The sequence below is a fragment of the Cornus florida genome, unplaced genomic scaffold (assembly GCF_030987335.1).
Source record: "Cornus florida cultivar Cherokee Brave unplaced genomic scaffold, ASM3098733v1 CherokeeBrave_3.0.0_Hap2_Chr06, whole genome shotgun sequence".
Lineage (NCBI taxonomy): Eukaryota > Viridiplantae > Streptophyta > Magnoliopsida > Cornales > Cornaceae > Cornus > Cornus florida.
Genome location: NW_026775576.1, coordinates 70,593,502 through 70,665,590, shown reverse-complemented (window position 1 = coordinate 70,665,590; position 72,089 = coordinate 70,593,502). Strand labels below are relative to the sequence as shown.

Genomic DNA, 72,089 nt, shown 5'->3' with positions numbered 1-72,089 from the left:
GGGAACATTAATCAGTACAGCCTCTATAGCAGATATTGCGAGGAAGCTGGGACTGTTGGGTATAACTTGAGTCCACTGGTAAGTTCTTGTTGTATGTAGTGTATGTATATATATAATATACATACACACACACACACACACACACACACACACCACACATATAAATATTGACATAACATCATGTTGGAAAATAGCGTTGGAGGTTTGGAGGAAACGACGGGACTTGCATTGTGAAGTACACAAAAATGTATTTGAATAGGTCGAATGTGCAAAAGGCTCTTCATGTAAACAGTGCAAAGATACCTCATCCATACACAACTTGCAAGTAAGTTTGCATGTACATTCTTTCATCTTGTATAGCAATCTCATTTATTTTTGAAATGTGTGTTAAAAATAAATAATGCCATGTTCATTCATGTATATGTTCATTCATGCATCTGTTATTGTACATGTATCAAGTGGATACATGTATCAAGAGTGTACATGTATCAAGTGAGTGCATGTATCATGTGTGTGGTTGAGATTGTCTTAAAAAGTTCAAAGGTCTATGGGAGAATAGTATATATAGGCTAAGGTATTTGTTGTTAAGAGATCAACACAAAAACAAAGAGTTCAATACAATACAGAAAATATTTGTTTTTTTCCTCTCTTCACTTAGAATTTATTTAGTTTGTTGAAACTACAGCCAACATAAGTGGTATCAGAGCTTGATTTCGATTAAGAGCAAACTGGGCGTGAAGCTTATTGACGGGAAAACAAACCCCGAAGAAGATCGATCGTGATGGCGACTATAGGCAATCAAAACCAAGGTGCCCATCAATCAACACTTCCCATTTTTTATGGGGAAAATTATGATTTTTGGTATGTGAAGATGAAGACCATTTTTCTCTCATATGATTTATGGGATTATGTTGAAGATGAGTATGAGGAACCGGAGGATACAACAACTTTGACGAATGCCCAAAAACAACAATTGAAAGATCACAAGAAAAAAGAGATGCAAAAGCTTTAGGCTTGATTCAACAAGGATTTGCTGATATAATCTTTCTCAGAATTATCAATGCTTCTAAAGCAAAGGAGGCATGGGATATCCTCGAGAAGGAGTATAGAGGCAGCACGAAGGTAAGAACTGTAAAACTCCAATCTTTGAGAAGAGATTTTGAAAACATAAAGATGAAAGAAATGGAGTTGTTGAAAGATTATTTTTCTAAACTTATGGAGGTGGTAAATCAGATGAAGACCTATGGGGAAGAAATTTCTAATCAAAGAATTGTTGAAAAAATTCTAATTAGTTTGCCAGAAAAATATGACTCTATTGTTGCTGTTATTGAAGAGACTAAAGAGTTTGAAAACTTGAGTGTTGAAGAATTGATGGGTTCCATTAAAGCATTTGAGCAAAGGTTGAATAGGCGCTCCGAAAAGACAATTGAAAGTGCTTTTCAATCCAAGTTCAATGTTAGTTCCAAAAATCAAGAAAAATACCCATCCAGTTTTGATCGATCCAAAAGTGAATCTTCTAGAGGTGGAAGACACGGAAGAGGAAGAAGAAGAAATTCAAGAGGAAGAGGAAGAAATAATTTTGAGAGAAGTGGAAATATAGAGTCCACTCAACAAAATTGTGAAATTTGCAAGAGAAGTAGCCATGTTGACAAAGATTGTTGGTTTCGGGTAAAACCTCAATGTTTCAATTGCAAGAAATTTGAACATGTTCAAAAAGATTGCCGGTTGAAAACAAATTAGCAAGCTAATTTTTCCAAAGAGCAAGAAGGTGAAGCGAGCATGTTTTATGCTTGTCACATGACATCAGAACAAAAGGATGATGTGTGGTTTCTTGATAGTGGGTGTAGTAACCACATGACTGGAGATAAAAATATATTCTTGGAGATTTATTCTTCATCAAATTCTCAAGTGAGGATGGGAAATGGTGCCTTGGTCCAAGCAAAGGGAAAAGGTAATATTGCCATAGAGACAAAAAAAGGAAGAAAGCATATTCGGGATGTGTTACTTGTTCCGGATTTGGAGCAAAATTTGTTAAGTGTTGGACAACTTGTAAAGCATGGATACTTCATTCATTTTAATGAGGACTCTTGCAAAATTTATGACAAGGGAGGACAAAATCATACTGTGGCAAAAATAAAGATGGGTAAAAATAGAAGCTTTCCTCTCACTTTTTCATGTTAAAAAAATATGGCCTTAAAGTTGGATATTGTTGATGAGTAATGGCTTTAGCATAGAAGATTTGGGCATTTGAATTTCCAAAGCTTAAAGAATTTACAACAAAATAGCATGGTGTATGGGCTGCCAACAATACAAGAAGTTAAAGAAGTTTGTGAAGGTTGTGCTCTTGGCAAGCATCACCGAGAGTCATTTCCAAAAGAGAAGGCATGGAGGGCTAAAACACCATTGGAGCTTGTTCATACCGATGTGTGTGGACCGATGACAACACCAACTCAAGCGGGTAATAGTATTTTATTATTTTCGTTGATGATTTTTCAAGAATGACGTGGATTTATTTCATGAGACAAAAATCAGATGTGTTATTTTCAAAAAATTTCAAAGGCTTGTTGAAAGGCAAAGTGGCCATCTTATCAAAGTGTTAAGAAGTGATAGAGGTGGAGAATAAAACTCAAACGAGTTTGAAAAGTTTTGTGAAGATATTGGCTTGGAAAGGCAATTAATGGTTGGGTACACTCCACAACAAAATGGAGTGGAAGAAAGAAAAAATAGATTAATCATTGAGATGGGAAAATCAATGCTACATGAGAAAGGGCTACCTAAATCATTTTGGGGTGAAGCCGTGTATACGGCTATTTACTTGATGAATAGGAGTCCAACAAAAGTAGTGGAGAATAAAACTCCATTTGAAGCATGGAGTGGAAGGAAGCCATCATTGAACCACATGAAAGTTTTTGGGTGTATTTGTTTTGCTTATGTTCCAAGAGAAGTGAGGCACAAACTTGATGAAGCTAGTGAAAAATGCATTTTTGTGGGTTATAGCTCAAAAACAAAGGACTGTAGACTCTTTAATTTGAAGAAGAATAAATTGATTATTTGTACAGATGTTCTCTTTAACGAGAAGGCTGCTTGGGATTGGAAAGAGAAGAAAGTTCAAGATTAAATCCCCATTTTCAATGAAGAATCAGGAAATCAAGAAAATGAAAATGAAGATTTTCTTGAAGTTCCACAAGAAATGTCTCCCATATCTAGCTTACAATCAATCCCAACTTCTCCATCAAACTCAAATTCCTTATCTCCAAGTTCAACTCCAAGAAGAATGAAAAGTCTAAGTGATGTGTATGCAAGTTGCAATTTTTGTGTTGTTGAACCGAAGAACTTTGAAGAAGCAATTAAACAAGAGGTATGGAAGAAAGCTATGGAAGATGAAATTTATGTGATTGAGAAAAACAAGACTTGGGAGTTAGTAAAGAAGCCAGAAGACAAAGATGTGATTGGTGTGAAATGGATTTTTAAAACAAAATTCAATCCGGATGGCTCCATTCAAAAGAACAAAGCAAGACTTGTAGCAAAAGGGTATTCACAACAGCCCGGAATTGATTTTGAAGAAACTTTTTCACCCATGGCTCGTCTTGACACAATTAGAGCACTCATTGCCTTGGCGGCTCAAAATGGTTGGTCTTTGTATCAACTTGATGTAAAATCAGCCTTCTTGAATGGTGTTTTGAAAGAGGATGCCTATGTAGAACAACCTCAAGGCTTTGTTACAAAAGGAGAAGAAGAGAAAGTTTACAAATTAAAGAAGGCTTTGTATGGCCTAAAACAAGCACCCCAGGCATGGTATAGTGAGATTGATTCTTACTTCATCAAAAAAGGCTTTCAAAGGAGCAAAAGTCAGCCAACCTTGTACTACAAGACACAAGGTAAAACTGGGATTCTTATTGTTTCTCTTTATGTTGATGATTTGGTATTTACCGGTAGTGATTAAAAAATGATCAATGATTTTAAAAGAGAGATGATGAAAAAATATGAAATGAGTGATTTGGGCTTGTTGTATTACTTCTTGGGCATTGAAATTTATCAAAAAGAATGAGGAGTTTTTATATGTCAAAAGAAGTATGCAAAAACTCTTCTTGAAAAATTCAAAATGTTGAATTGCAAATCCGTTTGCACTTCATTGGTTGTGAATGAAAAATTGATGAAAGAAGTTGGAAGTAAAGAAGTGGATGCATCTCTCTATAGAAGCTTAATTGGAAGCCTATTATATTTGACATCTTTAAGCCCCGACATCATGTATGCTACAAGCTTATTATCTAGGTTTATGCACAATCCAAGTCAAATTCATGTTGGGGCTGCAAAGAGGGTGTTGAGATATATACAAGGTACACTTGATTTTGGCATCTTGTATGAGAAAAATGTTGATGCAAAGTTGTTTGGTTTTTGTGATAGTGATTGGGTCGGATGTATTGATGATATGAGAAGTACTTCCGGTTATGCATTCTCTCTTGGTTTGGGTGTATTTTCATGGGCATCTAAAAAGTAAGAAACGGTGGCACAATCTTCTGCCGAGGCTGAGTATATTTCAGCATCAATGGCAGCGTCACAAGCAATATGGCTAAAGAGAATTTTTGAAGATGTTGGTGAGAAGCAAAGAGAAGCTACTCCAATTTTATGTGACAACAAATACGCAATTGCTATGACAAAGAATCCTATTTTCCATAGTCGCACAAGACACATTGCAATCAAGCATCACTTCATTAGAGAAGCCGTGGAGAATGAAGAGATTCAACTCAAGTATTGTAAGACAGAAGACCAAGTTGCGGACATTTTTACCAAAGCACTTCCAAAAAATAAGTTTGAATACTTTAGAGAATTGTTGGGTGTCACAACATGACATTAAGGGGGGTGTGTTAAAAATAATTAATGTCATGTTCATTCATGTATATGTTCATTCATGCATCTGTTATTGTACATGTATCAAGTGGATACATGTATTAAGAGTGTACATGTATCAAGTGAGTGCATGTATCATGTGTGTGGTTAAGATTGTCTTGAAAAGTTCAAAAGTCTATAGGAGAATAGTATATATAGGGTAAGGTATTTGTTGTTAAGAGATCAACACAAAAACAAAGAGTTCAATACAATACAAAAAATATTTGTTTACTAATTTTTCTCCTCTTTTCACTTAGAATTTATTTAGTTGGTTGAAACTACAGCCAACAATGTGAACAAACTCTAATTTTGGAAAACGGCTTCTAGAAAAGAATTAACTAAACAATTTTTTTTTTTTTTTTATTTTTCTATTTTTTAATTCTCTTAAAATAAAAAACTATTTTTTTTAAAAAGTACGTAAACCAAACAAACCCTCAATATTTTAATAACTTCCAAGTTTGATTAAATATTTTTGTTTGGTTTACTTTCCAAACCAATTTTCTTCTCATAGTACTCCAAATATTTAATAGTACGTAGTATAAGAATGCATTAATAACAAGTTGATTATATCAATCTTTACAGTTCTGCTGTTAGAGGTAACTATTCAGATTCTTCAAGTTCTGTGCTTCCTATATTTAAAGAACTTATAGCAGCTGGTTTCAGGATCTGGGTACACAGGTAATCCCTTTTTCCTAGTAGAACTTCAAATGTTCAATTATTAAAAGAGGACAATATTCATCTCTCTCTCTCTATTTATTTAATACTTCTAATTTATCAATAATAATTTTAAAGTTAAAGAGTTTGAACAATTTGAAGAACGTAAGGCTTTTCATCCGTTACATACGCTACTCAATTAGGAGTAACATGAGACTCAGTTATGTGTATCTATTGAATGAGTGTTCGGACTTCTTATTTATTCAAACTATTCGGCCTCAATATCATTATGCTAACGTTGAACTCTACAAATAGTGGTGACACGGATCTTGCAGTTCCATTAACTTCAACTCGATATTCCATCAGAGCCTTAAATCTAAAGGCCATTAAGAATTGGTATGCCTGGTACGATTACAGTGACGCAGAACTACAGGTTAGTAATTATTCTTTAAAATCGATATATATATATATATATATATATATATATATATATTACACGTGTATGTATTTATAACAAAATATAGTTCTAAGTGGTAGTAAATGAGAATTTTTGTTGTGTATGGTTTTGTTGGCTATTATATATAGGTTGGTGGGTGGAGCCAAATATACGATGGGCTGACCTTTGTGGTTGTGAGGGGAGCAGGACATGAAGTTCCACTGGTTCGTCCTCGACTAGGATTTATCTTGTTTCAGCATTTCCTAAAAAATTCACCAATGCCAACTCCACCATCTTAATTACAACAATATTATATATATATATATATATGTATGTATGTATTTTTGTTGGTTGATATATTACATTGGATGTAAGTTCTTTTCTAACTAACACGTCAGTGGTTTAACGGTATCAGTTTTTTTATCTCCTAAAGAGAGATCAGGAGTTTAAGTCTCGAAAGAAACAAGTATGTGAGTAAAGACTAAGAAAAAATAAGTTTTTTTCTAAAATATTACACTATCTTTTTTATATATTTTTTGGTGCGTCTTTTTTTTTTTTTTTTTTGGTGCATGTGTAAGAGGTTGGTGTTTGTTGTGTTGCTAGCTTCCCTAATCTTTGTGGGGTGAGAGGTAGCATTGTTTTCCATCATTGGCCATGAGTCATGATTTCATAAAAAGGTGTGATTTTCTCCTACTCTTTTATAAATATGATAAAGAGAGGACTACAAATCAATTGTTTTTCTTATAATTAATTAAAATTTTCAAGATCTTATATAGTTTCGAAAACTCATGCACACTAAAATTCTGACTATACTACAAACTCATTTTCAGATTGATTAGTTAAATGTTTAATTATTCAATTCAGAATCAGCTCAATAGATATTGAAATGTCCAAATGCGTCCTATTTGTCTTTAAAAATCAAAACTATATTTAAATGTCTAATTATTTAATCCGGAATCCACTCAATAGATATTGAAATGTGCAAATGCATCACATTAGCTTTTGAAAATCAAAACTATATTTCCAAACCTAATTGCTGTTGGGAAATGTGCAAGTTTTAAAAACTTTTCGAGGAATTTTGATTCATAGATCTTGATTCATCATATAAAAACAAGTTTTATGCAAAAATAAAAATATGATGTATCATTCAATTAATGGATTGAATACTTATATCAAAGGTCTGAGTAAACCTTTAAATCTTTCCTCTAAAATGAATGTTCTCACTTATTGTAGATCCCTTAGAAAGATGCCTTCTCCTTGGATTTCCATCTTCTTGGTAATTGTTTTGCTTTTAGGAATCACTCATAAGCCTCTATGAATGACCTTGGAAAATTAGGCTTGTGGGAACCTCCATTAGATGAGCACATAAACCCTAATTTTCTAGAGAGAAAAAATATATTCCTTTTTTTTTCTTCTACTAAAAATTACCCCTAAAATATACATAGACCATGTATATATAAGCAATCATAAAGATAAAGAAAAGGAAACAATAACTCCTACTCAATCTTTAATTCACATGTCTCAAATCTAATAGGATTCTAATATCAAGTTGGGCTATGAGTGAGAATCCTTTGGGCTTATTATTTTATTGGCTATAATGAATTAATAATTGGCCTGATCCATGAACCCAATTCAATAAATTTATAAATTAATTTCTACTCCACTAAAAGAAATTAATTGAACTCCAATTAAATAATAAATAACCTCTAAGTCAATATTGCACTTTGACCCCTCTATTCATAATTAGTTATCGGATAAATAAAGCCATCAATCCGACTACTTAATTAATATATTTATTTTGGTACCTTTGATTATTTCTGGCTCGATCACAATAAAACATTTGTTTGACAAAAATAATAATTTAAATAAATAAATATATAATAAATCATTTTATCTAAAAACATACGAAGGCCTTCGAATTTACTTTGTAATCAACCATAATCAATACAAAATAAATACAAGTAGTAATGATGCAAATATTGAGAATATAATCCTCTAACTATTAATTACATAACTACCTAAAGTGTCGGTCTAAGGATCCCGAAGAATCCGCCGAACAAATCAAAGTAATTATTAATTAATAAAAGAGTCTATACTTTTCTCATGCTTAAGAGTTAAATGCCATGACGGTGATAAGGAGTAATTGCATACGACGGCTCTCACAATATATCTCAACCTAACGCAGATCCAGTTTAAGTCTTAATTAATTATGAGTCCATCCATAATTACTGACTATGAACAATTTATGATTACTATTTATAATCATGTATTGATCGCCATCACATACACATATAAATATCTCTTATAATCAAGTGGACACTTTCAATTCTATAATGAATCGAAACATAATACATTGAATTCACCAATTGTATAAAGTATAAATATTTCAGAAACGTCAAGAACATATGTCATTATAATCCAGATAGGAATTTGCTATGCCAGGGCATATAAATCCCAACAGTTCCCACTTGTCCTCATAGCCAATTCAAATTACATCTAACTCCAATGTTATCTAGATGACAATCAAAATTATTGATCAAAGACACCTTTGTTAATGGATCAACAAAGTTGTGTTCCAATACAATGTTCTAGCCATGAGTATATTTTCTTGCCGGACAATATCATGTAGAACATGATACTTCCTCTCAGTGTATCTTGTTCCTCTATGGAACCTTGGGTCATTAGTTAGGACTACTTCTGCACTGTTGTCGCAATATAGTTCGATAGGCGGCCTAGTATACTCCACAACCTCTAAATCAGTGAGATCAAACCAAAAAGGCTTTCATTGCCGCCTTAAAAGCTGCAATGTACTCCACCTACAGATTTAAGTCAGTAGTTAAAATCTGCTTAACAATCTACTAACTGATTTCCCTTCCATTGAGTGAACATACACTGAGTCATGAACCTCATAGTATTTACTTCTGATTGAAAATCAGAACTAGCATAACTGACTAGGACCATATCATCACATCCATAAATGAGTATGATATCATTGATTCTCCTTAGGTACTTAATGATATTTTTCACAACGGACCAGTTATCAAGTCCAAGATTGGACTGATATCATTTGACTATCCCTACAATGTAGCGAATGTCCTTTTTGGTATAGATGATGGCATATATGAGACTCCCATATGCCAAAGCATATAGTTCCAGTCTCATTTGCTCAATCTTCTCTGCTAGTCTTGGAAAACTACTTACTAGATAGAGCAATCCATATCAATAAAGTAAGAACTCATTCTTTAAGTTATGCATACCAAACCTGGTCAAAACTTTATCAATGTAGGATTATTAAGATAAGCCTATTTTCCTTTTAACATGATCTTGCAAAAACTTGATCCTAGGAATATAGCTTACATCTTAAAGATCCTTTATTTAAAAGTAATTGAACAACTACCTTTTTATTGATGACAAAACTTCCACGTCATTATAAATGAGTAGGATGTCAACAATATATATAGAATTAGAAAAATAATGACATTCCCTTGTACACTTATGTTTTATTCACTAAGAAATCTTCTGGTATCTTTTTGTAGATTAACTTGCCTTCCATAGGTATCACCCTACTAGAAAGTTCTACAAGATCCCAGAATTTATTAGAATACATAGATTCCAACTCTGATTTCATAGTAACTCGCCAAAACGATCTGTATCCATGTCGGTTCACACTTCCGTGTAGCTTACTGGGTCCAACTCATGTTTAACAGGGATGTCCATAACGGTCTCACCTAAAAACATGATTCTGTCGGATTGGATGATAATCCTCCCACTACATCAATGTACTGATGCAGGAATCTATGTACTAGATGACGTTGACGCATCAATAGGGAATTTATATATTATTCTCAATCTCTATAATAAATGTGTTCATATGTGGTACATCTGGTACTCATACCATATTCTCTAACATTATGCTACTAGGTATGTGATTCATAATATGATTCTCCTATAGATAAAGAGTGAGTGTAAACAATCAACTTTTATCATTGAGATTATAAAATAATCCATCCTAGTGACTTTAGAGTAGCTATCAAATCTATCATGCGTATGATCTGTTTCTAACTTACTTGTCCATATCAAGCGCACATGTGCAAGACTACCCCATATGTGCATGTGATTCAAACTAAGATTTAGTCAAAAACACAGCTCAAAAGATATCCTTGAGACAGACTAAGATGGAATGCAGTTCATAATACGTATCGATATCATTAAAGCTAAACTCTTAAATGAAAAAGATAATGTAGCATAATTGATCATAGATCTAACCATGTTAAGTGGAATTTTGTTATTCTTATTTGACACCTAAATCAATTTAGTGTCAATTGCGGAAAACTAGTACGCAACACTCTCATTGACCATATAGTCTTTGCACTATCCCAAGAAATACTCATATCCACGATCAAATCGAAGTGTTTTGATAAGTTTACCTAATCTGTACTCCACGTCAGTCTTGACACTTTCGGAAAATACCAAAAATTTAAGACTTGTGTCGCATCATATAAATTTATCCAAAACGTGAGTAAACTTGCTTGGATGTTCATAAGACCACACGTGTCTGTGTGTACCGACTCCAATTGTTCTTTATATCTATTTTATTTGGCTAATTAAGCCCTTAGAGTTATCTATCCTTCAAAACAGGATTCATAAGTTTGGTTTAGGCTCCTCTGCCTCACTAGGTAATAAGTCTTCTTTGACCAATCTTTGAATCTCATTTTAATTGATTACAACCCAAAAATAGACACTAAAAATACAATGAGTCAGGAATAACAAATTTTCTCTTAACATTCAATTTAGAATATGCAACATTAGTTTCTACATCCTGGAAATCTTAAGAGCTTGTGATTATAGTATATTAACCATCTTTCAATGTAAAAGCAATCGCATATCTATTCAATTTTATAAAACCAGTTTTACAAAAAAAAAAATCCAGTTTTTATAAACCACAAGTGAAACAAGAATTAGATAGCGTCTAACTTCTGTGCATAAAGATAGTTCTCTAATACTAATATCCTCATACTCTCTAATTTCATATGTAATACTCCCATTGACTTAGCTACAACCTTGAAATCAGGTTAAAAGACAAATATATATCCATATCATCGAGGCTTCTGAATTCCTGAAATCCTTGCAACGAATTGCAAATATGTTTAGTGGCTCCAGAATCTATCCATCAGGAATTAATAGATACAACCACATAACATGGCTTAATGATTAAATATATATTTTCCTATGCCACGTCATTGCTTAGACAGTTCGTCCTTTAGTGTCTTAGTTAGCAGCAAAAGAAACAATTTCATTCGCCCTCAACATACACTGCCTTATTCCCTTTAACCTTTTGGATACCCATGTTTTGTGCTAGCCTAGTCCTATTATCATCCTGCTTCTTTGCTTTGCCCTTCCACTTGGGCCTAGAAGAAGATGGTATAGACTAGGTTAGATTAATAGGAATGTCTATACTATTTGATTATCCTTTCATTTGTTACCAATTCTATAAGAATATCAGCGAGTGTGAACTCAAACTGATTCCTTATTTAGTTCACTCTAAAAGAGTCGAACGAATTTGGTAACAAGGCAATAATCATGCCAACTTGAAACTTACCACCCAAGTCAACCCTATTGATCTCCGGCTAATTTTTAAATAATAAACAATCATTTTCAAAATACAATTTCATACTGGAGTTCCTTAGGTTATCTTGATGGTGTTCAAGTCTGACATAGTACGTAGGCATACGCCCTATCTAATCTCACTAAAACATCTCATTAAATATCTTAAAGTAAAGGAATTAGGTTTAGGAGTAGTAAATAAATTTTGTACCACTACGGTAGTGAATAAAATATCTAAGCTCTTTTTCCAGTCATTATAAATGAGGTCCAAATACATTGAATATATAAGCAAGCAGATAAAATGGATTAGACATAATATCTGAATATAAATGCATTCATACAATATGCAAGGTGAATTATTAATACTATCATGCATATTTAAAATTAATATGAGTTTGTTAACCACATAATATAATAAATCTCAAATAAAAGATCATTATCATTATTGGTGAAACAATCCCTTTTAATTAATGCGGGTCCCTCAACTTCGTAACATAATAAATCACATAATCAATACGTCAATAACTTATCCTGATGGAGGAGTTCATTATTAATATTGTTGTGATTCATTTGCTATTAGGTGAGCACTTCCATTAAAATAATAATATGTGGGTCCCTTAACCACTGCATGAAAAATCGGATAACCAATATGCCAATAACTTATTCGGTTGACGAAGTTCATTATTACTATTGGCGGGCAAATCCCATCATTTCCATATCTCTTAAGACAATGTCTTATCTATCTATATGAAATGATTCCCGATTTGGTTTCGCCTTTCTAAAATCACCTAGTGTAGACCACTCCGTTGGGGAGTTAACACTATTGATTTTAGATTGAGTGTATAACGTTATTAAAACTCTAATGAAAAATAAAACATTAAATATCTTGTCATTATAATCTAGACTCTTTAAATCATGCGTAGGGCCTTATTTTTAAAGATCTAATTATAATGAATATTTAATATTTTTATTTTCATGAGACAACCATTCTTATAATATTAAGACTCTTCAAATCATGCGTAGGGCCTTATTTTTGAAGATCTAAATACAATTGTTATAATAACGAAGGCCATGGGGTAATGTATAAAAATACCCGCTCCTACTCAATTTTTAATCATTCATAATTAGGGTTTTCATTTTATTCATTTACATGATATAATGCATGCAAAACGTCTTGATTTTAATCCAATTAAATTTAGAAAATAACTGGACTTTTAAATGATTCACTAATATTTAATTTGAGACACAGTTTAAAAATAATTTACAAAAATAATTTTTCGTTCCCCAATAAGTGCTCTCAAATTAATTAGTAATCAAATCCAATTAATTTTCATAATTTAATTAATATGAATCAAGTCATTTAATTAAATATCATGGATCCAATGCGTGAATAAACAATTAATTATTCCATGCATCAGTTAAATAAATAAATAACAGACATGAGCAATTTAAATGGCCAATGGATTCAGCTTTTAACATTTAATTGCTCTAAGTATTATACGGGCGTCCTCCAACAGCTTGTAAACACCTGTAGGAAGCTGGTACGCGTCTGAAAAGGTAAAACGGCTCTTAAGACGAGCCCGGAAGACCCGCGCACACTGGCATAGGCCTGAGGGATGAAGCAGCATGTGGCACGCGCCTCCACGCGCTTGGGGGTGCTGTGGCGCGTGGCACTCGCCTGGACGCGCCTCCACACGCGCCCACGCACGTGGACGCGCAGGTAGAATGCACCAGCGCGTGGCACGCGCTGCCACGCGCCTGGTGTGCTGGCAGTGACTGGCGCGTGTTCCTTACGCGCCAACTGGTTGGTTGGTGCATGATTGCATTGCTTCTGCGCCTCACTAGATCATCTCCTCTTGTCTTCTTGATCTGACAAATGATGCATACGGTTGCACCTAATTCTGGTGCACTGCATTGCACTGGATTGGCCATCTCCCTTCCGGCATCTCCCTTACTGCAGGCGCCACTCCGGTCGCCCGAAAGTTGTCGGAAAACCGCTGAAAATAATTAAAAAATTCTAGAAAATTAAATTTAAGCCCAAAAAATTCCAGAAAAATTTCGAAAAATTCCGGAAAAATTTCAGAAAATTACTGAAGCCTAATTTAACCCTCTTGGACCTTCTTGAAGCTTCATAGCATTCTTTGATGAAAATTACATGGCTTTAAAAATATTTACAATTTGAAATACAATTGAAAAAAAAAAATTAAATTACATCATTGAACTTTCAAACGGCTAAATCAAAACCTTAATTACATTTATCCAAAGATAAAATTATATTCAATTAACCTATAAGCTTCATCCATGGCCAAAACTTACATCATCATTCATTCAAAAATATACATACATTATCATGTATTAATATATATCAATATATTAATTCATACATCAACATACATCAATAAATAAATATATGCATATCAAAATTGGATCCATGAATGATGAATTTTGATAAAAATATGATCTCCAGTAATGAATCAAACCATACTCTGATACCACTGTTGGGAAACGTGCAAGTTTTAAAAACTTTTCGAGAGATTTTGATTCATAGATCTTGATTCATCACATAGAGACAAGTTTTATGCAAAAATAAAAATGTGATGTATCATTCAATTAATGGATTGAATACTTACATCAAAGGTCTGAGTAAACCTTTAAATCTTTCCTTTAAAGTGAATGTTCTCACTTATTGTAAATCCCTTAGCAAGATGTCTTCTCCTTGGATCTCCATCTTTTTGGTAATTGTTTTGCCTTTAGGAATCACTCATAAGCCTCCATGAATGACCTTGGAAAATTAGGTTTGTGGGTGCCTCCATTAGATGAGAACTGTGATACCCCCGAATTTCCGGATGAGGGTTGGCCAGGCCCACGCCCGATAACCCGAGGATGTCAAATCAATTAGCAATAAACGAACACAAAATATAATTAAGAAAACAGGAATAAATAAATTGCTGAAAAGAAACTAGAATGATAAACCAAAACTGGAAACCTCAGAATAAAATTTTATAAATAAATAATTAGTCTGATACACCCAACTTCTCCAATTCTAATACAACTCGGGAATCCATCTCTAATGGACCCCTAATAATAATCCAAACTATAATGGAAGCTACTTAAAGAACATCCAGAGTAAACCATGGAGGAAAGTCCTACGTCGTCGGAAGAGTGAGTAGTAGTCTCTGCTCAGCACGATCAAGTCTAAGTCTGGAACTAACAAGTACCTAAAAAATAGAGGTGGGTCAGGCCTACGAACAAGTTCTAACCTACTACAATCCAAGCAGAGACTCGATACACATATACATTCTAACCAACTCAACAATAACTAAATAGTCCGTAGATAAGTATATTCACACTACAGGACTTTCACTGGACTATGGAAAGGGCCTCAACCTGAATAGAAGGTAACATGTGAAAACGCACCTATAGGTGGGCATGAGTACCTAGACCTAACAAGGTATACCTCAACCTCTCATATCCAGCTACGCATCCTACTGTATATACGCACCCTAACCAACGAGCCTAAGACTCAAGCTCATCTCGTGGTACCATAAAAATATATTTAAAATCCATACATATCCATCCATAGGAAATCTAATAAATCATTCAGCTTATTCAGCTGTATAGACTTATACAAGAGATCCCATAAGTCGTTCAGTTTATTCAACCGCACAGACTTAAATATAAGAAGAATTATGTTTTTATAATTCACACCCTTATTCCAAAGTAGGTAGGACTGAGTATTTTGAATCAGCCGGTCCCTAGTATGCCACCATCCCATACCGGTGCATACAATCCACAAAATCCATATAATTGATGGAACAGGTAAAACCGTTCAGCAATTAAAATCCATAAGGTAGGAATTAGCGTTTTGAGCTAAACCATACCTAGTATGTCACCGTCCCATACCGGTGCATACAATCCTCCATATCCGTGTAAAATACAATATATAAATAATAAGCAAGTAATTTACAGTCCTAAACCAAATCTTCATACCATTGCAGAAAAGTAATTATAATCTCAGCAATTTAAATCCAAGATCTAAACCATGTATTTGCAAGAAACGGTGTAATAATTCAACAACCAGCATCCAGAGCATGCATATATCAGTTTTAACAAATCAGCAACTCTATCATGCATTTAAACCAGTTTTATAGTCATGTTATAATCCAAACAATTGCTAAATTAATTTTAGCAATTTAGTTCTTTCCATCCGGTAATAGCGTACTAAGTGTTATACTCGTATTCTGTTTCATCCTTTAACATGGAGCCATACCCTATGCCCCAAGTCCAATTTGTTAATTAAAAGACTCCACCGTGCATCTAAAACCTAATTTAGAATCATGTTATAGCATCTTAAATTGTCAAATTTAACCAGACAATTAATTGCCTTCCAGTCGTTAATCGTACGCATAGTTGTTAAATAGCGCACTATTAATTCCTTTAACACAAAAGGGGTATTTTATGAAATTAAAAACCTTGATTACAGGTTAAACTAATTAATGAAAACCCCATGAAAATTCTAAAATTGTTCAAGAACCCCAAGTGCCAAAACAGTAGTTAAAAACATTACAGTACGCGTCAAATTCCATCAAATTGGAAAGAGCCTGTTCTTGGCAAAGTAGAGCAGGCTCCAAAACAGCCTAGAGCCTTCTCTCCGTTCTACTCTGTTTCAGCTTCTCTACTCCTTCAACGGATCATTCCTATCACTCTATTGGTTTTTTAAACTAATCATAGGAGTCTAATTTACACCCAATAGCATCCCATCAGATTGTTATAACAGTAGGAATTTAATACGACATCAAAACAACAATCGACTTAACATGTCTTTATGCTCAAAACTGAAACGAGTTGAGTTCTATATAACAGTTAATCCATAGCTAGCAGTAATTAAAGCTTAGGCATACTTGTTCCTATCACAATTCCATGTTTAAAATGGTGTAACCATCCTTAGTAATCTGCTAGATTAGATTAAAGGCAATTAAACCTCCACATCTCCAAAAACGGTAACCAGATTTGCCTCTAACAATTTATGCATTGTGTTACTATAAACACCAGTGTTTTAATCCAGTTAACCAACCCTTAGAACTTTAATATGGCCTTAGAACATACTGAAAACCCCAATTATACCTTCTAACAGGATCTGAAATTTCCAAAATCCAACCCTCGTAGCCCAAACGATCGTCGAAACATCAAAAATTGGAAAAACCTTGAAGGAGCCTGCTCTTCTAAAATAAGAGCCTGCTCTTTTTTGCTAGGAGCCGGCTCTCCTAGTCTTGGAGCTGGCTCCAAGTTCCCTAAGAGCCTGCTCTTTGTTTCCAAAGAGCCTGCTCTTTAAACTTTGAGTCGTCTCTCTTCCCGTGGTCTCTACGTCCGGTAAATTTATGAGGAACTGTCTTTCAATCCTAAGGTTCTTAGAATGTTTAAACTAAGTTTTCACGTGTTCCAAAATCTATTGAATTCTTTGTTCGATTACCAAACTCAATTTAATACATGGATTTTGCAACAAGAATTTAATACGAGCAGTTTAAGCATTCTTGAGCATCGACTGTTGCAGCAAATCAAACTTGCAACCTAAATTAATTCTAATGCTTCCCAACATGTTATAGAACTAATTAGAATCCTTACTCATCAGATTACACGAATTAAACAGAAGTTACACAAGGAAGACAATTAAAACAACCAGTACACATATTACAACTACAATCAGTTTTAAAACAACAGAGGTACAAGAAATCCAGTTTAATTTTAATCCTTAATAGTTCCCTGGAGTTGTGTTAGACATGCAAAGAACACGAATCAATGGGATAGAGTTAGGATTAGAACTTGCCTTACACCGACGTCGTCCTAAAGTCTCCGGCCAACCTTCTGTTTCTTCCCTCTCTGTTGCTTCCCAGACTTCTCCCAAATTACTTCTGCCTTTTCTATATCGTGAATACAACCCTCAACCCTAGGCAGAACATCACTGGTATATTTATAGACCACCAATTCTAGGTTCCATTAAACCCTAAATGATTTATCCGGCCCATAGACCAACCTATATTATACCAACGTCGGCTGCATAATTGAAGGTGATAAAAACACTAAAACCCTAACCTAATCCTACCATAGTGGAAATTAAATAGAACAAATACAAATTCACAATTTAATTAATTCAAATAATTCATATAAAACAATTACATCCATTTAATTCAAATCGCAAATAATAAATGCAAATCAATAATCAATTATTGTAATTAAACCCATCAACACCTAGCCACGTAAGCACCTCCATCATAATTAAAATAAATACTGAAAACAATAAAATAAATAATAAAATTCTAATTATTTTCTTTTTACGTTTTAGGGGTATTACAAGAACATAAATCCTAATTTTCTAGAGAGAAAAAATATATTCCTTTTTTTTTTCTTTTACTAAAAATCACCCCTAAAATATACATAGACCATGTATATATAGGCAATCATAAAGATAAAGAAAAGGAAACAATAACTCCTTCTCAATCTCTAATTCACATGTCTCAAATCTAATAGGATTTCAATATCAAGTTGGGCTATGAGTGAGAATCCTTTGGGCTTATTATTTTATTAGCTATAATGAATTAATAATTGGCTCGGTCCATGGACCCAATTCAATAAATTCATAAATTAATTTCTACTTCACTAAAAGAAATTAATTGAACTCTAATTAAATAATAAATAATCTCTAAGTCAATATTGCACTTTGACCCTTCTATATATAATTAGTTATCGGATAAATAAAGTCATCAATCCGACTACTTAATTAATATATTTATTTTGGTACCTTTGATTATTTCTGGCTCGATCACAATAAAACATTTGTTTGACAAAAATAATAATTTAAATAAATATATATATAATAAATCATTTTGTCTAAAAACATACGAAGGCCTTCGAATTTACTTTGTGATCAACCATATCAATACAAAATAAATACAAGTAGTAATGATGCAAATATTGAAAATATAACCCTCAACTATTAATTACATAACTACCCAAAGTGTCGGTCTAAGGATCTCGAAGAATCAGCCAAACAGATCAAAGTAATTATTAATTAATAAAAGAGTCTATACTTTTCTCATACTTAAGAGTCAAATGCCATGACGGTGATAGGGAGCAATTGCATACGACGGCTCTTACAATATATCTCAACCTAACGCGGATCCAGTTTAAGTCTTAATTAATTACGAGTCCATCCATAATTACTGACTATGAACAATTTATGATTACTATTTATAATCATGTATTGATCGCCATCACATACACATATAAATATCTCTTGTAATCAAGTGGACACTTTCAATTCTATAATGAATCGAAACATAATACATTGAAATCACCAATTGTATAAAGTATAAATATTTCAGAAACGTCAGGAACATATGTCACTATAATCCAGATATGAATTTGCTATGCCAGGGCATATAAATCCCAACAATTGAAACTTTTTTGTGAAAATTTAAAGGATAAAGATGTTGGCTATAGTTTCAACCAAATAATTTATATGTGAAGAGAGGTGAAGAATAAAGAGACAAATATTTTTTTGTATTGTATTGAATTCTTTGTTGTGTTGATATATCTTAACAACAAATCTTTTAGACTATATATACTATTCTCTCAAAAAGCATTGAACTTTTCAACACAATTCTGGACTACACACAAGATATATACACTCACTTGATACATATACTCACTTGATACATGTACAATAACAGATACATAAATAAACCCAAAATGCACAATAAACATGGCATTAATTCAATTTTAACACACCCTTTTAATGCCATGTTGTGACACCCAACAATTCTCTAAAGTATTCAAACTTATTTTTGGGAAGTGCTTTGGTAAAAATGTCCGCAACTTGATCTTCAGTATTACAATACTTGAGTTTAATCTTTTCATCCTCCACAACTTCTCTAATGAAGTGATGCTTGATTGTAATGTGTCTTGTGTGACAATGGAAAATAAGATTCTTATCATAGCAATTGCAGATTTGTTGTAACATAAAATTGGAGTAGCTTCTCTTTGCTTATCACCAACATCTTCAAAAATTCTCCTTAGTCGTATTGTTTGTGACACTGCTAGTGATGCTAAAATATACTCAGCCTTGGCAGAAGATTGCGCCACTATTTCTTGCTTTTTAGTACCCTTGAAAATTGTGATACCCCTCGATTCTAGAACCACGGGTGATCAAGTCCGGGCACAGATCCGAAGGATACCAGAAAATCAATATATAAACAAGCAGGAATAAAACTGAATTAAGAATAAAATAATAATATGCTGAAAAGAATTCTAATTGTAAATCCTCCAAAAATAAAAGTTTTAATATAAATTAACTTTCCAATCCGTACAACTCGGGAATCCAACTAGTGGACCCCTAATAATCTCAACTGATAAAACTTTACAGAATAAAATCCAAAACTAAAACCAGAAAGAAAAATCCTATTTAGTCGGAAGAGTGAGTGATTGTATCTGCATCACCACGATCAAACCCTAAGCCTGGTACTCACGAACACCTGAAAAATAAAGGTGGGTCAGACCCACATGCAAGTTCCATCCTACTACAATCCGTACATAAACCCGATACGCAGATACATCCTAGATAGCTCGGCAATATCTACAATAGTCCATAGATATATAAATATACATTATAGGATGCTCACTAGCCTATAACATAGTTCAGCCTGGGTAGAAGGTGACATATAAAACACGCTTTTCAGCGGCCAAGTACCTAGACCTACCAGGGAACATTAGTTATATCTAGCTACTCAACCTTTGCAATATACGCACCCTAACCGTGATCAGGAGACTCAAGCTCGTATCACGGTACCATAAATATATATATAAATTCTTTCCTAATGCAGAAAAATAAAATAAACATCCGTTATGTCGTTCAACTGTTTTAGTTGACAAGACATGCATCCATGTAGGATTTAACTATTTTAGTTAATCCATTCCGTATGTATGAAAGGGGTAGGACTTAGCTTTTTGATTTAATCCATCCCTGATATGTCACCGTCCTATACCGGAACATATAATGCATATGATCCACACATGATGCACACTCAAAATGAACATCAAGTATATCCAGAACCTACATAATAGAAATCAGATATAGATAAGCTCCTATCATGTATCCAGTATATGATTATATTCATAAAACCTCCTTTTAAATTGTTAAAATAAGAATAAACAATTTAAACCATCCATTTCCATGTAATTGACAGAACAGAAATTAAGACAGTTCAGCAATTATCCTTCATAACATAATATAATGAATGTCAGAATTTTTAACTGCACATTATACTAGAATTCCAAAACAACACATCCATACTAGTTCGTTTAAAATGTTAAAATGATGAGCATTTAAATCCTCCCATATCCTTTACGGCATGCAAATTTATAATTAAATCTCATGGCATCTATGTAATTCCCCATTATAAATTCTGTGTCGGATATAATGACACTCCAAAGTTTAAGTACATCATATGAAACTTCAAAAGCATTTTATACCAGTTTCATTTAATTTGCTAACACGAAACTAGTAACTAACCTTCCACTACTCCCGACAATATACAACTTATTAGATACGAGTACATGACGTCATAACCAACATTCCTGGAATTGAACTATGCTAAATATATCATTGATATAAATTCTAACAATAATTACAATGTCAGTCCAAATTAAGTTGTCAAAACAACTTAGCAAAACAAGCATTCCTCATTCCTTGACAGTAGGCCTATTATAAGCTTTTGTTTTATGACATGCATTTAGGTTTAGCACCTTAGCATAAACCAACTATTTGAAGGCTTTAACAAGTTAATCTTAATCATTTAAAACCCCCCATCACTTTCCAGTAATTACCTTTAAGCCCTTGAACTTCAGAAAAATTACAGAAAACACCCGTAGGGGTTTTTTTTCCCATGGGAGCCGACTCCCCTTTATTGGAGCAGGCTCCTAGGCTTCTAGAGCCGGCTCTCCCTCATGGAGAGCCGGCTCTCTCTTCATGGGAGCCGGCTCCCCTTTATTGGAGCCGGCTCCTAGGCTTCTAGAGCCGTCTCTCCCTCATGGAGAGCCGGCTCTCTCTTCATGGGAGCCGGCTCCCACCATTTAGGAGCCGGCTCTCACCCCTGAGAGCCCCTCTCTGCTTCACTGCTTCGTTTCTGCTTCGTCCGGTTGTCGTCTGCTCTTCCAGAGAAGCCCAATGTCCTATCCCAAATCTTTTTAACATTCCTAGGGTTCTATTCAAGTTCCTAAAGTCCTAGAAACCCTACATATTCCAATATGAATTTATTAACAAACACCCATTACATGTCTCTGTATCTCTCTATCTCACAATACGTGAAAAGGGTTTTGTTTTCCTAACCCTAACAGACATATAAGATTATATATATAGGCACTTACTAAGACGTAATTCCAATTCCTAGCTAACTATAAGTCGGCTTATTTATCTCTATGAAAGAAAACCCTAATCCTATATAACCATACAAAAAAATATATACCAAATAGTCCAATTAAAACATACGTCATTTAATCCTACTTTTAAGTAAAAAAAAATTAAATTAAATTAAAGCAAAATTAAATAGTTAAAGCAACACAGCCAATTAACATAAAACAGATAAATAATTAATTTAACATACATAAACAATTACAATACAACAATTAAATTAAATACACACAAATAATAATAAAACAACTAATTTAACCAAATAACAAATAAGTCCAATAATTTAAATAAAAATGAAAAACAAACCAAAATATTCCCATTTTATCCTTTTGAAAACTAGGGGTATTACAAAAATATACCCGAACCAAAAGAGAATACATAACCGGAAGTACTTCTTATATCATCAACACATTTGATTTTTGTCTCATGAAATAAATCCATGTCATTCTTGAAAAATCATCAATGAAAATAATAAAATACTTGTTACCCGCATGAGTTGGTATTGTCATCGGTCCACACACGTTTGTATGAACAAGCTCCAATGGTGCTTTAGCCCTCCATGCCTTCTCTTTTGGAAATGACTCTCGATGATGCTTGCCAAAAGCACAACCTTTATAAACTTCTTTTATTGTTGGCAGCCCATACACCATGCCATTTTGTTGTAAATTCTTTAAGCTTTGGAAATTCAAATGCCCAAGTCTTCTATGCCAAAGCCATGACTTATCAACAACATGCATCCATCTTCAAGGCCATATTTTTTTAACATGAAAAAGTGAGAGGAAAGCTTCTATTTTTCCTTATCTTGATTTTTACCGTAGTATAATTTTGTCCTCCCTTTGCAAGAGTCCTTATCAAAATGAATGGAGTACCCATGCTCTACAAGCTGCCCAACAGTTCACAAATTTTACTCCAAATCCAAAACAAGTAACACATCTTGAATATATTTTCTTCCTTTCTTTGTCTCTATGTGTTGAAAACTGTGGCTCAAATTTGCCAACTCAGCATGTGTATTTTCATCACCCATTACATCATTAACTTTTATCATCCATTACTTCATCAACTTGGTAGCCAAGTAGGATGTTGATCAAGAAGCTATGCGTGGTCACTAAGCAGCCCAGCCTATGTGTGATCAGTAAGATATATGCTTGCTCAACAAGCATAAATTGGTATCCTTTGGCTATATATAGCCATGTATCTCATGTATCTAAGGCATCCCAAAAAAATTGAGTGTAAATTTTCTAATAAAAGCAAAACAAAGTGTGTGAAAGTCTTGGGTGTAATTGGATTTTGGGTGTGAGCCCTTTAGCCTTGTATCTCTTTATTTCTATAGTAAAATATTGATCTGTCTTCTCCCCATTGATATAGACACAGCCGAACCACGTAAATTCTTGTCTCATTTGTGTGTACGCTATTTTACTTTTTCTTGTCATTTATTTTTTCTCTTATTCTCATAAACTCCTACTCGATCCTTATTTCATAACAAACTGGTATCAGAGTTTAATTCGTGTATTGTGTACAAATATTGTTCACACGTACGGTACTGTACACAGATACTGTTCGGATATTGTTCAAAAATACGGTACTATCACCGAGATATATATTTTTTTTGAGGAGTTTTTTTTGGAGATGTTGACAAGATACAAAATTGAAAATTTTGATGGCAAAATTAGCTTCAGTCTTTGGCGCATTAAGATGCAGGCCCTGCTGACTCGGTAAGGTCTAAAGAAGGTGCTGTTCAGGAATGAAAAGTTGCCAGAAACTAGTCCAATGAAGACAAGGATGAGGTCAATGAAAAGGCGCGCAGTGCGATTCTCCTGAATCTAGCTAATGAGGTGCTGTATGAAGTTATTGACGAAGACACGGCGGCAAAGTTGTGGCTGAAATTAGAGAGTCTGTACATGACGAAGTCTCTCACCAACAGACTTTATCTGAAACAGAGACTCTACACTTTTCGTACGAAGGAATGTATGCCTCTTATGGAACATGTTGATAATTTATATTCTATTATTATGGATTTGAAAAATATTGATATTAATTATGATGAAGAAGATCAAACCCTTATTTTGTTATGTTCTTTGCCTCCTTCCTATGAGCATTTTGTTACCACATTACTCTATTAAAAAGATATCATTAGTATGGAGGATGTTAAATCCTTACTGAACTCTCAAGAGTTGAGAAAAAAAGTGTCTGGGAATAATGCAAATGAACAGGCCGAGGGTCTGGTTATAAGGGGAAGAGGTGAGAAAAATGATTGTAATAGGGCTAAATAGATATCTAAATATAGGTCTCATAAAGATACTGAATGTTATTATTGTCACTAAAAATGGCACATTAAGTGGAATTGTCCAAAATTAAAAAATAAGAAAAAAGATAAAAATAATAAAAAGGAGTCTAATGATAAATCCACTAATAATTCTTCTGATGTTGCTGGAGTTGCTAAGGAAAATTCCTTGGATGTCAAAAATGTTCTTTCAGTTTCTGTCAGTGATTGTCACTCTAGTAGTGAATGGGTTCTTGATTCTGGTTGTTTCTATCATATGTGTCCCAATAGGGACTGGTTTTCTACTTACCGTTCTGTTGATGGTGGTACTATCTTAATGGAGAACGACAATCCCTGTAAGACTATTGGAATAGGTACAATCCAATTTAATTAAGATGCATGATGGTATTGTTAGAACTTTAACTGATGTTCGGCATGTTCTAGATTTGAAAAAGAATTTGATTTCTCTTGGTACTCTCGACTCTAATGATTGCAAGTTTTCAGCTGAATATGGAGTTTTGAGAGTTTCTAAAAGTGCTCTTATTATGCTTAAAGGAAAATAGAGAAAATGCCTCTATTTTTTCCAGGGTAGTACTGTGATAGGTGCTGCTGCAGTATCTTCTTCAGTTGATCAAGATTCAGAAACTACCCATCTATGGCATATGCGTTTAGAGCATATGAGTGAGAGGGGTTTAATAGAATTGAGCAAACGAGGTTTGCTAGGTGGACAAAAGATGGGAAAGCTAGACTTTTGTGAGCATTGTGTCTTTGGCAAGCAGAAAAGACTCAAGTTCAGTACAGCTGTTCATAGGACCAAGGGCACTGTTGATTACATTCATTCAAATCTTTGGGGTCCTTCCAGAGTTCCCTTTCTTGGTGGTTCTTGATATATGTTGATTTTCATTGATGACTTCTACAGGAAAGTCTGGATCTATATCTTGAAGCAAAAATCTGAAGTGTTCCTTAAGTTTAAGTAGTGGAAGGCCATGATTGAAAAACAGACCGGAAAGAAGATTAAGCGTCTCAGAATAGATAACGGTTTAGAATTTTGCTCAGGAGAGTTTGATGAGTTCTGCAGTAATGAAGGCATTGTCAGACACCATACAGTTCGAAAGACTTCACAACAGAATGGTGCAGTAGAACGCATGAATAGAACTCTCTTGGAAAGAGCTTGTTGTATGCTTTTCAATGTTGGGTTGTTTAAGGGATTTTGGACTGAAGCAGTCATCACAGTTTGTTATCTGCTGAACAAGTCACCATTGACTGATATTGAGTGCAAAACACCTAAAGAGGTTTGGTCTGGTACTCCTACTGATTATTCTAATTTAAGAGTTTTTGGATGTCATGTTTATGCTCATGTTAATGAAGGAAAACTTGAGCCTAGAGCCAAGAAATATATTTTTATTGGCTATGCATTCGAGGTTAAGGGATATAGTGGTATCCTGATCTTATGTCACCTAAGTTTATTACCAGTAGAGATGTTACTTTTAATGAGCTTGCTTTACTTCATCGAGAAATGAGTCTTTTATTACAGATGAATCTCAAGGTGTTAAGCAACAAGTGGAGCATGACTTTGAAGCTCCAGAGAAACAAGTCAACACTCCAGTTCAGCCCAATGTTGAAGAGGTGCACGATGATCAAGTACCAGATGAGCAACAGTACGGTACTGCTACAGGGAGACAGAAAAGGCAGATTAAACCTCCTCAAAGGTATGCTTATACATATTTAATTGCTTATGTTTTGTCTGTGACAGAAAATATTGAAGAAATTTAATCTCTTCACAAGAATCAGACATGGGAGTTGGTGAAACCTCCTAAAGGCCAGAAGGTTGTTGGTTACAAATGGGTCTTCAAGAAAAAAGAAGGAACTCCAGGTATTGAATATGCAAGGTACAAAGCACGTTTGGTGACAAAGGGTTATAGTCAGAGAAAAGGTGTGGACTTCAATAAAGTATTCTCGCCAGTTGTGAAACACACCTCTATCTACGTGTTGCTTGCCATGGTTGCTCTATTTGAGTTAGAGCTTGAGTAACTTGATGTTAAAACAACATTTCTACATGGTGAGCTTGAAGAAGAAATTTATATGCATCAGCCAGATGGGATCGTTGTTCAGGGAAAGGAAGACTATGTTTGTTTGTTGAAGAAATCTTTGTATGGATTGAAACAATTTCCAAGGCAGTGGTATAAGAGGTTCGACACTTTTGTGGTTGGACATGGCTACTTGAGAAATAGCTATGATAGTTGTGTCTACTATCGGAAGCTCTCAGATGGTTCTTTTGTATACTTGTTGTTATATGTTGATGACATGCTTATTACCGCAAAAGACATGTCAGAAATCAACAAGTTAAAATCTCAGTTGAATACTAAATTTAAGAAGAAAGATCTCGGTGTAGCGAAGAAGATTTTAGGCATGGAAATTCAAAGGGATCGCCAAGCTGGCAAGTTGAGTTTGTCACAGGATAGTTATATTGAGAAAGTGCTTGAGCGGTTCAACATGCAGAATTCCAAGCCTATGAGCACACCATTTACTACTCATTTTCGTCTTTTGCAGCTTTATCAACGTAGTCCGAAGAGGAAAAATAGCATATGTCACATGTTCCTTATGCTAGTGCAGTTGGTAGCTTGATGTATGTAGTGGTTTGCATTCATCCTGATATTTTACATGCAGTCAGTGTAATTAGCATATATATGGATAATCCAGGAAAATAACATTGGCTAGCTGTAAAGTGGATTCTTCAATATTTGAAAGGTACTACAGATATTGGCTTAGTTTATCAGAAGAGCAGTGATGATTTTGGCAGTGTTGTTAGTTTTGTGGACTCCAACTACGCTGGTGATTTAGACAGAAGAAGATCTCTAACAGGATACGTTTTACTCTCTCAGGTTGTGCAATTAGTTGGAAAACAACTTTGCAATCTGCAGTTGATCTCTACACTTTAGAAGCAGAATATATGGCGGCCGCTGAAGCAGTGAAGGAAGTCATTTAGTTGAGAGGTTTGGTTAGTGTTTTGGGTTTGCAGCAAAGCTCAACTATTATTTATTGTGACAGTTAGAGTGCAATATATTTGACCAAAAATCAAATATATCATAAGAAAATCAAATACATTGATGTCAGATATCATTTTATTCGGGATGTCATATCAAAAGGAATTACTACATTGAAGAAAATTGGCACAGCTGAAAATCCGGTGGATATGATGACAAAGTCCATTTTGACTCTTAAGTTCAAGCATTGCTTGGACTTGGTTGGTATTCTTAAATATTGAAATTGCCCTTAGGGGCTTAATGGATAAGACAGTTTGTTTTACAGAAATACAGTGGCTCATTTGAATTTTTCGCCAAGGTGGAGATTTGTTGAAAATTGTGGCTCAAATTTGCCAACTCAGTATGTGTATTTTCATCACCCATTACATCATCAACTTTCATCATCCATCATTTCATTAATTTAGCAGCCAAGTAGATTGATCAAGAAGCTATGCGTGGTCACCAAGCAACCCGACTCATGTGTGATCAGCAAGATATATGCTTGCTCAACAAGCATAAATTGGTATCCTTTGGTTATAAATAGCCATGTATCTCATGCATCTAAGGTATCCCAAAAAAATTAAATGTGAATTTGCTCATAAAAGCAAAGCAAAGTGTGTGAGAGTCTTGGGTATAATTGGGTTTTGGGTGTAAGCCACTTAGCCTTATATCTCTTTATTTCTATAGTGAAATATTGATCTGTCTTCTCCCCGTAGACGTAGGCACAGTCAAACCACGAAAATTCTTGTCTCATTTGTGTGTGCGCTATTTTACTTTTTCTTGTTATTTATTTTTTCTCTTGTTCTCATAAACTCCTACTCGATCCTTATTTCAAAACACTATGGCAATAGTATATTATCCCTTTGCTTGGACTAAGGCACCGTTTCCCATCCTTACTTGAGAATTTGATGAAGAATCAACTTCTAAGAATATGGTTTTATCTCCGGTCATGTGGATACTACACCCACTATCAAGAAACCACACATTATCCTTTTGTTCTGATGTCGTGTGACAAGCATAAAACATGCTCGATCGCTTCACCTTCTTGCTCTTCGGAAAAATTAGCTTGTTGATTTGTTTTCAACCGGCAATCTTTTTGAACATGTTCAAATTTCTTGCAATTGAAAGATTGAGGTTTTCCCTGAAACCAACAATCTTTGTCAACATGGCTACTTCTCTTGCAAATTTCACATTTTGTTGAGTGGACTTTATATTTCCATTTCTCTAAAAAATATTTCTTCCTTCTTCTATCTCTTCCGTGTCTTCCACCTCTAGAAGATTCACCTTTGGATCGATCAAAACTTGATGGGTATTTTTATAGATTTTTGGAACTAACATTGAGCCTGGATTGAAAGGCATTTTCAATTGTCTTTTTGAAGCGCCTACTCAACCTTTGCTCAAATGCTTTTATGGAAATCATCAATTCTTCAACACTCAAGTTTTCAAGCTCTTTTGTCTCTTCAATAACAGCAACAATGGGTCATATTTTTTTGGCAAACTAGTTAGAATTTTTTCAACAATTCTTTGATTAGAAATATTTTCCCTATAGGTCTTCATTTGATTTACCACTTCCATAAGTTTAGAAAAATAATCTTTCAATAACTCCATTTCTTTTATCTTCATATTTTCAAAATCTCTTCTCAAATATTGGAGTTTTACTATTCTTACCTTTGTACTGCCTTTATACTCATTCTCAATGATTTCCCATGCCTTCTTTACTTTAGAAGCATTAATAATTCTAGGAAATATTGTATTAGTAACTCCATATTGAATCAAGCCTAAAGCTTTTGCATGTTTCGTCTTATGATCCTTCAGTTGTTGTCTTTGGTCATTCGTTAATGTTGTTGTATCCTCTAGTTCATCATACTCATCTTCAACATAGTCCCATAAATCATAAGAGAGAAAAATGGTCTTCATCTTCACATACCAAAAATCATAAATTTCCCAATCAAAAATGGGACGTGATGATTGATGGGCACCTTGGTTTTGATTGCTTGTACTCGCCATCACAATCGATCTTCTTCGGGGTTTGTTTTCCCATCAATAAGCTTCACCCCCAAATTGCTCTTGATCGAAAACAAGCTCTGATACCACTTATGTTGGCTATAGTTTCAACCAACTAAATAATTTCTATGTGAAGAGTGGTGAAGAATGAAGAAACAAATAATTTTTTGTATTATATTCAATTTTTTGTTGTGTTGATATATCTTAACAACAAATCCCTTAAACTATATATATTATTCTCTCAAAGACCTTTGAACTTTTCAAGACAACCACACACATGATACATGTAGTCACTTGATACATGTACCCACTTGATACCTGTACAATAACAAATATATGAATAAACTCAAAATGCACAATAAACATGGCATTAATTTAATTTTAACAAAAGAGACTAGCATACAAGAGTAATTTACTCGGGAAAAAAATTATTTGAGTGTGGGGTGATGGCTAGGTTTCAGGATGCCTAACACTTTCCCAAACCCCGATTGTATAAATCTTAATAAAGTTGATTTACATGGAGCTAATATAAAAAAAGGACATTTTCAAAAATCACTTCGAGAAGTGCTTTAAAATCATATTTTGTTATGCAAAAGTTCATCTTAAATATGACCTCACATATCTAAACTCAATCTTAAGTATCTACTTCATAGATTTCTATATTAGACTCTGGCGTTAATTTATTTTTGACGCATTAAATCAACATTTTATTTGCATTGTTGCATTTAAGCCTTCACTTTCTAAATCACTCCCATCGAAATGCGAGTTGAAATTCGAGCGCCAAACAGTGTAAACAAACTGTGATAGTATAAAGAAAAACTACTTTTGTTTTTCTCATGTTAACACACCTTACTCCTCCTATTTATACACAAATTTTGCACTGCTTCAAGATTGACAACTCAAGTTCAGTCAAATTTGATTTCGGTGCCTACAAGTATACTTTTCATCACACACACAAAATACATTGCATTCGTATATTTTCAATGAGGTGAACACTTTTTTTCTGCTAATTAAACATTGAGGTGGATCCCACCTATATACATAATTAGAGGAATAACCACCTAAACAAATATGTTACGTATTGTTATTATAATTATTTTTAATGCATCCATTATTGATTGATCGGGATTGTCAATTTATTGAAATTAAGAAAACTATTCTCTCTATGTATATGGTCCTGGAGTCTCACAACTTCAAACTAACCAAAAGTGGTTATTGATGAGAACCAAAGTATTGCTTTTCTCATAGGCCAATTTGCTCTTAATTTCTTGATTCTCCTGCTGGAGTTGGTTTCTAATATTCAAGTACACTATCTGATGTAACGAATGTTGGAGATAAGAGGACTGGTATGCCCTCCCCCTTCTCTCTCTATATTGTGTATGTATATATATAGTTAATTTGTATCAAACATTAATTGACTGTATTTTGAACTACATGCAGCTCAAGATTCCTACACAATTGGTTTGAAAGATTTCCTCAATACAAGCACAGGACTTTCTACGTTGCTGGAGAAAGATATGAAGGTTTCTCATTCGATACTATTACTTCATTGTCATGTTCTCAATTATTATACTAGAGCCATAAATCAATTAATGATTTAAAATTTGAAGGTTGAACCGAAACAAAGCACCAACCAAGTAAACTAAAGGCTATTAGATGTCTTGAAGTAGAACCCAATTCAAGGGCATCTAGTGGACTTTAAATTCTTTGGCACTTAGATATCGGGTCAATGTATTTATGTGTACGTAATTTGACAAAACGTGAGGGAACCTCAGTGTATTTTTTATTTATTTATTTATTTTTTCAAATCGATCTTAACGAGTTAAACATATTATTAACAGTGAGATCATTAGAGAAATTATTATATGATTCGGGACTATATGATCCAATCAATCACAACTTGACATCAGTGACATGTAAGCAAAAAGATACATAAAGTTGACACATTTGCCTGTTCATTTAATTGGCGTAGTCCGAATGTGGTAAAAATTTCTCAAATCATTGAAAAATTGAGAGAGAGCGAAAAGCTTGACATACAAAAGACATCATGTTTGGTCGAAAATAGCAGTGGACATTTGGAGGAAGCGATGGAACTTGCATTGTGAAGTACACAAAAATTTACTTGAATAGGTTCGATGTGCAGAAGGCTCTTCATGTGAACAGTGCTAAGATGCCTCATCCCCTCATCCATACACAACTTGCAAGTAAGTATGCACATCTAGCTACCAAATGTTCTTATTAATATTATTTTTTTTCTTCTGAAAATTAAAAATAAAAATTTGTTTTTATTGTTACTGTAAGTTCAAATTGTCTTTTTACACTTAAATGGAAACAGATCAAACAACTCAATTAAGACTTGTTTAGTTCAGTCGTCCAAAGAACAAATTAATTTGAAGAAAGACCGAAGAACGTGAACATTTTTATAAAATGAGAAGTAACTCAAATTTTGGGAAACTGTTTTCAAAAAACAATTAACCAATCAAGTTTTCAAACTCTTGTGGTTTTACAGCAAAAAAACGAATAATTTTTCAAAAAAAAAAACAAAAAAACGAATAGAATAGGGAGTAAACAAAACCTCAACTTTTAAATAATGTCAAGTTGATTATTAAATATTTGGAGTTCTATGAGGAAATAAATACTCTCTAGAATACATTGATAACAAGAGATTTACATTTGATCTTTATAGTGTGCTTCTGAGAATTAACTATGGCGATTCTTCAAGTTCGGTGCTTCCAATATTTAAGGAACTTATACCAGCTGGTTTCAGGATTTGGGTACACAGGTAATCAATTTTTTCCTAAATGGACAATGATTAAAAGAGGCCAATATTCATCTATATTGTTATTCATATATTTTATTTGAATGATAATTATAAAAAATTTGAAAGCAAGGTTCAGAAAAGGGATATTATTTATCCATCTTGTATTTATTTACATTTTTTATTTGTCAACTTTAAGAATTCAACTTCGGATGTTGGATCCAGACATTCCTTCTAAATATCATGCCTGAAATTTATAAGTAATTCACTTATGGAGTTGTATATAAGTCATGACTCGACAATTATTGACAGATTGGTTAATTAAAATTCCTGTTAAACACTCGATACTCCATTAAAGCTCTAAATTTAAAGACCATTAAGAACTGGCATGCTTGGTATAATGACAAATTAGAGGTTAGTCATTACATTTTATAATAAGAAATGCTCATATACATATATATATGTGTGTGTGTGTGTGTGTGTAAATTCTATGTAACCATTAGTAAATGGTATTTTTTGTTGCGCATGTTATGTTGAATTAAATAGGTTGGTGGGTGGAGCCAAATATACGATGGCCTGACCTTTGTGGTTGTGAAGGGAGCAGGACATGAGGTTCCATTGGTTCGTCCTTGACTTGGATTCATCTTGTTTCAGCATTTTCTTAAAAATTCGCTAATGCCAGCTCAATCATCTTAGTTACAACAATTTGTTTATATATATATATATATGAATGTTGGTTCAAGCATTGCGTTAGATCTAAGTACCCTTCTTAATTATATGTAATTTTCTTTTTTATTTCTTGGTGTGTAAAATGTTCATTTCTGTTTTGTTACTTCTCTAATATTTGGGAGTGTGAGCGAATATATATATATATATATATATATATATATATACAAAAATGATCTCTTGCAAATGGTGAGCACGAGAATATATCTTTGGATAAAATGAAAGTATTTTTTACAATTCTCAATGGAAGTATGAGTGTAAGTATTTGTTTAATCTTCACAAAAATTAAAAAAATAAAAAATAATAATAATAATAATAAGGAATTATTTCCTTTAAAGAAGTGATACAAGAACTACCCAGTGGGAAAGCATTTCTTAGTGGCCCTCCATGTCTCGTCCACTTGGGTATGAATCTTTTGTGGCATCTTCTAGTTCCTTCCACTGATTTCTTCTGGTGGACAATTCAATTTTACCAAACCCAATGTTGCTCAAAAAATGTCATATTTTTTTTTGGTAAATAAGTAATTCATTAAAAAAGAAGGAAATTACAAGAAGGTCCCTCAGCCCATACAAAACTGGGCATGAAAAAAAAAAAAAAAAAAAAAAAAGAAAGAAAGAAAAAAGAAAACAAGAAAGTCCACTATAGTGGCCCAAAGAAACCTACAAGCCCAAAAGCCGAAATACAACATTATGCATCCATAGCATTAACTACCTTCAACCACATTCTCGGGTGGGATGACTCAACAAACCATGAAGAATCCACACTACTGGTTATGGTCGGGGAAGGTGTTGAGAAGTTGGGATCAGTGGAAATGGTGATGGTGGTAGAGGTGGAGGATTTTGGGTGAGTTGAGTGTTGCGAAATGGAAGAAGGGATTTGACTGGTCAGGCTCATAAAAAGAAGCTGGGAGATTCCAATCTGCTGCAATTTCTCTCGCAAAGGGGCATTCAACTTTCTTGACAGAGAATAGCTTCAGCCTGATTGCGTTGATCACTAAGTTCATTGTTTGACCTAGAGGTAATGAGGTATTTCTAAACATTCTATTATTTCGCTCCTTCCAAATGTGATAAACATAGCTAGCCAATGTTAGCTTCCAAACCATAACTCTACTTCTCTTAAGTTTCTGTTTCCAATTAGATGATGCCCAAATTAGGAAGTCTTTCCAAGAGTTAGGGTTTGTGTAGAACCCACATTTATGTTGAAGACCAGCCTATACAACTTTTGAATAATCACATTGGTGGAACAAATGTTCGTGATTTTCAGCAGCTCTTAGACAAAGGATACACACATTTGGTTGCATTGTGTAGAGAAGTGCAGGTTTATCATGAGTAAGTAATTTTTCTTGAATTGCTACCGGAAGATTCAATGTGGACCACGTCATTGAAATTATATTATTTAATTTATGATCCAATGGTGGTTCCACAATATTGCCTTCAGTTTTTATTTTATTTTATTTATTGTGTTTGGTAGCATAATAATGACGAGTACTGTGAAACTTGATAGATACTGTACAGTAAGATCCAACTCTGTCAATTTCATTTGAATTTTTTTTTTTTAAATTTTTTTTTTTTTTTAATTTTTAATTCTGAACTCTCTATATCCATTTCTACTTTGATCATCATAGTGAAATTCCTACAAATGTAGCCCTAATTTTTAGGTAAATCAAGTAAAACTATATGTTCATGTTATGTGTGTTTAATCGCATTCTTTTATTTTCTGTTTAATTTCGCAACAAATAAATCCTTATGTTTTTATTTTACTTTAAAAAACAGATGAAATAGTATAAGGCAGGCTACAATGTTATCAAGTATAGGCTACTTATGCTTACCTTTTAACTAAAAAAAAAGTATAGGCTACTTTCTTAGAATGTCAAGTTAATTCAAAGATTTCATTGTACCAATTAATTAACAGTACGTCACAGTGCACCAGAGAGATTCTTTAGTTCATACCCAAAAAGAATAGCTTGGCATTGTGGCCACCCATGACCGTAATACGAATATAATTTGTTCTTGTTTTGGGATTGAAAGATATAGAGTAAATTTTCTTTAATCTCAAACTTAATACATCGATTCAATGTTACCAAACGCAATATGAGTTTTTATTATGATTAAAAAAAAATTTATGTGAAAAAATGGAAAACACGCGTTTTCATGATATGCAGTGTATGGTGAGGCTGTTTTGGTACAAAAAGTTTGTGGAAGCATGATCACATTTTCCACGCAATTTCAAAATTTGAACGATCACGAATGGTGCAATACTTTTGGTGGTCCCATAAAACTGGTGGAGTAAAAAAGAAAATCAAACATAGCAATGAGTGAGACCAAAAAGGAGCACCTAAATGTGTTGGGCGCCTGAAAGCGAGTCAAAGGGACCACATTTCATAATTCAACCAAAGAGCAATTTGTTCTTTACGCAATTCATTACATTATGAAAGTACCACGTTTATTGTTGGAACAGGGGAAACGCATTCAGACTGAGGTTCATACATAAGGGATAGCCCAACCGCTAGACTTTCACCTATCATTGTAGGGGTTGGGAGTTAGAATTCATTTAAGTCCGCTCGGAGAAGTAATTGTTCACATGTGAGAAGGGAGAAATGCATGTACTCGATGATAAATTAGATGGTTATCTAATATGCCAAACACAACCATGGTTGATTTTTTCTTTTTTTTTTCAGAGAATTCCAAGTGTGGATAAATTAGATGGTTATCTAATAAGCCAAACACAACCATGGTTGATTTTTTCTTTTTTTTTTAGAGAATTCCAAGTGTGGCGCTTAAAAAGTATAGACACTTCTCTAAGAGTGTTGTGGAAGTGTAGAACTCGTCTCTGATACTGACAGCATGAGACTCGTCGAACACGTATGTGTCCGACATGAATAAAAGTATCCAATAATTTAAACATTATTTTGCTCCATTTAACACAATTGAGACATGACATCAGGGGTGGACCTAGGATTGCAAAGTGAGAGGCTAAAGATAAGAAAATTTTTCATCTTGGGGGTGAAAAATTCCTACCTTGTAATGCTTCAACAAATAAAAATAAAAATAAAAGGCATGTCTAATTGCATATCACCTATAAAGCTGACAAAAGGAAAAGAGAAATAAAAATAAAAAATTAGTGTGTCATTCATACGGGAAGACTCTCACGCGGTTCAAAACAATGGACTTTTCAACGGACCAAAAATCAATTAGAAAAATTACACTTTATTACTTTATCAAACATAACCATAGTTAATTTACCATAATTAGCCAATGCTTTTATTCAATCTCTCTCCTTAATCTCTTCCATTGTCCTGGCAATCTCAACCACTAACCAAAATCGAATCCAGGTCACTCTCTCTTCATTTTGCACTTTTATTTTTTTATTTATTTATTTTTTTCCCTTCATGGTCTGACTGTTGCTCTCTTATTTATTTTTTATTTTTTTCGTCAACTCATTATTCCACACTTCGTGAATAAGCTTCTTTTTTTTTTGGGGGGGTTCAAAGGATATCAATTTTTTTATGATTCGTGAATATACACAACCTCCAATAATGGAGTCCCAAACAGAAAGCATATATTGGTTAATCCGGCCATGGAAACAATAAAAGGTCTCTAAATTTGGGTTTTCTAGAATTCCATAGCTCAATACTAGGACAGAAATAAAAAAATCTCCAAATTCTGGCAATTTATTGGCTCTAGATATAGAAGTACTTGCGTTTAATAGTTGTATTGTGACTATAGTGGTGAAGATGGTGACTGTGATGGTGTGGATCTGGCAATAGTGGTTAAGATTACAAAGACAATGGAAGAGATTAAGGAGAGAGAGATCGAATAAAGGTATTGGTTAATTATGGTAAATTAACTATGGTTAGGTTTAATAAAGTTATAAAGTGTAATTTTCCTAATTGATTTTTAGTCTGTTAAAAAGTTTGTTGTTTTGGATCATATGAGAGCCTTCCTAGTCATTCATACTCTAAGTATATATATATATATATATATTAAAAATAATAATAATAGAATTTTAATCGGTCAACTGTTTTAGAGTCTCACAGGAAATATATATATATATATATATATATATATATATATATATATATATATATATCTACTCGATTAATTGACTTGTTTGGTGTTTTGTGTGTTTTAAAGGTCAGATTCCATTTTGTTTCTTCTACTTTGTTTGTTGTATGATTTGTAATTTTGTACTTTATTTATGTGCGTGTCCACAACACACTTTGATTTCACATCTACAAAACTCAATCTCTCATATTGGAGAAAAATTAACCTGCAAGGATCAAACCTAGAATGCTGCAATTTGTAGAAATACATTGTTTATCCAAGAAATAATTTCTAAATAATTAAAATAATTAAGTATCACTAACCCCAATTACCTACAAAATTAAACAAAATAAAATGAAAATTCTATGCATCACTCCTATAAGAAGAAAAATAAATAAATAAATAACAATTCAGAATTCAGGATGTCATATTATATCAAAATTGGTGTAGAAAAAATAGACAGTGTCATCAATTAGAAGAGAGAAGAGTGAACGGGAGAAATTTTACCTTGAGAAGATCAACGAAACAGGCGTAGTGGCCTCCGCTTTATCAAGAAAAGTTGAACTACTGATGGCGACACTACCTATGATTGAGAGAAAACCCTAGTGCTGGCGATAAAGCCTCCTTAAGTTCTAACAGTGGCAGAGATCGCAGAAGACGATTTATCACTCAAGCTGCGAGATGCAGACGATGATTGGCAACCTATAGTTACACCCGAATAGTTAGGTCTTCTTCAATCTTTCAGTTCCATTGACAAATTTGTTTGTAGACTTGTAGCTCTGGTTTGCTGGGCTGGGCCATATATCATTTATATTTTATTATGGATTGGGCAGCTTGGGCAGGGCTGTGGCTGATAGGAAATAGTATTACTAATTTTTTATTTTTTTGGACCTCGGCTATAGCCCAAGTTAGCCCACAAAGAGTTCCGCCCCTATACAACATGAGCATGCCTGGGATATTTTCATAACTGGCAGAGTAGTATTGCAAATATATATATATATATATATATATATATATATATATATTTGTATGTATTAAAAATGGGGTTCCAATGTAATTATAAAAATATTTTGGGTTAATTAAAATTGTAATATAGTTTTTTAGAAAATAAAAAACAATAGTATCCAGGTCTAAACTGTAAATTAGTGATTATCTTCCATCATACTTTTAATAAAACAAGCAAATTTTTTTTTTTAGTGTACAAAAATATATTATATTGGAGCATCATTTTTTTGTTGAACCCCTTTCATGTTCCCTTATTTACCCAAATTTCAATTTTCACCCATTCTACTTTTCAGTTTTAGATTAGAAAGTGTTTCATTGTTTATTAACATCAGAAAAGTTCCTTAAAATTTCTTCATGGGACTTGTATTTTAGATGTTTCAAGGAATTCTGGTTTGTTTCCTCTTTGCTTTCGGTTCAATATGCTAATCTTGTGTGCACAAACTTTAATTTAATGTGATGTACTATTTAGTAGGTTGACCTTCAGTGCCCTGTTTGGGCCATTTAAAGAGGATATCATTTTCACAATCTCTCATTTTTGGCTCAAAACATATCAACTAAGAAAACATGTCCACTATGCGTTGCAAAAATGGAAAGAAAAAGAAAGGAGTGATTATTAGGTAGCCTCAAATAATCCTATACTTTCTGTGTGTGTGTGTGTGTGTGTAGGTATAGGAGTCCTACAGCTCCAAACTAACCAACTCGATCATGAAAATTATGGAGCAACTCTGCAAGAGCTCTTCTTGTTGTTTGCCAAGTGTTTGTGCCATTGTTATGTTGTTACTGTCCTTTGCAGCCGGAGATTACCCTAAAGAGCAAGAGATGGACAGGGTCACAGACTTGCCAGGGCAGCCTTCAAATGTGGACTTCTCACAGTACTCCGGCTACGTAACGGTGGATCCGCCGATTGGCCGGAACTTATTTTACTGGTTGATTGAAGCTCCGGCCAGCAGGGATCCAATGTCCAAGCCACTTGTTCTGTGGCTCAGTGGTGGCCCTGGTTGCTCCTCTGTTGCTTATGGAGCCTCAGAGGAAATTGGGCCTTTTCGAGTTCGTCCAGATGGGCTCACTCTCACCGTCAGCCCATATGCTTGGAGTAGAGGTGCAGATTTATTTTTTCACTTCAAATTTCATAACTTGTGAGTTGAAAACACCTAAAGTATAGTTGTTGAATACTTAAAACCCTTAATGTGTGATATTTTATTGATTATTATTATTTCTTTTTTAAATAATTATATTCCTTGTAATAGTCGGTATAACTGAATACTTGGTGTGACATTCTCAAATGGTGGAGTTCACACAGACACCTCTGTGAGTAGTCGGTTATCCTGCAAGAAATAGAAAATTAGCAGAGGAATCAAAACTTGTTTGGGTTCCCCTGTTGTGGAGAACATGAAACTTTATTTTACCTTTTTAACCCTCTATCAATCTATTTGATCTTATTTTGTTCTTTCAATACTTTTGTTTGCTATGTGTACAAGAGGACATTGATTTTGCACCTATTTTGGAAATTAATGTATGTTTATTCTTTTCTAAGATGATTGTAATTGCTTTTCTCAGAGGCCAATTTGCTTTTTCTTGATTCTCCGGCTGGAGTTGGTTTCTCATATTCAAGTACTGTTTCTGATGTAATCAATGTTGGAGACAAGAGAACTGGTATATATGGCCTCTCTCTCTCTCTCTCTCTCTCTCTCTCTCTCTATATATATATATATATATACACACGTGTGTGTATATTGCGTATGTTTATATATAGAGTTAATTAATTTGTATTAAACATTAATGGACTGAATTTTGGACTGCAGCTGAAGATTCTTATACGTTTCTTGTCAAATGGTTTGAAAGATTTCCTCAATACAAGCACAGGACTTTTTACATTGCAGGAGAAAGCTATGGAGGTTCTCATTGCATACTATTACATCATTGTCTGTTGTTAATTTTTTTTTTAATAAACCAAATTATTTGCTGGACCCATAAATCAGATTGAAACCAGGATTAAGATTACAGTGTTAGATCCATAACTCACACACATTCACGCACATATATGAAAGATTTTATTTGATTTCATCAAGTACTATATATTGATTTTATCAAGTGCAATCAAATCATAACATGATTTTGTTTTGTAACTGAGTTCAGGCTCGCACCTAATTTTTTTTTAGTAACAGAGATAGCATCTTGAGATATAAATAGGGTACATTTATTCTCATAATAATGGTGTCCTTAATTCATTATAACAATAAAAATCTTGCACAAAGAATTTGAGTGATTAATCACAACATATATATTTTTAGAATGACAGGGACAAATCTGACTAATTTTATATGAGTAGAGGTTGACATCATTACGATGTCAAGAATGTTAATGACATCATAATGACCGTCATTCCCCACTCACTTTAATTAGTCAAATTGTCCAACTTTGAAACTCTAACTTATTATTTATATAATTAATTTAGTTTCATAAACATATATGAGTGAATCTTATAATCATCTTTAATTATTTAGGTCATTACGTTCCTCAGCTATCTCAACTTATAGTGCGCAGGAACAAAGGCATCAAAAATCCTATTATTAATTTCAAAGGTTTCTTGGTACGTCCTCCTTTATATATATATATATTTGGATTAATAATAGCATTTAATTACTATATAACATAATATAACACATCCTTATTTTATTTTTTAACAAATGTATTTTTAATTTCTTCTTAACATTGTTACAATATATCAGGTAGGCAATGCCCTTTTTGATGACTATTACAATAATATTGGGACATACGAGTTCTGGTGGAACCATGGTCTGATATCTGATTCAACATATGAGGCAGTAATTAAGTTTTGCTCAAATGAATCCTTTATACATCCTAGCGACAACTGTAACGAAGCTCTGTATCTCACTAGGGTTGAGGCTGGGAACATTAATCAGTACAGCCTCTATAGGAGAAAATGCGAAGAAACTGGGACTCTTGGGCATCACTGGAGTCCACTGGTAAGTTCAATGTCTTTTAAACATGCAGTTTGCATTCTCTGGTAGCGTAGGGCACTGACGACTCACAATCCATAAACTCCACTATTATGTGAAATACTCGACTATCAAATGTTATTGTATCGTGAAGTTTACAAATTTTTAACATTTTAAAAAAAAAATTAAATTTATTTTAAAGATCTTAATTATTTCACCATAAGAATTAATAGTGCTACCAAGTGAACCTAAGTATCATTACTCATGAGATTATGTTACGTGGGAGAGCAGCAATGGAGGTTCGGAGGAAACGATGGGACTTGCATTGTGAAGTACACAAAAATGTACTTGAATAGGTCGGATGTGCAAAAGGCTCTTCATGTAAATAGTGCAAAGATACCTCATCCATACACAACTTGCAAGTAAGGATGCCCATCTACCTAGTATTATTTTTCTTCTTTTTTTAAAAAAAAAATAATAATAGTAAAAATAAATTTAAAATTTGTTTTTATTGCAAGTGTAGGTTCAAATATCTTTTTAATTAACATGTAGATGGAAGCAAAAAAACTCAGAACTCTTGGGGGCAAAGTGATCGAGGATTGGTAGTTTTGAAGAATTCAAAAACTGATATATATATATATATATATAAATGTATGGGATATTTTTATGAAATGTGAACTAATTACTCAAAATTTGGAAACATGTTCTATATTTAGTTTTCTTAAAATAAAAGACTATTATTAAAAAAGTAAACCAAACAAACCCTCAGTATTTTAATTACTTGTAAGTTGTCCTTTTAAAATGGATTAAGAACGAGTTGATTATATTTTACAGTGATGATGTTAGAGGTAACTATTCAGATTCTTCAAGTTCTGTGCTTCCCATATTTAAAGAACTTATAGCTGCTGGTATCAGGATCTGGGTACACAGGTAACCCCTTTTTAATTTTTTTCTTTCTAGTAGAACTTCAAATGTTCATTCAAGGACAATATTCATCTCTCTCTCTATTTATTTAATACTTTTATTTATCAATAACGATTTAAAAGTCAAAGACTTTGAACAAACTCGAGAGCTGAAGGCTTCTCATCCGTTACATACACTATTTAATTAGGAGTAATGTGAGACTAAGTTATGTACTGTATCCATCGAATGAGGAATCTTCGGACTTCTCATTTCGTTCAAACTATTCGGCCTCAATACCATTATGCTAACGTTGAACTCTACAAGCAGTGGTGATACGGATCTTGCTGTTCCATTGACTTCAACTCGATATTCTATTAAAGCCCTAAACCTAAAGACCATAAACAACTGGCACGCCTGGTACGATTACAAAGACCTACAACAGGTTAGTCATTATTCATTTAAATGAGAATTGTTACACATATACTATTATATTATATACACGTGGTTATGTGTGTTTGTAGCAAAATCTAGTTTTAAGTACTAGTAAATGGTAATTTTTGTTGTGTATGTTTTTGTTGGATTGAATAGGTTGGTGGGTGGAGCCAAATATACGATGGTCTAACCTTTGTGGTTGTGAGAGGAGCAGGGCACGAGGTTCCACTAGAACGCCCTCGACTTGGATTCATCTTGTTTCAGCATTTTCTAACGAATTCACCAATGCCAGATCCACCATCTTAATTACAACAATTTGTGTGTGTGTGTGTGTGTGTGTATATGTTATATTATGTTGGTTCAAGTATTGCATTGGGTATAACTGTATAAGTACCCTTCTAAATTATATGTATTTTTTCCTTAATCTCTTGTTGCATGTGTAAGAGGTTTTGTTTTTATTGTGTTGCTTCCCTAACCTTTGGGGGGTTGTGACTCATGTGAGAGATTTGTGTTGCATTGGATATAAGTACCCTTCTTAATTCCATAATTGCATCTTTTATAATAAAAATTATCGCTGCAGTTTTTCTGTTTTCATCATTATATATTGTTAGATTATATTGTATATAATCATAGGGTTTATTGTAGCCAGCTTCACCTACCCACTTACCATACTTAGATTTCTTGTCCATCACTCTGTAATCCTAACTTGTACAACACTCACCTACCCCCATTCCTCACTCTTATATATAGGTGTTTTTATGTACATTGAAAAACACACATCAATACAATATAATACAATTATGTATTCTTCTCTTTCTCCCTACTTTTAACATGGTATCAAAGTCATCTTCTCTATTTTTCGTGTTTTAATTTCTTTATCGTGTTCCAAATAAGCCTGTCAAGAACATACAACATGTTTGGTGTCTGAAACAAGTCTTTCACAAGTCCTTTCACACTTCTGATCACATCACATGAAAGTACAAACTTAGACTTTCTCAACGCCACCAAAAACAGCCAAAACGAAGTCCACATGCTCCCACATGCGCCACCACAAGCTGTTGTACCCTCCTTCATTCTGACAAGCGCTTCCACACGCCGACTGTCAACTCACGTGCTCACACATGCCGCAAAACAATCTCACATGCCCGCATGCACTAAAAAGCAGGTTCAGGCAGCCACATCGTCGGTCCAGTCTCGCCTGCCACATCAACCGACACGTTAGCTGCCACGCCAACAAAAGGGACCCATCCTGACATGTAAGCCAGGCACATCATCAGTTTAGTCAGCTGCCACGTCATTGTTAGGTTAATTAACTGTCATGTCATCAACCACCTAATCTGTCGCGTCATCCGTCAGGCCATCTGCCATGTCATTAGTGTCAAAATTAATTTTCTAAGACACATATTCAGCCTAGTTTTTCGCGCTGATTCAAATTTGCATTCTGGTTTTGCATTTGAGATCTCTAAATGGCAAAAAATGGGATAATTCATCTTATTCAAGCTTTTCTCAATGAGCTTGATAACAAGAAGGCAAGCTTGTAGACTCATAATGCTCCTACATCAATGCCTTCTCAGTCAGCATCTTCTCGTCACAACAGACGTGCTTACTCCCTCTACTGCACACTCTGTCAGATTCGTGGGCATTCCATTGATTAATGTCGCACTCATGTTAAACTGACTTCATTTACTCCAATGGTTACCTCTCACACTATGCCACTGCAGTCACGGGCTCTAGCTCCAACTTTAGAACCGGTGTCTAGCATTACTCACAAGTCTTAATCTAAATTCTCTGCAACTGACCTTGAGGGAATTATCAATCAGGTTTTGACTATAATACAAGGTGCATCTTCCTCTTCTTTTTCTACCACGCCAGGTAAAAATACATATTGGTATTTTGATTTTGGTTGCTGTAATCACATGACATCCGATTCCACTGTCCTTACCACTCAAACTCCTGCACCTTAATCACTTGTCATTCATATAGCTGATGGATCCACCATGAACATTAGTCATACGGTGACTATTTCTCACTCCCAATTATCCGTTCCTGATGTGTTTCGTATACCAAAACTTTCTCTTAATCTTTTATCAGTTGGTCAATTAACTGAGTTAGGCTTAAACATAACATTTTCTTCTAATGGTTGTGTTGTATAAGATCCTTGGACTAGGCAGATTATTAGGACCGAGCATAAGGTTGGTCGATTGTTCAAACTCCCATCTCTTCATATGCCCACTCCTACCATGCCAACTCCCACCATCTCTGTTGCATTTACACAAGTCAATTCATCTTCTATTGAATTATGACACTCTCACTTAGGTCATGCTTTCTTGCTTAGTGTCAAATCTTTAGTCTCTAAAGACTTGTTAGGTGAAGTTAAAACTGAGAATTTTGGTTGTATTTCATGTCAGCTAGGAAACAACCTGCATTACCTTTTAGTACAAGTGAGTCATGTGCTTCTACTTTTTTTGACGTTATTCGTTATGATGTTTGGGGACCTTCTGTGTCTACCATGAGGGGATAACGGTATTTTATGATATTTGTTGATGATTTTTGCTGTTCACATGGATTTTTTTTTTATGAAAAACCGTTCTGAGTTACTTGACATATATCTTGATTTTGCAAAAATAATATCAGCTCAATTTTCCAAAAAATCATCAAAGTTTTTCGTTTTGACAATGCTATGGAATATCAACAAAATGCATTTTTTCAAATACTCAAACATTATGGCACTGTCACTCACTCATATTGTCCAAGCACATCACAATGGAATGGTCGAGTGCAAACTCGACATATTCTAGACACAGTTTGCTCACTCACCCTCTCTGCTTCTATTCCTACCTCTTTTTTAGGGGAAGCATGCCTCACTGCTGTATACACCATTAATCATGTACCATCATCTATCTTGCATAACCAAACACCATATGAACGTCTATATGACTATGACAACCCACATGTCTACCACCATCTTAGAGTTTTTGGGTATGTATGCTTTGTTCTTCTTCAACCTTATGAACACACAAAATTACAACCATGCGCTTAACTTTGTTGTTTTCTTGTGTATGTAATAAGACAGAAGGGGTATAGGTGTTATGATCCTGTCGCTAAATGACTCAGAGTCTCTCGTCATATAGTCTTCTGGGAACACAAGATGTTCCATATATTGTCCAAATTTAATGTCTTTGAAAATATATTTCATGTTCCTCCATTAACATACAATACAAATCTTTTTCCTGATTCTTGACCTTCAGAATCATTAGAAGCAATCAATCCTCCTTCGATCAAGTCCCACCCATCTGACCCTTCTAAGGCTCCTATTAGCATAACTACTTCAAATCTTCACCCCCATTCCACTCGGGTAAGGGCTCCACCTGCATATCTTAATGATTTCCATTTCTATCATGCCCTTATAACTTTACATGAACCTTACACTTTTCGTGAAGCATCTTTTAACCCTTTATGGTAACAAGCAACGAAAGAGGAGTTAGATGCACCAACCAAAACTCAGACATGGGATCTGGTTTATTTGCCTCCTGAAAAGTCTGCAATGAGATGTAAATGGGTGTATAAGATCAAGACTCATTCAGATGGGTCTGTTGAGTGCTACAAACCCGACTTGTAGCCAAAGGATTCACACAAGAATATGACATTGATTTTGAGGAGACATTTACTTCTGTTGCACGCCTTCCATCTGTTTATACTCTTTATTACTGTGGCTACTTCTTAATTGTCACTAGGGACTTTTTCAAATGGATTTTAAGAATGCCTTTCTCAGTGGAGATTTACTTGAGGAAGTTTACATGCAGTCTCCTCCAGGTTATCATCATCCTTCTAATAAGGTTGGTTAACTCCAAAGAGCTCTATATGGTCTCAAACATTCACATCGAGCTTGGTTTGCCGAATTCAGTCAAACTATCTCTTGTCTTGGATTCTCTACTAGTTATTATAATTCAGCTTTATTCATTTAACGCACTAACTAAGGTATTATTCTTCTTTTACTTTATGATTATTACTAAAGATGATTTGACAGGAATTCAGGAGCTCAAATAGTTTCTCAGTCTTCAGTTCGAGATGAAGAATCTTGGACCCCTCAGTTATTTTCTTGGTCTTGAGATCACTACAGCTACAGATGGTTACTACCTTACTTAGGAAAAATACATATCAGACCTTCTTTCAAAAGTAGGCTTAACTGATAGCAACATTATTGATATACCACTCGAGCACAACATGAGACTCAATCTACATGATGGTGAATCTCTTCGGGATGTTACATTGTATCAACAATTGGTTGGTAGTCTGGTTTATTTCAATGTTAACTTCTCAAACATCTCTCATTCTGTTCATATTGTCAGTCAGTTTATGGCTGCCCCTAGATCTACTCATTTTGTTACAGTTCTTCGCATCATTCACTATCTCAAAGATACTATGTTTCTTTCTTGGTGATTCACTATTTCAGATACAGACCGGGTAGGAGACCCCATAGATTCTCGTTCCACTACAGGCTTTTCTTTCTTTCTTGGTGATTCACTTATCTCTTGGTGCGCAGCAAAAAATAAACTGTGGTTGCTCGTTCTAGTACGGAAGTTGAGTACAGGGCCCTTGTTGATAGTACTTCAAAGCTTCTGTGGTTCGTTAGCTCCTTCAGGACATGTGAGTTTCTTCATCCACTGCCACTCCTATCTATTGTGATAATAGGAGTGATGTCTTTCACGAGTGCACCAAAAACATTGAGATCGATTGCCATTTTATTCGTCATCATCTTCTTCAGAAGACCTTGCAGTTGCGGTCCATTACTTCTCATGATCAGATAACATATATCTTCACCAAATCGGTTTCGCCAGCTGCTTTGGAGATCTCATTTCCAAACTCAAGATGGTTTTATTTAATTCACCTTGATTTTGAAGGGGCCGGGGATGTTATATTATATTGTATATAATCCTAGGGTTTACTGTAGCCACCTTCACGTACTTACCTTACTTAGATTTCTTATCCATCACTCCGTAACCCTAACTTGCACAGCATTCACCTACCCCTATTCCTCACTCTTATATATAGGTGTTTTCAATACATTGAATACCACACATGCATCAATATAATATAATATAATTCTATATTATTGTCTTTCTCCCTACTTCTAACATATATATATATAATAGTTAGGAGAAATGATTTTGTAAAGTGATAATGGGTTTAGGGTTCAAGTGAACTTTATTAATTACATCAATTTTTTTTTCTTTCTTTCTTTCTTTCTTTTTGAAATGCAGGCGTTGGATGGCTGTCCTTCAAAGTTGTTCTTTTCTTTTTCTTTTTTTTCCCCATCAACAATGGTAGTGTTAAGTCTCTTAAAGCACCTATAATCCACTATAACCACCTTTGATACATGCAGATTATTTCTTAAAATATCAAAAAAAAAAAAAAAAAAAAATCGTTAAAACTTGAAAACTTATATTAAAATGCTTCCAACCCTATGATTTTAAATCTCTCAAGGAGAAGATTGAGGGTCTAATTTCATTAGGAACCGTTGTGGTCCCAAAAGGCCTCAAACTCAAAGGTGTGATCTCTCCTCTCAAAGGAGCAATCGAGAGTTAAACTCTCATTAGCAACATCTGATGGATAATGAGTATGTGTATTTGCTCTAAGAGAAGAACAAAAAAAAAAATGAGATGCCCACGGGCCTATGCTCGTAAGGCTGGACCTATATTTTTTGGGTTTGGCCTTTTTTTATGCGCAATTAATTTTTCAACCAGGCTTAAGTTCAATATTTGTCTATTTAAGGCCGCCAGGCTACTGATAAGATAAACCAACCATTGTAACAAATGTGCGATTTTCACCAAAAGGCCTTTGGCCCAATGGTATAACCTCCCCATCTTCAAAGAAAAGGGGAGGGGTTTGAGCTCGGCGTGAGCAAAAAAGTGTGTGTGTGTTTGCTTTACCATCTAAAAAAAAAAAAAAGTGCGATTTTCCATTTGACACAAGAAAATTTTCTTCCTAGACACAATCTCTTTTGAAAAATGGATTGATGAAGAATTGCATAAACAAATACTATACAAATACAATTTTTTATATTTTTAGTTGTTCTGATCCCTTTGTGAAAGGCCGTTTGGTTAATGTTTTTGCTTCGTGTTTTTTGTTTTTACTAGTGTACTGTAATGAAGCAAAAATACGAAGCATGTTTGGTAACGTTTGCTGTCATTTGAATAATACCGAAACGCTTTCAAAATTGAGGCCAAAATCAAAAGCATAAAAATAATGTTTTTGTTTGCTTCCGCATAGTAGCAAAGCACTGTTTTTAAAAAAAAAAATATATATATATATATATATATATATATATATATATATATTTCTAAAATGACATTTTTAACTAGTTATTCAATTTTTTCAAACTTGTAATACTTTTTATCAAACATGCTTTCATATTTTTGCTTTCAAAAATCTTGCAGTAAATTTACATTACCAAATAAGTTTAGAAATAGTATTGAACACACTCTAAAACAGAAATAATCTTTTATTTTGGGTCAAAACAAAAGCACGAAGCAAAAACACTAAACAAACAGACTCGAAATGAGTAGGTGAAACATTGCAATCCGTCAAGTCTATCACTGCTCATATATATATATATATATATATATATATATATATATATATATATATATTTAATATACTCCGTATATAAAATCTGGTTGAGTTCTAGCAACCTGTTCTCATATATATATATATATACTCCGTATATAAAATCTGGTCGAGTGAGCCATCATTGAGAACAGGTTGCTAAAATAACTCTAACTACCCTTCTATGTATCCGTCTCTTGCTATAAGCAATGTGAGACGACAGCAGACAATATTGATGTATTGTATTCCATTAATTAGTACTATATATATATATATATATATATATATATATATCAATTACAATTACTTATCAAGCAGTACGTTTAATATATTATTCGAAAGAATATAATGGTGAAGTACATTATAAGTAAAAAGGCAGGCTTGGTATCTTTCTCCACTTGAAAGCTAGTGGAGAGCCGTAATGAGAACTTAACAAGCATTAAACAAAGCAAGTAGGAGATGAGAATTTTTAAAAAAGCATATATCCGTAGATTCCATGCCCACCCATGGACGTCGACCTAATTCTTGTTCCGATCATGCTTCATAAAGAAGAAAAATGGGCTCCATATCCTCAGGCCATTCAGTGGGCCACACTTCGTCATTTGACAAAAGTACCCCGTTATTCTTTGCTTGCCTCTACCCAGTACACTTCGAATTGATACCTTTACCTTGATTTTTCTAACCTTGTCGGAACTAAAGGCCTCTTTAGTTGCTGAAAACAGTTTATTTTCAAAGCAGCAAAAAGCAAAAATTTGTTTTAATAATATTTTCTTAGAGAACTGTTTATGAAAACTCAGTTAGAAAAGATTAATATTTAAAAATAAAAATTTGTAATTTTTTAAAAACAGTTTTATGAAATTTTTAAGAAGACGAACCAAATAGGTCCTAAATTCTTGTAATGTATTAGTAGTTGGGTATGTTAATTAATGATGTAAATTTAATTTCTTTTATGATAGTTTTTCTCATTAGGGAAAGAAATGTACTTGGCTTGATGAAGTTCATCAACATGGAAAAAAATTGCAAATCAAATAATATGTAACTGCTACACAATGGAGGAAATTTAACTTTCTATCCAGCAACATTGACCCATTGTTGGGTTTTATATTAAACACTTTAATTCATTATTTTTGATATATCACTTTGAGCTAGACAGTTGAGAGAGAAAAAATCATAGGGTTAATCGTGAACGGCCACCACTGCCGTCTTCTACCATGTCACCTTTATCACTTTCAGCACCACCATACACCTGCACCACCACGTAGGATTGTGTGGAAGTGTTTCGAAAACACTGAGTATGGAATGGGGGCAAAGTGAACAATATCTACACAACATGGGTAGAAGCTAACACGAGTTGAGGTTTCAAGTGTGCGTAAGAACAAAAGGTTAATATGTATTTTCCAACCAAAAATAACTTTCTATCCGGCAAATTGACCCATTGTCGGGTTTTATATTAAAAAATCATAGGGTTAATCGTGAACGGCCACCACTGCCGTCTTCTACCACATCACCTTTATCACTTCCAGCACCACCATACACCTGCACCACCACGACGTATGATGCCTCCTACTGGGTAGAAGTGTTTCGAAAATGGTGAGCATGGAATGGGGCAAAGTGAACAATATCTACACAATATGGGCCGGAAGCTAACACGAGGTGAGGTTTCAAGTGTGCATAAGAACAAATGGTTAATATGTATTTTCCAACAAAAAAATAAAATAAAAATTCTCTTTAACAATCTGAAAAGGGCATTTAAGTCACTCTAAAAGTTCGATCGACATCAAGTTCCTTAATAGCTGATTAAGTGCAATTTATTCATTTTTACATTTTGCAAATAAAGTTCCTTAAGACCCTAATGTAGCAAAAGCACATTTGCAAAAGTGATAGGCATTTAGAATTCTGGAAGCTCATCCATCAAAAAGAGAAAGCTGAAGAAGAAAGAACAAGAATAAAAGCAGCACTATAAGTGAGAAAGCTAGAGAGATAGAGACACACAGAGACTACATAAGAGATGTATAGATTTAGCAACACAGTGATCGGTTTCTTGAACCTCTTCACCCTCCTAGGGTCGATACCGATCATCGGCGGAGCCCTATGGATGGCAAAGAGCAAAACCACCTGTGAAAGCTTCCTCCAAACCCCACTTCTAGTGGTTGGCTTTGTCATACTCATCATCTCTCTCGCCGGCTTCATCGGTGCTTGCTTTCACGTTGCATGGGCTCTTTGGGTGTACTTGGTGGTCATGTTGTTCATCATAGCGGCATTAATGGGTTTAACCGTGTTCGGGTTCGTCGTCACCGCCCAAGGTGGTGGTGTGCAGGTTCCTGGTAGGGTTTATAAGGAGTATCATCTGGATGACTACTCGCCGTGGCTGAGGAAGAGGATTAAGGATCCTCATTACTGGATGACCATCAGAAGCTGCATACTGAATTCCAAAACTTGTGCTAAGATTGCTTATTGGACTCCTCTTGATTATCTAGGGAGAGACATGTCTCCCATACAGGTGATCTTCTGTGTGTGTGTGTGTGTGTATAGATATTTGTTCTTGCTCAATTTGATTTTTCTATTGTTATTCTTCTCTCTGGGGTGATTAATGTCTGCTTCTATGCTGGCTCTGGTTATAATTTTATGGTGATAATTGGACTCTCTCTCTCTCTTTCTCTCTCTCTCACACACACACAAAACAACTCAAAACACGTGCCTATTAATTTTCTTATTACAGTATTATTTTTTTAGAGTGAAGTCACAAGTCAGTACTTTATATTATTAGTTATAAAAACTTTTAATGAATTTTCAGATTTTGGCATAATTTTTTGGGTAAGGAGATTTTTGCATAATTAATAATTGAAGCCGGATTATTTTATTTTAGTTTGGGTGTGGGGGGTTTGATGACCAATAGTTCAACTTTTTTTCTCCTTTTCATTTTTTTATTATTCTTTACTTTTTAGAGAAATAAACTAATAAAATGATTAGCGTGTGTAGATACATAATATTGTAAAATGATCTATTTAAAATAAAAATGCATACTTACTGAAAAAAAAAAAAAAAATTGAACATCGCCACAAATTTTCTTTTAAATACTATTATTATTATTTTTTGTTTCCTTTTGCTATTTTTATCATATTTGGGGTCATTTTCAGCTATATGACACATTTGATATCTTTCCATAAAGTACTATTCAAGATCTCTATTTTTCCTCCATGTTGCTTTTTGATTGATAATTTGGAGAGTGCAATCATGTTAATTTCCATAATACCGCCTTAATTAATCTTTATAATCTGTATATGCAAACTTGCTAAAATGACAAAAATATTCCATAAATTTAGAAAAAAATATTAAACATCATTTATGTGAGTAGGGGACTGACGTTATTAATATCTTAAAATTAATCTCTAATCACATAAAATAAGTCATATTTGTCGGAATTTTTTTTAAGAATATAATTCGTATGCAGTCTGGTTGCTGCAAGCCTCCAACTTCATGCAACTATGGGGCAAGCATGTTGGCCCAAGAAGCGGACTGCTACCGGTGGAACAATGCCCCGAACTTCCTGTGCTACGAGTGTGATTCGTGCAAAGCCGGCATGCTCGAGAACGTGAAAAGGGATTGGCACAAGCTCTCTGTTCTCAACATTGTCGTGCTCATCTTCCTCATTGGCATCTACTCAATTGGGTGCTGTGCTTACCAGAACACCAAGAGGGCCGAATCGGATCACCCGTATGGACGGAACCAGATGACCAAAGTCCGACCCAGATGGGATTTCCACTGGTAAGTACTACTGATTCTCAAATTATTCCAAATTTAGGATGAGAAAAATGGCTGGTTCAATCCAAAATTGGGTGTGAGTTGGGTTAGGGAGGGTACGTTACTTGTTATGCAATCCCAACCTATGCTGGTCCAGTTAATTAGGTTTTTAACTGGGCCAGATTTGACTTTTTGACAAATGACCTAAAGTTTTTTTTTTTTTTTTTTGATAAGGAACATATGACCTAATTAAAGTTGTTATACATGCATATATATATATATATATATATATATATATCTCTTTGTCAAATAACCCTTTTTCTTTTTTTTTCCCTGTCAAATAACCCTTTAAGTCACTTCTATTATTTGTACATATAATATATTTATTAATGGATAATACTTAACTACTCAACAGTGAATAGGGTGAAGCTACTCAACCCTATATGGTCCAATAATAAAATAACACATCACATTTAAAAATAAAATAATCCACACTTAAAAACACTATATACGATTTATTCAATAGTTGATCCAAGAAAGTATAAAAAGATGTGAATTATTTTATTATTAAATGTGATGTGTTATTTTGTTATTGAACTATATAAAGATGAGTAACTTCACCCTACTCACTGGTGAGTAGTTAAACATTTTCCATCAATTATAGCATGTGAATTTTGTTAGTGACAATACTATGGACCACAGGCCTGTGCGCGTTTGATTGAAATTTTGAGGGAAAGAGCTCCTCTTATGTCTCTATATATACATATATACATATAAATGTATATATGCATTTATAAAGATATGTGTATAGCTTTCTGCTAAGACATGACATTAATTGTATGTTTTTTAACAGGTGGAGATGGTGGCATGACAGAAGACACCAGCTTTATTAAGGGAAGCTTTTTTCTGATGAGTTTGTGTTATTGGTTGTTCAAAAGATGGATCAATTATGTGGTTTTTAAGTACTGTTTTATATTACCTTTGTTTTCTTATATATACGTATATACCTGCTTTTTGTACAAAGAAAGATCTCACTTTATTTACAAGATCAACCCACATATATAATACTTTCACTTTACAGCCTTTAATACATAAAGCCAAGTGGTGGTGCACCCAGTAGTACCAAAGTTCTATCAGTCTAGATATATAAGTATGTATACAAGTATAATGACATTCAATGCGTCATTATTAAGCAATTAATAACAATTTAACAATTGTGACATGAGCAAACGGGTATATTGTCCAGTTTGATATGACCAATGACCCAATAGGTGTTGGGCCTGGGCAGGTCCAAAAACCAGAGTTGGGTTGGTCTGGTCCAGAGGCCTCTCTATGTTTATTTTAGGCCTTATTGGCCTGACCTTGGCCCTTGGCAGAGTAACTAGTGACCATGAGGTCCATCTTGCTCGTGTATGAAAATCATTTCAGTTGATGATATTTATATCACACAAATTTTTTTTTTTTTTTTTAATGAGTATCGCTCTTGTACTCTTGTGTTCTCACTCTCGGAAGCTCATTTTTTCTCAAACTCTCCCCCTGTGCGACTTAAATAATACTATGTCATTAACCATTATATTTTGTCATATAAATAAAAATACATTTATATCACCATGTGTCAAACATTTTATGGATCAATAATAGTATAATACTATGTCATATCAAAATTTCAGAAACATTACAATATTGTTCGTAATAAACTACACCAGTTGATTTGTCTCATCCCTTTGCTGCTTGCCCTCTTAGTATTTATCAATAATGTTATTCTAATAAATACTGTAATGCTATTATTAAGGTTAGCTATATATATTTGTAATATAATGAAATTAAAATATTAATATCAGACTTCCAATATAATTTGAACGATAAGTAGACTTGAGCACGTCAATATTTCTAATACGAATGGTCTAGGCACGATTCCAAAAAATTGACTGAAATTGCATGAACCAAATTATACTTTATGACTGATTTTGACTAAATTAGTAGTATTATAATTGGATCACAGTTTATTAATTTAAGGAATAAAAATACACTAATTGAAAATTTTAACTAATTTCCAACCCTCTTCGTACACAGGTCATCATATTACGTAGAAGGTTGGAAATTAGTTAAAATTTATATATATATATCCCAACCTTACCGTCCAAATAACTCATCAGTCTTTCAAACTGAAAAAGGAAAATTAAAATGCTGATTTTTTTTTTTTTTTGGTTCTATTTTTGTGTGGGACGTGGAGGACTAAGTCAGCATTTTAATTTTCCTTTTCCAGTTTGAAAGACTGATGAGTTTTTTGGACGGTAAAGTTGGGAGCAAATACTTCTTAGGGGTTTATAGATGTTTCTGTTAACTCTTACAATTTGCAATTTATAGATATAAAACATGTACATAAATATATATATATATATATATATATATATATATATATATATTTTCTTCTTAGAACTCGTGCATCGGTCCTACAATATACGCACCATTCAAGTCAAATGTGAGGTTTGAAAGCCAGATCTCAACGACTTACTTCCTGAATTTCTGCTAACGCCCCTATTCTTCTGGGGCAAATATATAACATGTATAATATGCTTATTAATTTAAGGAATTTTTACATGTATAATATGCTAATGGCCCATATTTACTATTTGATGGAGTCAAAGTCTCATAATTTTGAAAAAATAGAGTTGACCAAAATGATGACGTGGATATAGAAAACACTATTCACTCTTACAGGGTATCACTTTTAAGAATATATATACCACTTTTTGTGCACACAGATACCACTTTTGTTTAGGGCTACAAGTTGGGCTGGCCCAACCGAGCCCAATCTCAACCCAACCTCAACCCGAATCGGGTTGAGTTGGGCCAAACCGAATTGTACCCAACATGGGTTATGGTCATAACCCAGTCCAAATATTTTCGAGCGGGTTGACGGGTTGAAGTTTTTTTTAAAAAATATATATATTTTGAAAATTTATATATATATATATATATATATTATATTTAGGGCAAATCATTTTAGCTTCCCTATTCTCTCTGAACTCCCCCGCCCCCCTCTCTTTCTCTCTCTCTCTCTCTCTCTGTGTAACTGCAAACTACAAAATCCACAAGAATCAGAACTTCAAAACCTATATATTTCAAAACCCATCTATCTGCAAGAATTAAAAGTTCAAAACCCATATCGGCATATCATTTCAAATTGTTCAAAAAATCAAAAACCAGATCTTTCAGTTTCCATCGCCCACTGTTCCAGTTTGGGTCCGTTCGCAAGCTTCAGCCACTATCTCTCAACTCTCAAGCTTGCCCCCCCTCTCTCTCTCTCTCTCTCTCTCTCTCTCTCTCTCTCTCTGCAACTGCTAACTTGAATGTATGGGGATAGTAGTAGAGAGAGAAAGAGAAAGAAGAGAGAGAGAAAGAAGAGAGAGGAGAGAGAGAGGAGAAAAAAAAATGAAATTTTTAAATTTTTTTTATATTTTGGGCTCGGGTTGAGCTCGAGTCCAACCCGAATAAGTCTGGATTTTGATAAAACCCAATCCGAACATAAGCCCAATTTGTAAACTTAAAGTCCAAATTTCCAAATTTCGGGTTGGACTTGGGTTGGGCTGGGTTAGCCCGCCCAATTTGCACCCCTACTTTTGTTTGAGCATACAGGTACCACTTTTATTCGCATAGGTATCATTTTTTATGTATCAGATACCACTTTTTTGTGTATGACAAAAAATGGTACCTGGATACACAAAAAGTGGTACATATGTGCCTAAATGTGGTACCTCTATGAGGGTAAACAGTGTTTTTTTATGTATTCATTTTTTCAAAATTATGAAATTTTAACTCCATCAAAGGATAAATATAGATCATTAGTATCATTTATATGTAATAATCTCTTAATTTAAGGGTGTATAATAAAGTATTGTGGATAATAATCCCTTAATTTAAGGGGTGTATAATAAAGTATTGTGGATAATATTGAAAATTTGCAAATTTCAGTACAAAATTAGTGGCTCTAAAAACTTAAGTAATCAAATATGTAGAATTGAAAATCTATAGACACGTTTATAAGTTTATAATGTAAAATGTTTTGAAATAACTGAAAAAGGTGTCAAAATAACTTTTGCAAAACTTTAAGCCATAGTTATTAGACCAAACTTATGTGAAGGTTGAAGTAATTGACTCAAAATACTATATGTAAACTTGAAACCTCCAAAGTTAAAAACTAGTCCTAATTTTTAAACTATAAATTTCATATAAAAATTAAACCCCTTACTCTAATTTCAACTCCTTAATGGGTAGCCTGGTAGGTAAGATAAGATTTCATTGAAATCAACCAATTTGTCTACCTACATTTTCCAGGTATGAGGAATTCTCCTACTCTCATGCAATGATAATGTAGATGAAGGTAAGGGAGGGAAATACAAACACATTTTATTATCTAGAGGTGTTGTGGTGTTTTGGTTCGATATCGCTACAGTATACTACTCGCAATACAAAACACGCAACAAAAACTGTTGCCAAATTAGTCCTTAATTTCGGATTAATAAAGCTATCAAACTATTGCAGATTCTCACAATCTTCTGGGAAGATTTGTTAGAAGACATCATTCATTTCAAGCTAGGCATTAATCTCTTTGAAAGTTAACACAAAAGAATGTCAAATAAGGATTCACCGAATGTGACTCCCTTTTCTACAATTGGGACCATTAGTTCCTCTTATCTATCTCTATCTCTATCTCTGCCTCTCTCTCAAGCCTTTTAAGATCAAACAGACCGACTTTTATCTCGAAAATCAATCCACATGACCACCTAAACACCACAAATTACATTGAAACTTTTCACCAACAATCTGCGGTCAATACTGGGAGGCTCTTTTCCTCAAGAAGAGCCGCATAATCCACCACCACGTACAGGTCCACACGCCCACCATATGAAACTTTTCAAATCTCTGTCCCTTATGGATATTGACCAATGACTTGCCGGAGAGTGACAGTACTTTCTTATGTTGGCTCCTTGTCACTGTCACTCTCCGGCAAGTCATTGGTCAATATCCATAAACTATGACTTGGGAACGACATATGCTTGTGGTATAGCTAGTATGGTACGGTCACGTAAACTTTGCGGACTAATTGTACTCTCATTGATCAAGTCTTTAATTCGACTGTTCAAGGTCATATATGCATGCCTTCCTCCGTGCAGATCTTCAAGGCGCTTTATAAATGAACAGCGATAGCCTCACAGAACCAAGGTCCCACCAGCACAAGTTGGACGTTGGAAATTTGGCTACGCATGTCTGACGTATAAGAAGTTTTTTGTTTTTAAATAAACTTAAAACTTTGATGATATAAAATATGGGGTAAGTGCAAAAAACACCCTTCTGGTTTTAAAAAGTTACAAATAGCACCCCGGCTGTTCAAAATTGACCCTTCTAATTTCAAAAAGTTGCAAATAAGGGTTTTTTTTGTTAGAGGAGTAGGTAAAAATACGAAAATACCCCCCAATATTCTTTATTCAATAATAATAATAATAAATTGAAGAAGTTGAAATTATCCAAATAGACATTGACCTAAACTGCGTCGTTTTGGGTGATGTGGGTAATGAAATCTTATTTCTCTCATCTTTAATTTTTTTGTTTTGGGTGAATTTCTCTCTCTTCTCTTAACTTGCCGGTGTTCATGGTGAAAGAGGATTTTCATTCAAGCCGTCTTTGTCCCTCGGCCTCGCCGTTCTCCTCATCGTCCTCCTTGCTGTTGACCGCCGCATCATCAATCTCATATCAGACCGTTTGAAAAAAATTTTACCAATTATATATGAAAGCCCTAATATCCAATCTCTCCCCACACCACCTCCTGCTACGCCGCATTCTTATCACCGAAGTCGTCAAGATTGCATAATCTTGACGATACTGGAGTGTTTTGTTTGCTTCTTCTTTTTTATTTTATTTTTTTGCCCTTTGTATATTTAATTATTGTTTATCAACTGAATCTACCTGGTAAAAGTAAAAGATGGACCGCACATACATCGTCGTCAACGTGGTGTATTATGCGATGCGGTTGATCACAAATGAGTTGAATCGGCATTTTTTTCAATCTGATTCATTTGAATTGATCAGAGTCTGGACGCTGAACATGACTATTCAGGAAACAGTTTGCGGTAGTGCTATTGGGCGCTCCATTTTTTACCCCTGCTACTCCGATCTATGTCTACGACTCTATATTGTCCTTAATAATTTACGAATTTTATATAAAATAAAATTAAACTGTACGGTTGAATAATATTTTTTACAAATTTCTTACTAAACTGCATCAGCACATTCATTTAATTTTTTTTATAAACTTAATTAGCGCAAATAATATATTTATTTCAATTTTAGAACTGAGTTTACTCTAATTTTAGTTTCAATGCATATTTTTTACTAGTGTATGATATGCCAAAAGCTCAAATTTAAAGGAAAAATTACATATACATGGAGTCAAAGTTCCATATTTACTTAGAGACTGAGTCAAAGTTTCATATTTCTCTAAAATGGATTGCTGAGGTGGCACATGGTTTTTTACTGTTTAGAAAATTGTGGTGCCTAAAATGCCCTTCCTTAACAAAAAAGTAGTACCTTCAGTGCAAAAAAGTAGTACCTTCAGTTCAAAAAAATAGTACCTTCGGAGAAAAAGTAGTACTTTCGCGGGTGTTTAAAAAACATGGTACCTAGACGCCAAAAAGTAGTACCTTCAGTTCAAAAAAGTAGTACCTTCGAAGAAAAAGTAGTACCTTCGTGGAAGGGTATTTTAGGCACCACAATTTCTAAACAGTAAAAAACCATATGCCACCTCAGCAATCCATTTTAGAGAAATATGGAACTTTGACTCAACCTCTAAGTAAATATGGAACTTTGACTCCATTTATATGTAATTTTCCCAAATTTAAATCCCTATAACCAATTTCTCCCTAATATATATAAAGAAAATTTTAATTTTGGTAAGTTATATTAAATCAACCATATATTATTACATAAAACTTTGCTTCTTCTTTTTTTTTCGAGAATTATGTAATAAGTGCCAATCTATATATATATATATATATATATATATATATATATATATTAAAGGCTTGTATACGATATTGAAAAAAGTATAAATTTTGAGAAGTAACCCTCTGGTCCCTCCCATTCGTATAATCTATTTTATTCATATTCAGTACAAAAAAAAAAAAAATTAGAATACTCCATAAGATCGTTAATTTTAAGAATAAAGTAACGAGTAATAAAATTTGGTTACCATATTAAAAATCGATGAAAAAATTAAAAATAATTCTAACTATAGAATAATATATCAAGGATCTTGTAATTTGGCTTTTTTTTTTTTTCTCAAAAGAGAATATTGATGGTTTAAATGCTTGGAAGGACAAAACTAGATGGTGAGTATATTTTTGCCAATAAAAAAATTACTATAAAAGGATATCAAACAATACACATCTTCTTGAAGAACCTTGATGGTAACAAAATTCGGAATTGTTCCATGAGTGACGTTAACAGAAGTTCTTTAAATATGAAAAGAGAAGCATTAAGAGAAAGAAAATATAAATAAAATACATAAATATGAGTATTATATAAAGAAATAAGGGATATAATATAAATAGGAGAGAAATAATAAAAATATGAATATAATAAATATTATATATATAAAATATGTGTATTATATATAGATTATTTATAGAAAGAAAATTAATTAATACAAATAACAAAATAACAAAATTAATTATTTAGAGAGAGAGACATTTGAGAGGAGAGAATAACAAAATTTCAAAATTTTGTTAATTATTTATAAAAAAACCCATTTACTTTCAAAAGTGTGCAAATCCCCTTTGGGCATTTTGGGTAGTGCAAAAGGGTATTTTTGGTATTACATGCCAACATTTACTCACATGCACGGCACATGTCAAAAATGTTGGTCAAAAACCCTTATTTGCAACTTTTTGAAATTAAAGGGGTCAATTTTGAACAGCAGAGGTGTTATTTGTAACTTTTTAAAACTAGAGGGGTGTTTTTTGCACTTACCCCTAGAAAATAGGGGTTAAGTGCACAAAACACCCCTATAATATGCTTATAGTGCCAATCGCACCCCTCACGTACAAAAAACACCTCTAAAGTTTCAATTTTGTGCAAATAAGTCCATCTGACACATTTAAATTATACTTTGACTAATTTGCCCTTAGTGAACTATTTTATAACATATATAAAAATATATCATTTTGTGAAATGACCAAAATGGGTACACTTCAACATTTCTGTGTGGCTGCGTTTTTTTGCCCATCTCACGAAGGATCGATGATGACGAACAAGAGAACAAAACCCATGAACGCAGTGACGAAAATAGAGACCAGAAAGAGACTTCAGAAATCAAGAGGATGGTGTCAACTAGATGTCTCGGGCTTGGATCCGGCGGGTGGTGGAGTCTGTCGGTGCGTGAGAGCATATTGGTGAATCGTCGAAGAGACGAGTCACATGGTGGTGACTTAGCCAGGTGAGGCCTAGTTTGTCAATGAAGATGCCATTGGATTGCAGTGGTACCGGTGATTTAGAGGTTGTTGAGAACCGACGGAACTTGTATTGTTTCTACAGAGTCGTCGGCGGTGACTTAACTGGGTTGCCGTTTCTGGAATCATCACATAATCGGTAGAAGTGGAGGTTATCGGTGACGGAGATCGACAGTGGCACAGTGAGCACCTTGAATCGCATTTGAGCAGCGTTTATGTGCGTCGACGGTGACCCATCGGGGGTGATGTGGCAGAGCTGTAGTGGGTACTGATAGAGAACACGATGGTGAACTAACCCAGTAGGCCAACTCGGCCACTCGTGAGACCCAATCCGGTGGCAGATACAACCCATTTACTCATCAGAGTGAGTTCTTATCCTCTCTCTACCGTCGCCTTACTGACCCGTAACTCACGAAGAACGTCTACCCAGCCATCATCCTCTTCATCACTCCACCGGCGAGCACTATGCAGAACAACTTGCTCGCCGAACTTAGGCCAGAGATTGACGCAGTGAGAGTTGCAGAGGTCGCTGTCGCCAGAGGTTTCATTGCCAGTGTGCCAGGCACCATTGTCGTTGCCTCTGCCGCGATTGAAGTAATGGTCGGCTTGAATAACAGTTGTCGTTAGGTGTTGTTGAACATAGGCCTGAGATTGACTCAGTTATGTGTTGTTGAAGAAGGAGAAGAAGTGTGTTTGGTTACATGAGTAATGGTGTCCCAAACCAGTTTGGCCTAACCCCTTGGGTATTTTTGGAAAACCAAAAGGGCAAAATGGGTATTATAACATTAATTTGTGTTAGATTTCTGATTGAGGGGTATTTTTGCACAATATGAAAAGAAGAGGGGTGTTTTTTGCACACATTTTCAAATAGGGGTAAAAGTGCTACCTAAAGTATACATTAGGGGTGTTTTCTGCACTTATCCCATAGAATAGATAAGAAACTTGGGCTCCCCTTTACATTATTAGGTTTTGATGGGGAAAAAATTATCTTATGTCGACATCATTTAATTCACAAGAATAAATGAAATTTGGTATTAATGATAGAGCAAATCTCAACCATCAATATTTACTCAACTAACTCCGTTACTATAAAAGAAATCTCATAATTCGTGAAGTACAACATTTTTCATACGGGTGCAACTTGGGTTGGGTAACCCGAACCCAACCCGAGCCCACCCGATTTTTCGTAAGCTTAGATAATTATTTTTACAAATAGGATTGGGACTGGGTTGAAAAATCTTAACCCGGATTCAATTAGGATTGGGCTTGGGTTGAGGTATAAGCAACCTGAACAAACCCGAACCCGAATTCTAATATTATTTTCATATATATTTTTAATTTTAAATACATTATATATAATATTTAAACTACGATTATCTTTTTTCTTTTCAATTGCATTTGTTAAATCTTAACTTATTATTTGTTAACATTTAAGACAATTAATTTTCTAAGAATTTGTTTATAATTTATTCAAAATTTATAAAATGTCTTTAATTTTTTTTTTTTAAGAGTAATTTAATCTAAAATTAATTCAAAATCATATTAAATTTTTAGTGTGAAAATTAGCTATACGAATAATTCAAATTCACTCCAATTTTTAACATAGAATCTAAACTCGAGTTACAAGCTCAAATTTAAAAGTAGAAGATGGGTTGGGTTCAGGTTGAGTAGTTAGGGTTGGATATAGGGTTGAATTGGGCTTGCGGTTAACATTTTATATAGTGAGTTGGACTCAAGTTATACTTCAAACTCGTCCAACCCACCCGAGTTGCGGCCTAAATTTTTCATAAAGAAAATAAAAACCATTAAAAATTATATTCATACAGTGTGTATGTGTAACATAAACCACTCTATGGCCTCCGTTGAAAAGTCAAGTTACATCCACATGGCACATTGAAAGCCTTTTGAAAAGTCGAATAAACTTGGACTCTTGTGCCAACATGGCATATCAAAAGGGCAAATACTTATCAAACCTCGAGGATACCAGGTTATCAAACCTAGTTGGACGTTGGAAATTCGGCTACGCATGTCTAACGTAAAACAAGCTTCTTAGACAGTGATTCTTCCGAATTACTAGTTTAACAGAGAAGCTAACTGATTTATTATTATTATTATTTAATTTTTTTTTTTCTTTTTTGTGTGTATTGAATAAAGTTAAAACTTTGATGATATAAAATGGATAAGAAACTTGGGCTGGCCTTTAGATTATTAGGTTTTAGATAATAGATTGTCCTTATTAGAGTACTTCCAAGGAAAGACAAAAATAAACAAAAATTACAACTTGACAGACACCAAGAATTGACTGTGTATTTAACCACGCACAGTTAGGTTTCTAACAAAAGGGAAATTAGCGAAATGTTGTTATATGGAGTATATGCTATTTCAATGAAATTCAAGCAACTATTAATTAATAAGTAGACAAGCTAACTTTAAAGTAGGATGGAGAGCCCTATCAATTGTGGTAACTTGGAAGAGATGGAAAAGATACATCTAATAAATAAAAAAATAGGTTTATGAGAAAAGTTTAATTCAAATACATGGTAACATCAAATTTCCTTGTAATATTTAAAGCTCCTATTCATTTTCGCATAGAATTTGATGCAATACATTTTTTAATGCTTGGTTTGGTTGAAGGGATGGAAAAATAGATGGAAGGGAGAGGGAGATAGATTGATGAGGCAACCTTAGGGAAGGAAAAATGTCTCTCTCACTATTTATATGGTGGGATGGAATGAAGAGTAGAAATGATGGATGAAGTGGCACTTTTATTTTTTATTTTTTATTTTGTTTCGTTACAAGGAAGAGTAAAAGAGTTTTTATATTATTTTTACTTATACCCTCATTAATGCATTAGGGCTTAACAAACAAACTTTTAGAAAGGTTTAAAACGTAAATTACATATTTATTAGTCATAATCCTTCTTCTCTCCTCTTTGCCGTACTGGGTGATGACTATTTTTAAAAAAATTAAAATTCTAGACATGCGGCTAAATTATATTGGGCCACGTTAGCTAAGAGGATAAACTTTATGAAAGGACCCAAGTATTGTCCTTTTATTTTTGGTTGTTCCAAAATAATTGTACCAATTCAAAATTTAATGTATTATTTTTAATATTTTGAATTTACCCTAATTGTCTTGAAATTATAAAAGAAACAATACCTCATGTGGACCCATTATAGAAGGGTATATTTGAAAATTCATTCTCTACCACAATAATAATAAAAGAGCAGTGTTACACATCTCTGAATTAAAATTCAAGATTTGATCTTAAATCAGATGTGACGATATATAACTAAAAGATATTTATATCATCTATTTTAAAAAATATTACACTTTATTCTTTTATACAATTGTGTTTCTTATTTTAGCAAACTAAACAAATTGTCAATTGAAAAAAAAGGAAAGAATGAACAATTACATTAGGTTTCTCTCTCTATTTCTAATTTGTTTTTCTCTACTAATATTTTTTATTATTATATATTCAAGTGTATATATATATATATATATATATATATACCTTTTTTTGCACTCTCAATAAATTCCAGTTACTATTGGATATCTCTTTCAAATTCAACCGTAATTAGAAAATTCTAAATCAAAATACAATTATAAAAAGCTAAGTGAATTATATAAATTAGGGTTCTTATTCTTGATAAAGATGTCATTAATTCATGGTAAAAAATTGTAATTTCTAGTTTTAATTATTTGATGATTTAATAGAAGAGAGTTATTATTCAAGGAAAGATGTCACTCATTCATGGTAAAAAGTTGTAACTTTTAGTTTTAATTATTTAAAAATTTAATCGAAAGATTGAGTCTCCCAAAACGAATTGAAGTTAAGTTATACAAGGGTTTGGATGGTATAATCATAAGTTTTGTTATTTTTTTTTTCTCTTTCCTATATTAAAAAAGTATTTTATAAAATACCAAATAAACAGCCACCTAATTCAAGGTAAAATCACAAATCAAAATTTGTGAAGTATAGCATTTTCCATAATGAAAATAAAAATCATTAAAAACTATACTCTTAAAAAGTTAAGTTTCCAAAAAGGGAGGGAAGAATATAATGTGTAGGTGTAATATGAACCATTCCATTGATCCACTTCGGATATTGCCCAGCAGTTTACACACTGGACTTTGGAGCTTAGTAAGCCTAAGGTCTGGGGTTCAAGTCCCGCTGGGTGTTTTTTGTGGCTAGTTCCCGCTGCCCCTGCCCGACCCGGGTGTGGAGGTGCTCTTCCGGGTCCTCGGGGATTAGTCGGATTGTTGAGGGGCTTTAAGGGTTTGTGCCATCCCTGACACCCCGAGTTAACTAAAAAATAAATAAAAACCATTCCATGGCCCCCGTTGAAAAGTAAGTTAAATCCACATGGTACATTGAAAGGCCTTTCAAAAAGTCGAACAAACTTGGACTCTTGTACCCACATGGCACATCAAAAGGGCAAACACTCATCAAACCTCGAGGATACCAGGTCACCAAACCTCAAGAAGGCAACCCTCGAGTTATAAGCAAAACCCTAGTATTACAACAAATCATCAAACTTCGATAGGGTAACCCTTAAGTCACAAACAAAGCCCTAGTATCACACTAGGTCATCTAACCTCGAAATGGCATTAATCCTCGATTCACAGACAAAACCCTGGTACTAGACCAGGTCGTCAAACCTTGAGAAAGCAACTCTCAAGTCACAAGCAAAACCTTGGTATCGTGTCAGGTCACCAAACCATGAGAAGGCAACTCTCAAGTCACAAGCAAAACCCTAGTATTAAGCCAGGTCACCAAACCTCGAGCTTATCCGAAGCTTGAATCAGGATTGTCAAGCAAAAAGAAAGACAAAGGTAGGGTCTTCTCACATGTTTAAAACATATTCTTTGGACATTCTAAAGGATTTTGGATTAGTGGAAGAAAGCTTGAAGATGTCCAACACGAGCAACGTGCCATCACCATTAATGCTATAATGGAGTCATTAATAGTCAATTACTGCCGTTTTCATGAAGCCAAATGCTTTTAATGCTCAGGATAGAAAGAGCTGACATATCACTCTACAAAGGGAGATGGCTCGATAAGAGAATGCGACCGGCCCTTAGATGCTTAAGAGCATCATACCTACATGCAAGCATCATACCTAATGCAATAACAGACATGTTAAAGGTGTCTAGGTAATACCCAAAAGTGCCAAACATTGTAAATACCATCGTTTGAGTAAGCATTAAAGGCAGGGAACAAGAAGAATTAACACCCAATAAACACTATGAGTTCCTCACATATACAAACATATATCCCTATTTTCACCAACGTTCCACGTTAGTTTATTTTTCCTCCTTAATCCAAATCTCCTCTCTCACCATTCATTTATATTTTATATTGTTTACAGTAACCCTACATAGTCTAAATTAACTGACAACTTTTTTTTTTGCTTTGGGGACATAATAAAACTTTGAATAATGCTACCATAAATTCTGTCTCATGTGAAAGCGTGAATCTAACCATTTTAAAGAGAATTGTATAAAAATTGTACCATCAAATATATATATATATATATATATATATATATATATATATATATATCAAAAATCATTATAATAAATCACACAAATCACTCAAACTTTTATATTATATCATCTCATATAATTTTGTTTTATGATGTTTATCATTATAATAAATCACACAAATCACTCAAACTTTTATATTATATCATCTCGTATAATTTTGTTTTATGATGTTTTGGAACATTTTTTTTTTAACTATTGCATTACTCACTAACACTTTCATGTGGTTAAGAAAATATGTAATAAGTCATTATTGTTCCATCATGCACGTTTACCATTCCTTAAATTTTGGGAGTGCATATTCAAAGAATTACGCTATGTTGTCTCTCTCTCTCTCTCCCCCTCTCTCTCTCTGACCTGAGAGTAACCTCTCTAATAGATTGACTAATCGACAACATGGTTTAGAAAAGTCAGTCTTTTACTTGGTCTTGCCCTGCCACGTCACGTACTCTTCTCTAATCAGTAATCCCCAGAGTTGGGTTGGTCTGGTCCAGAGGCCTCCCTAGCCTGCTTGTTTCAAGACTCCAAATTTATGTTTCTTTTAGGCCTTATTGGCCTGACCTTGGCTTTGGCAGAGGCCGCAGAGTAACTAGTGGCCATCAGGTCCATGGTGCTCTGTATGTGAAAACCACTTAAGTGGGCAATATCTACGTCACACAATTTTTTTCAACAAGCTTCATTTTTATATTTTTGTGTCTTCGCTTTCCATCAAACCCTCACTTAGATGATATAATGTCACTAATGCCATCAACTATTATATTTTTCTCATATAAATAAAAATACATTTATTTCACCATGTGTCAAACATTTTATCGATCAATAAATAGTATAATACTATGTCATATCAAAATTTCAGAAAAAGTTACAATATTGTTCGTAATAAACCACCTTTAAATATTGTATTGCTATCAGGCACGAATCTATGAAGGGCTCAGTGGGGACATGCGCCTCCACTAAATTTTTTTATTATTACATTTTATACCCTTAAATTTATATTTTTTTGCATTTATACTTATAAAATTTTGAAACTACCCTACTGAAATTGTAAAAAAATCCCTCTATACTAAGGCTGATCACGGTTCGGATCGGTTCGGTTTGGGGGTAAAGATCAAGCCGAACCGGTCCCCACAGATTGGTGAAAATTGAAACCGAACCGATCCGTGGAGGCTTTCAATCCGAACCAAACCGATCCGTGAAATGACAGATCGGTTCGAATCGGTTTCCACGGATTAAGCTGATTAGGCTTTTCAAACATATCATCTTTCATACACAAATCAACTTGATGTTCAATGGGTTATTGATTGGGGTTTTCATGGTGTGTTAATTGAGGGATGCACATGTGGTGGCTGGTGGAGGTCAATTTCTGGCCGTCAATTGCAGTAGTTATAATAGATATATATGTAATATAACATGGCTTGTCAATTTACAAAACAAAATTAAAATCATGTGAGGAGAGGGATTCAGCAATTGATTGAAGGCCAAAACACCGCCATCAGTCTCACTGATGATTGCGAAAATTTAAGAAAAGCATACTCACTCTCACTCATATTAATCAAACCCAGATTAAAAATTTTTAGAGAGAGGAATATAAATAAAAATAAAATAAAATTAAAAGGGCTTTCATTGTGTGAAGAGCTTGAGGGTCACAAAATCCCCAAATGGGACTCTCCATCACCGGCGGCAAGTTGTTTTCATGTCCTTTCCCGATGAATTCAAGACATACTGGTAATCAAACAACAGTTAATACATGCAATCAGTGGAAAACCATGAAAAAAAAATAATTTGTAAGAAGTAGATCAAGTCGAAGAAAAGAGGAGAATAAGAAAAAAAACAATTTACAAAAAATGTTCAGAGAAGAGGAGAATAAGAAATCCCACGGAAAAATCTAGTGAACTCACCGGAAAAGAGGTAGATCTAGTCGAATAGGTCGCTGTTGCTTCGATACGCAGAGGTCGATGTTGCTTCGAATCTGGTGAATGATGGTTAAGAGGTGTTGGATTGAGAGGCAAGAGGAAGACAAATGTGAAGAGTCACAGATTCACAGTGGCGATAGGAGAAGACTGAAAGTGTGAAGAGAAGAGGCACGGCTGAAATGAGATTGGAATAATGAAGAGGCGAGGCTGAGTTAGGGTTAGGTTAACATTAAAAGAATAATGAATAAAGAAAAAAGAAAAGAAAAGAAATACGGTATATTGTATATATATATAATATATTAATATATTATTTATTTAACGGTTCGGTTTGGATTGACTAACGGTTCGGATTGGCAATGGTTTGGTTCGGTTCGGTTAACGGTTCGAATCAGTTTTTCCAGGGTGCAATCCGTTAACCGAACCACGAATATCGGATTACAGATTTTCCAAACCATCACCGAACCATGAAATCTGAAAACTGAACTGAACCACACGGATCGGATTGGTTCGGATCGGATTGACGGATTATTTGCTCACCCCTATATACCCCCCCTCTCATATGAATTTCTAAATCCATCCCTGATTGCTATTATTAAGGTTAGCTATATTTGTAATATAATAAATTAAAATATTAATATCACACTTCTAATAAAATTTGAATGATACGTAGACTTGAGCACGTCAATATTTCTAATCATGGGCGGCTGGAGCCTTAGGCGAGTTAGGCGGTTGCCTAAGGCCCCAGCCAATAAGAAGGCCCCATAATTTTTTATTTGTTTATATATTATAACTTTCCTAAAACAATTATAGTATTTTCTTTAATTATTAAACTTTAACGTATAGAGAAATTTGACAGTTGATCTAAAAGATTTCTATTCTTTATATTTTTTTTGAGGGGCCCCAAAATTTTTTTCTTTATATATTATAACTTAACTAAATATTTTATTTTCTTATATTATTAAACCTCAACAAATACAAAGCGTGCCCAAAATATTTCTATCCTTGTATTATTATAATTTTTTTTTGCTCTCTCTCACCCTCATTACATCAAATACACACACTAAATATTAAATATATATTTAAGGGAAAATTGGTGAAACTTTCTACATTTTTCTAAGACTCCCATTAACTTTTATTTTCTCTTTTTTGCTTACTCCTTATATATATTTTGTCCTCTCTCATTATAATTTTTTTTTTTCATCTGCTCCCCTGTTACAATTTTCAATCTCACAATCTCACTCTGTAATAAGATTTTGAATACATTTATACTCTATTAAAGAATTTATTGGAGAATTATACCAAATTATTCGAAATCAGTTTCTATTATTCTATAACTTAAATTAGTTTATAGCTTTAATAATTTTTGTTATCATAAAATTATATATTTTGTTTATAATTTTTATTTATATGGTTAAATGTGACTAGTAAAAAGCACATGACCAATTAATTAACAATGGAACTAGAGTTTGGAAAAAATTTAATGATAGGTTTAAAAATCACAAAATAAATAATTAGCATAATACTAAAATAAATATATGGGTAGATTTAATTAAAATGCCACTTTATTTTTTTCGCCTAAGGCCTCAAATAACATTGAGCCGCCCCTGTTTCTAATACGAATGGTCTAGGCACGACTCCAAAAAATTGATTGAAATTGCATGAACCAAATTATATACTCTTTTTTTTTTTTTTTTTTTTTTTGGGTAAAAAAAATTATACTTTAATTGGATCGCAGTATAATAATTTAAGGATTAAAGAAATTAACACAAATCAAAATGTAGAATCAAATTCGAACCTTCTTCTTCTAGTAACCTGTGTATTTAAAATATTATTAATATGATAAAGCTGGGCTTTTCCTAGAGACTTTCTATAAAATTGGAAGGGTTAACAATATTTCTAATGCATTAACAAGTCATCCAGAAACTTGATTGACTGATTTTGACTAAATTAGTAGTATTATAATTGGATAGCACTGAAGATACAAGATTTCGTTTCTTCTCTCCCTCTCTCTCTCTAGCATTCTATCCTCACTTTCTACCCGTAATGGTCTATTTATAGGCCATCACCCTTATTGCTGTTAACCAATTACATTGGGCTTATATTCGAAAGCTCTCTTCCTTTTGGGCTTGGTCTTCCAATGGGCTTGACCTTCCTTGGTGGATCCCCCAGGTTCGGCCCATTCTAGGGCACTTTGGCATGGATCCTACTTCAATCATTCGACCCGATCTCGTTCCCGCGAACCATATCCGGCCCATGCCACTTGCCGTATCCTCAACTGCCCCCATAATTACCCCTTATTGATTAGGGGGTAATTATTAGAGGCTGCTAATGATGACCTGACGGCTCGAGGAGATCGTGTGGGAGAATGGACGGTTAGATCTAGGGGTCGGCGTTTTGAGATTCAAAAAGACAACCCATCGCTTTCCTGACTCCTCGGCCCTTGGGCTCACCTCGTCTTTATAAGCTCCATTGATTCTCTATCGATCCTCTTTACCGTCTCCATCTCACCTTTTGCTGTTTGAATCCTCTCCGGCGATCTCTTGCGAAAGATCTTTCTTCTAGTGGCTTTGCAATACTTTCTGCCGTTTTCACTCTCTAAGGTTAGTTTCATTTACATTTTTCTTTTGGAAGACTTCTTTCTCCTCCCCGGAATCCTCATTCACTCTCACCATGACAGTAGATCTAGACGTTCTTCGCATGAAACTTCACCTTCCTGATGATGTAGAAATTAGAAACTACCCCCGAGAAGTGAATGTTAGAACCGGTGCTGGCCTTCTTCCCGGTGAGGTCCTGTTTTCACTCCTCCATCTCAATCTCCTTAGATTTCCTTTACATCTTTTCTTTTGCTATGTTTTTAACAAGCTAAATCTTTCCCCTTTACAAGTAAACCCCAATTTCCTTAGGATTTCATCTGTTATGCTACTCCTGATTCGTGACAGAGGTCTGGATCTGGACCTCGTAGATCTTCTCTTCTGTTACAAGGTCAGCAAGATCAGAACTGACGAACCGTTTTACCACTTTTTCCCCATTGAGAAGAGGTCCATCTGCACGGATAAAATCAAATCCGAGAAGGGTTGGAGGAAAAACATTATTGGGGTTAGGGGAGCCTGGTTCTCTCCAGCTGCGGAGGATTTCCTTATCCCGAGCGCTTTCGGAAAGTGCTCTGTCTCTTTTTACAAGAAATATAAAAACCATAAGAGTGACTGTCCTTGCGAGATTTGCATTCCTCGTTTTTGTACTTTCTTGTGCCATTCCTTAGGCATTCCTTGTGATGACTTGAACTACAGTGTGTGCAGGGATAGGGATAACTACTTGAAGCGGTACGTTCTGACCAACGTTCCCTCTTGCTCGGACCTTCTTACCTCAGATAATCTCCTCGATATCTCAGTCCTCGGCAAGACAATGAGCCAACTCCAGATCCCTTCCTTCGGCAGGAAGAAAACTGCCCCCAGGCCTGCTATCACTCCTGCATCAAATTCCTCACCGGCTTCAGCATCTTCCTCCGCTACCCTTTCTGATACCACTCCTTCCATCGATCCATCCATGACGGCTGCTGACCCGGTCGCTAACACGACGACTGCCAGTCCAAACGTTACCCCCTCTGTCAACAATCCT

At 34.2% G+C, this 72,089-nt stretch overlaps 3 protein-coding genes across 4 annotated transcripts in view; all 3 read left to right on the top strand.

The window, feature by feature from the left end:
• LOC132314302 (serine carboxypeptidase-like 27) overlaps nucleotides 1–6,276 on the top strand; it is an 18,088-nt gene extending 11,812 nt beyond the window's left edge. Inside the window, exons 6-10 of the mRNA XM_059813178.1 lie at nucleotides 1–78; nucleotides 195–325; nucleotides 5,470–5,565; nucleotides 5,857–5,974; nucleotides 6,127–6,276. The exon at nucleotides 1–78 is cut by the window's left edge and continues 180 nt beyond it. Coding sequence (XP_059669161.1) covers nucleotides 1–78; nucleotides 195–325; nucleotides 5,470–5,565; nucleotides 5,857–5,974; nucleotides 6,127–6,276 — 573 coding nt within the window. The remainder of the gene's footprint in view (nucleotides 79–194; nucleotides 326–5,469; nucleotides 5,566–5,856; nucleotides 5,975–6,126) is intronic.
• A 31,983-nt stretch (nucleotides 6,277–38,259) lies between these two features.
• LOC132311944 (serine carboxypeptidase-like 27) lies at nucleotides 38,260–42,751 on the top strand. Of its 2 annotated transcripts, XM_059810117.1 has the most exons (10): nucleotides 38,263–38,479; nucleotides 38,656–38,961; nucleotides 39,420–39,515; nucleotides 39,665–39,757; nucleotides 40,367–40,452; nucleotides 40,592–40,849; nucleotides 41,114–41,244; nucleotides 41,657–41,752; nucleotides 42,053–42,167; nucleotides 42,314–42,751. In XM_059810117.1, the coding sequence occupies exons 2-10, from the start codon at nucleotides 38,682–38,684 to the stop codon at nucleotides 42,461–42,463; spliced, it is 1,305 nt and encodes a 434-aa protein (XP_059666100.1). In that variant the 5' UTR covers nucleotides 38,263–38,479; nucleotides 38,656–38,681; the 3' UTR covers nucleotides 42,464–42,751. The 2 variants fall into 2 exon arrangements, with proteins under 2 accessions (XP_059666099.1, XP_059666100.1); XM_059810116.1 differs by having other exon boundaries at nucleotides 38,260–38,961.
• Nucleotides 42,752–50,651: 7,900 nt separating this feature from the next.
• Nucleotides 50,652–53,531, top strand: LOC132311943 (tetraspanin-6). The gene is made up of 3 exons (XM_059810115.1): nucleotides 50,652–51,263; nucleotides 52,215–52,528; nucleotides 53,358–53,531. Exons 1-3 carry the CDS (start codon nucleotides 50,772–50,774, stop codon nucleotides 53,395–53,397), a joined length of 846 nt encoding a protein of 281 aa, XP_059666098.1. The 5' UTR covers nucleotides 50,652–50,771; the 3' UTR covers nucleotides 53,398–53,531.
• Nucleotides 53,532–72,089: the final 18,558 nt, after the last annotated feature.

What these genes read in the sequence shown, in the direction of transcription:
- LOC132311944 (XM_059810116.1), top strand. Translation starts at nt 38,568, where the DNA reads ATGAAAATTATGGAGCAACTCTGCAAGAGCTCTTCTTGTTGTTTGCCA. An exon ending in CCCATATGCTTGGAGTAGAG is followed by an intron (nt 38,962 to 39,419) that starts GTGCAGATTTAT and finishes TGCTTTTCTCAG; the next exon opens with AGGCCAATTTGCTTTTTCTT. An exon ending in ATTACAAAGACCTACAACAG is followed by an intron (nt 42,168 to 42,313) that starts GTTAGTCATTAT and finishes TGGATTGAATAG; the next exon opens with GTTGGTGGGTGGAGCCAAAT.
- LOC132311943 (XM_059810115.1), top strand. Translation starts at nt 50,772, where the DNA reads ATGTATAGATTTAGCAACACAGTGATCGGTTTCTTGAACCTCTTCACC. An exon ending in GAGACATGTCTCCCATACAG is followed by an intron (nt 51,264 to 52,214) that starts GTGATCTTCTGT and finishes ATTCGTATGCAG; the next exon opens with TCTGGTTGCTGCAAGCCTCC. An exon ending in CCCAGATGGGATTTCCACTG is followed by an intron (nt 52,529 to 53,357) that starts GTAAGTACTACT and finishes GTTTTTTAACAG; the next exon opens with GTGGAGATGGTGGCATGACA.